This window comes from Natator depressus, chromosome 3, assembly GCF_965152275.1.
Source record: "Natator depressus isolate rNatDep1 chromosome 3, rNatDep2.hap1, whole genome shotgun sequence".
Taxonomy (NCBI): domain Eukaryota; kingdom Metazoa; phylum Chordata; order Testudines; family Cheloniidae; genus Natator; species Natator depressus.
The window spans coordinates 198479985-198552073 of record NC_134236.1 but is presented as its reverse complement, the minus strand read 5'-3'; the positions used below and the strand labels follow the sequence as shown (position 1 = coordinate 198552073).

At 43.9% G+C, this 72089-nt stretch overlaps 1 protein-coding gene across 3 annotated transcripts; it reads left to right on the top strand.

The window, feature by feature from the left end:
- Positions 1-21255: 21255 nt before the first annotated feature.
- On the top strand, positions 21256-46295 carry BTBD3 (BTB domain containing 3). 3 transcript variants are annotated; one of them, XM_074949645.1, is made up of 5 exons: positions 21256-21379; positions 36076-36343; positions 36872-36962; positions 37457-37575; positions 41932-46295. In XM_074949645.1, the coding sequence occupies exons 2-5, from the start codon at positions 36201-36203 to the stop codon at positions 42962-42964; spliced, it is 1386 nt and encodes a 461-aa protein (XP_074805746.1). In that variant the 5' UTR covers positions 21256-21379; positions 36076-36200; the 3' UTR covers positions 42965-46295. The 3 variants fall into 3 exon arrangements, with proteins under 3 accessions (XP_074805746.1, XP_074805745.1, XP_074805747.1); XM_074949644.1 differs by lacking the exon at positions 21256-21379 and having other exon boundaries at positions 35587-36343; XM_074949646.1 differs by lacking the exons at positions 21256-21379; positions 36872-36962; positions 37457-37575 and having other exon boundaries at positions 35587-36343.
- Positions 46296-72089: the final 25794 nt, after the last annotated feature.

Below are 72089 nucleotides of genomic sequence, written 5' to 3'. Positions count from 1 at the left end.
CTCCCAGTTGCAGAGAAAAGCCCGAAGATGTGAACTACATGCACTTTAAAAGCTCAGAACCCACAAGGCAAATGGAAAGAACCTAGAATGTGGGTCCATTTTTTGAGTCTCGTGATTCTGAGGACCTAGCTCATGATTTTTGAATCCTTGGGGTTGGCAATACTGCTTTCCTCGCCTATGGTTGCTCCCACTGAAGACCCTGGCAAAACTCTCACGGACTTCAGGGGAAGCAGTTACAGGCCCCTTAGTCTCTGCTTTAAGTTCAGACTAGAGATAACCCTAAGTCAATTTCCAGGTCTAGCTCCCAATGCCTACAATGTTCAGAGATATCTGGCTATGTGGGCTGGGTTCAGGCTCATTTCAAGGGGTCCATCTCTAGGATGAAGATCCATGCATTTCTGCCATGAGATTCAATGTCCATGGTCTGTAATTTTAAAATTACAGACCATATGGTTTTTCCCATTATAACATAACGTGGATTCTGTTTGTAACAATTAGCATCTGGACCCAGGGATTTGTTGTATAATGAAATATCGGTGGGTGGGAGGGGTTATTGCACCAGAGAGTCATATCATGTAGCTTGTGGTTCTAAGTTACCCTTTGTATTCATTTACTTTTGTGATTGCTGCTGTGATATGAAGACAGCCGCATATTATTTATCTCTAACATGGGGATAGTGAGCCTGACCTCCTTTGTAAAGCACTATATAAGAGTGAGGTGTCACTATATCTCTGCACCCTTCATTAGTCCATGGTTTTCCTTTGAACATCTAGAAGTGAAAAATCAGAATCACATTACAATATATCGTATTTAAATCCCACTTATAGCAGCACTTAATTAACTTTTAATCATCTAACACCATTTCATCTGCTACTTTGGATTCATTAATGTGGAATATTTTAACCAGCAAGGTCTCGTTCTGAAGAAAATTTGACACTTAAAACTGAACATCATGTCTGAAACGTGTCCATTTCATCTCTTATACCGCTATGATCTCTAATCAGTGAAGTCGACCTGTTGATCTAAGACATATACATCTTTAAAAACCCTCCATCACACTCAATGTTTAAAAAACTCAGAATGGCTCTGTCTACACAGCAGCTGGGAGGTGTTATTCCCAGCTCAGGTAGCTGGACACACACTAGCTCTATTCAAGCTAGCGCCCAACGTTAGCACTGTGTTGGGGGCAGCACAGAGGGTGGCTCAGGCTGAGTACGTACGCTCGGGGTCAGGCAGGATTGTAGTTGGCAGGTTAGCCCCAGCTACCATGGCAACACTGCCATTTTTAGGCACTAGCACATCTGGGAATTACCCCTCCCAGCTACTGTCCAGATGAGTGGTTCTCAACCTGCGGCCCATAGGCTTCTTGCGGCCCAATCAGCACACATGTGCAGCCCATGTGACATTTTCAGGGCCAGACAGGTAGTATATATAGTGTGGATGTGGCCCCCATAACACACAGAGACCGGCATATGCAGTCCACAGTGGTAAATAGGTTGAGAACCACTGGTCTAGCTGTAACCAGAGTGGTCTGCCTCTTTAAGAGAATGTCTGGCTTCTTTACTTCTTTTTCCCCCTTAGAGATGCTGCTCTCTTTCCTGCTCTGGGTCCCCTGTTTTGTGTGGTCTGGGTATGCGAGTGAATGATAGGGATGAAATTTGAATGGAGGTGCCGCCTTCTTCTGGTTTATTTCTTCATTTTGTTAATCACTGTAGCATTTCAATCCCACCCAAAGACCTAGGGAATGGACAAGCAGGCAAATGCATACACCTGTGCGGATGGCTGGGGGGCGGGGGGGGTATTAATGACTGGCAGAGCTAGATTAGCCTAACTCTGCTGCAGGCTAGGGGCAGCAGGTGAGCAAATGGGAAGCTGAGGCACAGAAAATAGGATTTTTTTAAAAAGAATGCAAGATGACTATGGTTCGAATAATTTATATTTATTGAATAAAAACAAAGATGGGTGATGTAACACATGTAAGGTTAAAGAAACAGTTGATCGCCTGCTGTGGGAATGTAGGTAGCGTTCCCAAGAAAGACAGGTTCTTTGTGAAGAATTTATGAGACTATATTGTGAGGGGTGAGGGAAAGTAGCGGGAAAGTGGAGTGACACTACAGAGCTGTGGTATGTTTTTTGAAGGATAAAGAGCAGTGTAAGCGTGTATGAATGTCTGAGGAATAGAGTAGGTGTTGGTGATAGACACAGTAGGGGAGCCTGCTTCACTATAAAGCAGCAGAAGAAAACAAGAAGCCTCAGAGGAAGTGGGATTGGACAGAGAAGGCTTGATTCAGAACTGGCTACCCAGCCTAGTAATACTTGGGCTAAGATCCCTATATATACATACATATACACACACACACATACACATACAGAGAGAGAGAGAAAATCGTGTGTGTCTAGCTCTTTTTGTTTCTTTGCCCCATAATGAGGGCTGAAACTTTCCATTTCACCCAAACTGATCTTCAGGAACAGCCCCACAGAGCCACCTGGACCTGACATAACACATCTTGGGGGAAGACTTGTTTCTGGAGGAAATGGTGGCCCTATTGTGTGTGGAAGAATGGCACAGTGCTACAGGAAAAGGGGAGGGGGAATTCTAGGCTGAAAGACAGTCACAGTCCAATGAGGCAAGTTGCCGGCCAAGCTAAGGGACCTAAGAGTGGTGTGCTACAAAAAGAGAATAACCAATAAACAAACCCTAGATTTTAATGATGGTGCTCTGTCATTTGTGCACAAAATTAAAACCCATCGTCTTCTATCGTTCTCTTTTTTTTTTTTAATTAAGAGGTTTTGCTACACTAAATTGTTACATTGGTCCAGTTCTATCAAATTGAACTAATGACTCCAAAGGGTCCCTCTCTCAGGATTATGTTCAGAGGGCCAATGCCTGCCCTCTCTTGTGTGGAGGAAAGGAACGTACGGGGCTTTCTCCCTTTCCCCGTGCAGCAGTAGGGCAGGATTCAAAAGCCAGTACTCAGTAGAATGCAAGGAAGTTATGGTCAGCCCAGTCCTGAGGTGGTGGGATGGGGTTGGCCAGCTTGGGGCATGGTCAGAATTTCCCCCCTTTCATGTGCAGTACTCAGCAACACATGCTGGGGGAGAAGGGTAGCTGTTCATCTCTGGAGTACACTTGACCTCTTTGAAGCATCAGGAAGCTTTGGGGATACTTGTAAGCTCCCTCCTCCCCGCACGATCATGCTATGCAGCCTCCTGCTCCCTCCACCCCACTCTTCCTACCCAACACGGGTAAGCGCATGACGGATAGGATTTTACCCTGAACATCTCTCCCATAATATTGGATTCAAGATGTTGTTCCTGGCAGCTCCTAATGATAAATGCAAGTCATTAAAAAGAGAGAGAGAGGAGAAGAAGAAGAAGAAAGCAGCTTATTTAAGAAGTACTGGGTCAAATCTATGGTGATCAGTTGAATGATACTTGAAAATTACTTCAGGGTAATCCCATTGTAAGTATGATAATTAAGCCTGCTGTTAACACACTGCCCTTTCTTATTGCCAGTTCAATTCCCTTAAACATTTTACATCTTACTTCTTGTTCTGCCCTGGGGTGTTGTCATAAAATGCAATAATCATCTTCCTTTCTCATTTTCCATTAAAACACCATGTTACTTTCATTAAAGCTCCAGGCCCTGGTTAGCTGATGAGTTGTGCCCCCTTTGCTTTGAAGCTATTGGAGCCTGTTTCTGCACCTGGCTGAGCTATCTAGCAGGAGTGGGTTTAGGGAAACAGGTTTAGCTAGTTCCGCAGGTGACTCCCCTGGGGGCTGATTCAAATCCATTGAAGTCAATTGGAGTCTTTCATTGACTTCAGTGGGCTTTGAAGCAGGCCCACAGAGAGCTTTGAAGTCAGGGTGAGTTTATAATGAGCCTCTTAAAACCTTTCCACCTAACTCACTAGTAGCAAAAACAGTCTTCTAGCCCTGTCTATACTTCGGGTGTGTGCAGGCAAATGTGTCAGTGCGGCTTCAGCAGGACAGCTCACCAGTTTAGCTCTGCTCCAGTGGTGTAAGTCACTGATGTAGCTACACTCATGCAAAGGAACCTCTAGACAAACCCTTTGTGTAGAACCCCTTTTTGGGGTACAATAAGGGTTGTTTAATCTATATTGGAGCTAAGTATTATCATTTATTAAGCTGTCTGTGTTCCCAAAGGATACAAACTCATGGAGGTAAACACCCTTGTCTTCTGCAACTATCTCTTTCCACCAGTCTGCTGCCTGTCCTTAGTGGAAGACCACCGCTCCTTTCTCATTGCTCCTCCTCTCCCCCGCATTTCTGTGCCAGGAAATCAACGTGGCCCATGTTTGTTCATAGAGATCAGCGAATGAAACACAGAACTGACCTTTTTGTTTCTTTATTGGAAAGGGTAAAAGGCGATCCACCAGCAAAGGGCTGGTAATACACATTTGAGTAACGAGGTCCGATGAAGTGAGCTGTAGTTCACGAAAGCTTATGCTCAAATAAATTTGTTAGTCTCTAAGGTGCCACAAGTACTCCTTTTCTTTTTGTAATCTGAATGACTACTAAGCCACTGTTCAGACTGAAAGGGCCGGGTAGGTTGATACCCCTGCCCGTGTTCAGCCCCTCTTCACGGACAGACTCCCTGCCTGGAAGACAGTCAACCCTACCTTAAAAAAAGACACATCTGAAAAGCAACCTTTATGTCTCTGAAATCCACCACACTGTATCAAAAAGCAGGTAATTTTTAAATATTTCTGAAGGGAGGACACTCCCTCATCTACAAAACCTCTAACTCACTCCCCAATTCTCTAAAAGTAACTATTAGGACTCAAGGCCATACAGTGCTTTCTCAGTGCTGTTATGCTCACACAAAGGAATTAGATAAAAACCCACATATACTCCTACAAAGTAACACTGCTGTATTTCCTAGAATCCTGAACACCACCACACAAAAACCCCTAAACAGAGAGAGAGACAAAGCAGGCTTCTCCCTCATAGAAGAGCCACAGCTCAGGCCACCTTACCTTATGCTGGCTGGCTGCAAACTGACTCCAATCGGACACTTTGCTACAGAGCCCCCTAGCTTAAAAGCAGGGCCAGTCCCCTCACCCCCAGCTCTTAAATCAATACCTTGCTATTCCAACACAAGCCTCACTATATCACACTTGCCTGTAATTGCCTTAATTAATAAACAAAAATAAAAGCAAAATCAGAAGTTTAATCTGAAGGGAGGTAGGCAATTTTGCTGCAGCTGATGGTGTTTGCCAGGGAGAGGATGTGTCAGCTGACCCTTGTCTGATTCCTTATTTATCCTCGGTGGAGCACCTCGATCAGGAACACTTTCCTTTCTCTCCCACCATTGTCTAGCATTGTCTTCTCCTTCTCCTCTGGTCAACAAGACCTGTAACATTTTTTTAACTTCAGGGACTGTTTCCTGGACCCCTGTCCTGAAGAAGAGGAAGCATGGTCTAGTGGTTAGGGTATTGGCCTGGGATGTGGGAGACCTGAGTTTAGGTCCCTGCTCTGCCACAGATTTTATATGAGTGCCATTGGGCAAGTCACTAGAATTCCCTATCTGTAAAACAGGGGTGATAATAATGCCCTCAAAAAAGTTTGAGTGAAAAAATGTTGGTTAAGGTCTTTGTGGCCAACATTTTCAAATGCGGGTGCCTAACTATTAGACACTTAAATAAGCGGCCTCATGTTCAAGGTGCCGAGCGGCCCTGGCTTCCATTGATTTCAGTGGGAATTGTGGGTTCCCGGGAACACTGAATATCAAGCCACTTATTTAGGTGTCCAAATTTAGGCACTCAAGTTTGAAACTTTTGCTCTGTCCTTTTAGGGGTTCTTGATGTAACAATTCCCACTGTGGGTCATTGGAGGGGACCGAACCTTAGACCTTTAATTCAAGTGGTAAGAGACTGACCTTTCAGTTAAAAGTCCAACTTCTAAGTTCAATCCCCTCTGACAACCGTCCACTATCTCACACTGACAGCTGACCTCACCCAGCCATTTCATGGGGAGGGCATTAGAGGAAGGCCCTTTTCACTTATAAAGGGAGGAGGCACCTCTACAGAATCCACATGACAAGGGGGAAGGAGCGGAACTGATGCTAATAGGCAAGGTTCAATGGCCATGAATCAAAGACGTTTCTGCCTTCTGAATCAGGAGTTAGCACCATAGGTGTAGAGGGATGGAAACCCTCCCTGCAGAGCCTGTGCGACCAGGATCAGAATGGTTAGTAAAAGTATTTGGGTGGTATTTATTTGTTTCATGCAGTAACCCCCACATCCCTATTTAAGTGTTTCTGTACCTTCAGAAGTGTTGGAATGACTGTAACTGCATTTCATTAAAACAGTGGTCCCAAACTTTTACATCATGCCCCCGCCTCCTGGAGCCATGGTCTAGGGCCAGGAGTGGGGCCATGGTTGGGCTGGGGGCTGAGGCTGGGGCCAGAGCCGCAGGCAGGCCAGGAGCCAGTGGTCGAGGCTGGGGCCGCTGCTGGGGGCAGATTTGGGGCCAGGAGCAAAGCCGCGGCTGGGCTGTGGTCGGGGTTGGGGCCGCAGCCAGGAGCAGAGCAGTGGCCGGGCTGTAGTCGGGGCTGGGGCTGGGTGTGGAGCTGGGGACAGGCTGCAGTTGGGGCTGGCGGCCAGGGCTGAGGCCTGGAGTCAGGGACCGAGGCCGGGGCTGAAGCTGAGGTTGGAGCCACGGCTCAGAGCCAGGGCTGCAGCTAGGGGCAGAGCTAGGGCCAGAGCTGGGCCGGATGGCACTCCCTTCCCACCCCCTGTCAGGGCTGGGCGGGCCCAGGCCTGCCACACTCCCTTGAATGTACCTCTGTAACCCCCAGCTGGCCGTACCCCACAATTTGGGGACCACAGCATTAAAAGTAAAACTGATCTGCTAGCTTCTGCCTCTATAAAGATAAGGTGCAGTCCGGCACTTCTCCAGGAAAGAAGAAGAAACTGTGCACCATGCTCTGGATAAATAGTACGTTCTATTGCATCTTCAGATACAAAGCGCAGGTCACCGATGGAGCTGCTCAGCTTGGCATGAGAAGGTTCTGAAGCATCATGGGGGCAGGGGAGTGCCAGCATCCCTGATTCACCACTTGCACCGAGCCAATCGTGGTTCCCAAGACCGTGCATGTGGAGCAATATTGGTATCACTGGTGTGCTTCGGCTTTGTACAAGGATCTTTGGGCACAGCTGTACCCTTTCTCTGCATGACTTGTATGAATGGTATTTGTGACACTGGCAGGCCAGGTGGCTGCTCTTGCCAAGGCTGCAGGCATTAGCTATGAACTGACAAACTCATAGCTGGCAACCAGACCAGTTCTCTTATGTGTTAGTGTTGCTCAAAATAGGTGTTAGTCTTATAAGAATGTATTTAGTGTTTAGGCTCTGTAGAACGCTGGTAAATTGCTGGCTGCAGATATTAATCTTGTTTGTAATGTCTGTATTCAGTGCTATAAGGGAAAAAGCAAGTTTTGCTTTATAACTTTGAAAATGTTTGGTCTAAACCTGTGAACTCAGATGGGAACAGTGTTTCCTCCTCCCCCAGCCAGAAGGACTATCGAAATCAAATGGGCCAACAGGGAACATCAGAATACAAAGGAATGGCCCTATCACACCTTGGAAATGCTACATTCAAGGAAGTTTGTCCTCTGGACTTGGAGGCTGAATGAAGGAAATAAAAACAAAGACACAGGAAAATTTTCCATCTCTTTCCTGTTTAAACTCTCAAAGGGACGGAGACACTGAGCAAAAGCCAGAGATCCTCCGGTGTTACTTCTGGGTCCGCCCAGAAAGACACTCTGACTAGATAGATTATTACAATTCCATCACTCTTAGGATTTAGATTTAACTCATCTGTGTATATGTTTGCTTGCTTTAAACATAAATAACTCTCTTATTTATTTCCCTAGTTAATAAACCTGTAAGTTAGTTCATTACAGAATTGGCTACAGGCATCTTTAGTGTGATGTGGCAAGATAGACTAGAGAATCTGAGGAGACTGTCTGTGACTCCATGATGAAACTGTTAGTGATCCAGGAGTTCACATTTGTTATTGGCTTGGTGAAATCTAATTTTAGAACACACCACCAGCTTGGAGAGTCTGCCTTGTTTTTGACAGTCTGCCCTGAGGTCAGCACTCATAGTCAAGAGCCACTTCAGAGAGTGTGAGAATATTTTCCATAGGTTCTTGCTAAATAAGGGAGTGTGCATATAAAGTCCAATGACTTTGCTGGGTGAGATGTAGATAATGTGTACAGGTATCTCTTCCAGGGTGAAGAAGGATGGTTTTGGAGTTAAGACATTAAACCAGGACTTCAGAGACCTATGTTCAGTTTCTAGCTCTGCCACAGACTTTCTATGTGACCTTGGGCAAGTCACTTAAACCCAGATCCTTATGCTGTGTAACTTCACCCTCAAGAGTAGTGCCTCTGAAGCCAAGTCAGGTGAGCAAAATTAAGCATGTGTACACATTTTGCATGACCAGTGCCACAGTTCCCTATCTGTGAAATGGGAATATTTCCTTATTTTACACAGGTGTTGTGAGGATACATCCATTAATGTTTAAGGCAATAGGGGCCATGTAAGTAGGTGGGGTCCCTGGGCTTGCTGCTGCTGTCTCTTGATCTAGGTAAGAGCACGGAGCAGCATCCCTGGGTCAGATTGTCCCCTGCACACATAAACTCTATGGTAAGGATGGGACTGAAGAATAAAGAGCAGGTCATTCTCCACCCAAGTCCTATATCCTTTGCATCTTGTGCAGTACAAAAGACATGGCTCCCCATCAGGGATGGCTCTGCCGATGCTGGTTGGCCCTCTAGCGCCTCCATTTGTTTGACCATGAAGTAGTGCACAGTATTCTGGCTTACTGCTTATGCAGTCTCCATTGGCCCTATCACCTACCTTTATAGAGACAGGCCTGGAGGAAGCAAAAGGAGTTAATGTTCTTTGAGTTCAGACATTAAATGCCAGGAGGAAAAATGACCATCTCTGAAGACAAAGATTTATAGTTGCTCCTTAAAGGTCCCTTTTTATCCCAAGCCTTTTCCTAAAAGCAAGTTCGGGTTGCTTCATATGAAAGTAGTCTGGTCACAAATGCACCAGTCCAGGCTAACAGGCGGTAATTCACTTTGGGGGATAGTTCCATGCTAATGAATGAAACTGCCTTTCACATTTTATAATGTCAGCAGAACCTGTCAAATGAATTATTGCCTTGTAACAGACTCAAATATCTATTAGTCTGTATTTTCCAGAGCAGTTAATACTACTGCAATTGAACCTGAGAGAATTGCTATGCAACCTGCTAGAAGGCAAAAAAAAAAAAGGGAGGGGAGGTAAGAAAAGACCAATCTGCACCAAAACACTGCATGGGAAATCACTATCTTTGGCTGTAACTTCCTGGCTTGTGGGTTTGACCTTCAATCTTTTAGTATACGGGATCAGGGATGGCCAAAACTACAGCCCCGAAGAACTTTACTGTTTGGCCTGCAACTAGTTACATGGTTCGAGAGCTTTACATGTTAGGACCTGTAGCCTTGATGGGCTACACCTCTCTGTTTAAGATAATGGGCCCAGTCCTGTGAGATGGTGAGTGTACTCAGCTCCTCTTGGGGTCCATATAAAACTGTGGGTATTCAGCACCTCATCAGGGGCATCCAGCACCCCACAGGATTATGGCTTATAGCTACAGCGGCTGTAATCTGCTCCATTTTGTGCAAATCACTTGCAGTCGGGGGGCTCAGGGATAGTTGCCGATGCATGTCCCTTATGTCGGGCCAAGTCTGGATGCTTGCGTTTAAGGCTGATGGTTTCTAAACACTTGGCTTTTACCCCTAGGGCTTGCATGATAGCCCATATGTGGCACTCACTTTGCCTGACACAACGGAGGAGAGAGCAGCAGCTGCAAAGGTTAATTTTACAATAGCTCAGGTGTTTGTGGCTGGCAGGCAGGCAACTTTTCCTATCTTTAGTACTAGACATTATTATATTGTTCTTTCATTTGCTAACTGCACCAGTTATGGCTTCCATTTGCAGTAAATCTCTCCTTCTGTCTTGCCCTGCCCTATTAAACATAGGATGACAGCCTTTCCAGGAAGCCTATGCTGTGAATACAATTCACTAAAGCTTTACAAAAAATAAAGGAGAAACAAAACCCAAAACCAAAAAGGTCAGTGCTAGCACAATGTCTAATGGGAAGATGCCTGCAAAGGTGTCCTAATTACACCCCAGAGCACTCGGAAAAACCTGCCCAGCACGCAAGCTTCCTTGGAAAATAAATCAATCAATCAATAGCTCTTCAAGCTCTGAGGAGAGCATCGCTTGCTTTTACCTGAGAATATGTCTTTGTCAAGCAAGAACAGATGTGTCTTAATGTGACTGTTCTAAAAATAAGACCCTTCTTATTTTCCCTGTGCCTCAAAGCAGTAAAAGCTCGCCCCGACTAGCATGTGCTGTGCTGTCTAAAGGAAAATATATTTTTAATCATTTGCAAGCCGGATCTTCAGTTTAAGCTCAGCACTGCTGAAGAAGTGGCTACATGCCCCCTTTCCATTCATCCAGTCTTCGACCTGCCGGGGGGCAGAAGTGCTGAGCACACACTGAAGTTAATGGGGGCTATGGAGGTACAGCACTCCTGAAAATCACTCCTCACTGTAACCTCTTAACAACCTCCCTACCAGCCACAAAAGCTAAGGAGAAGAGATGGGCATGCAGCATGGACTAAATGTCAGGAGATTCAGGGCTCATGGCAAATGACTTTTATACCACGGAAAATTTGAACACAGCACTGATATGATGCAGTTCTGAAAATGCTGTGCTAAATTTGTGCATACACTGTCCTTTCCTTCTCCTGTCTAATACACTTGTTCTGGTACATACTGTACTTGTGAGTAAATTACAGTAGCAGGCAGCATCTTGCATCTGCATCAACTCTTTTCTCTCCCAACAAGGATATAACCCATTCTGCTCAGATGCTATAACATTAAAATAGTTTCAAACACAGACAGTGTATCATTATGCAAAAAAGGCAGGGAAGCAAACACCCTGCCAAATAGCAATACGCAATCCTCCTGGAGGGAAATAGAAAGAAAGTCTGATAACATTTAATTTTTTTGCTCACTGGACATGTGATTCACCTCTTGTTGTTGTCAGAGTGCCAGGGTGGAAAGCAATCACTCATTGTTACCACAACATACTCAGTACAACTCAGATCACATGCTAAAGGCCATGTAATGTGCAGTTTATCAACTTAGGCATGCATGAATATGTGCAAAGGTTGCCCATGCAATTCCCCACCTAATATGTGTGAGTAGTTACCTTTTTATGTTGCAGATACAAATAGCCAGTTGGATGCATAACTGGCTGTGTGGGTCACAGAGACCCCCTTGGGACTGTCACCTGATGTGGTGAAGTTACCTCTGAGCCCATTTTCCCTGCCCGCCTGGGACTCCAGAACCCTGCCCTTGTTGAGCCAGACACACTCGCCTGCTGCAACACAGACCCAGGTCTGGTCCACACCCCCAAAGCTGCAGACTTTAACCAAAAACTGCTCAGCAGGTCACCTATCTCCAGCACCCAGACCCCAACGAGATCCAAACCCCAAATTAATCCGTTTTACTCTGTATAAAGCTTATACAGGGTAAACTCATAAATTGTCAGACCTCTATAACACTGATAGAGAGAGATGCACAGCTGTTTGCTCCCCCAGGTATTAATTACTTACTCTGGGTTAATTAAGAAACAAAAGTGATTTTGTTAAGTATAAAAAGTAGGATTTAAGTGGTTCCAAGTAATAACAGACAGAACAAAGTAAGTTACCAAGCAAAATAAAACAAAACACACAAGTCTAAGCCTAATACCTTAAGAAACTGATCACAGATAAATCTCACCCTCAGAGATGTTCCAATAAGCTTCTCTCACAAACTAGACTTCTTTCTTGTCTGGGCCTAATCCTTTCCCCTGGTACAGTCCTTGTTCCAGCTCAGGTGGTAGCTAGGGGATTTGTCATGACTGGAGCCCCCTTTGTTCTGTTCCACCCCCTTGTATAGCTTTGGCACAAGCTGGGAATCTTTTGTCTCTCTGAATCCCCACCCCACTTCTAAATGGAAAAGCACCAGGTTTAAGATGGATTCTAGTACCAGGTGACATGGTCATATGTCCTGTGAGACCCCAAGCCTTCATTCTTCCTGGCCTGATTCACAGGAAGGCTTGCAAGTAAACAGAGCCATTTCCAACCAGTTGTCCTAGTTGATGGGAGCCATCAAGTTTCCAAACCATCATTAATGGCCCACACTTTGCATAATTACAATAGGACCTCAGAGTTATATTTCATATTTCTAGTTTCAGATACAAGAATGATACGTTTATACAAATAGGATGACCACACTCAGTAGATTATAAGCTTTGTAATGATATCTTACAAGAGACCTTTGCATGAAGCATATTCCAGTTACATTATATTTACACTCATTAGCATATTTTCATAAAATCATATGGAGTGCAACTTCACAGTGGCCATTTACACACCCAAATTAGATGGACAATTACACTATCATATGGGAGGGTGTAACTGCATGCACCCAGTCCTGAACCATCAGGCCCTCCATCTAAAACTGTAGATAACATTGTAGGCAAAGGACTGAATCATACTCTCTTCCACAAAAACATACTAAAGTGTGTGGAGGGGGAAGTATGTGAGTTAATAAGCTTCCAAGCTCTGGATAACTCCTTATGATTACCTAAGTGAGCCAGGGGATCCGTACAGGATACTGGCCCCAGCCACACAAAATGGCAGCCTTCTCCCTCACAGAAGCATGGCTGCCTGGACTGCTGTGCTGCCATTTATTCACCAGTCTAAGGGCCTGAATGGGTCAGGGAGACAGGTAATGGGATACAGAGCCTTTCATTTCTAGGTTTCTGGTTTTAATACTGCCCAGGTCAATACTTAATGAAAGATATCACTATCTGGTGGTCATTTGCTGGTCTATGTGAATGAATTTGGGCTCAGTCAAGTATCTACTGGACAGAAATCCATAGTACAAAAAGACCACCACAATTAGCATTAATTGGAGCCCTTGTTAGTCGTACCATAGACAGCCTGGAGAGTGAACTCTCTCTCACATCTAGGAGTGGTTCTTCCAGGTCAAGGTATCTGAGTGATGTAGTACAGGGAAACTTAGGTCTCTTTACACAATGAGAACTTTACCAGTGGTTTGGACTTTCTTGTGGCTTATTCAAGTTATGCTACAGATTGGCCTAGCAATTGTGGACAGGGCAAAACTATGTTACAACCAGGCTGAAAAATCTATGTGTTAGCTTTGGTAGAGACTTGGGCAAAGGAGAGTTTTTTAACCTAGCTGTAACACAGTTGATCTCTGTCCACAAAGAGTCTGTCTGGATTCCAAAAAAAACCAAATTTTATAGTGTGCATTAGCACCATACTCATATTCCATATCTGGGGTAAACCTGTAATCAGTTTTAGGTTGGTCACAAAACACTGTTAAGACCTCGTCTGCTCTACAAAATGGAAACATACTGTAACTGCATCTCCTGACTTGGTTGTAACTGAACTGTAGATGGGACCAAAGGTTATAACCTAGATAAGTCCTCAGAATTTAACCACTGTTGTTAAACTGTTTTTCTAAACCATTTATGCCTGTACAATATAGGTTCCGTAGATAAACTGAGTATTTGAGGATAGAACAAATCATTTCACAAACACTAAGCAAACATTTAAAACTATATATTAAAAACAGTCTGAATTACCTGCTCCAGTTCTTATTTTGTTCTTGGAGTGAGCCTCAGAACCCTGCAGCACTTCAGGTCTAATTTGTTTTTCTAAGACACCCTACCTAATTTATTAGATGATAACTGTTTAACATACTTTTTATTTTAAAGAGCCTCAAAAAACCCAGTTTGTTTTCATACCATGCAAATACTGTACTGCTGGGGCTGTGCAAAATTTTGCCCCTGAGGGAGACATGGGTTGCGAGGCGGGGGAGGGGATAGATGCACATAGGCATTACTATGCCAGTTATCCCCTAACTGGCCCTCCATACAATTTTGGAAACCCAGTGTGGCCCTCAGGCCAAAAGTTTGCCCGCCCCTGTTCTAGACAGAAAGCTTGGCTGGTTGGTTGGTTTTTATAAAGGAAAAAGCTCCATGTTTTCTTGTTGTACAAATGTCAGGTCTTCCTTGTTTTTCTGCAGGAGTCCCTGGCTCAGATACATGAGCTGAAAGCTCTCTCAGCCTTTAAGGGGTGGAGATGCTGAATCCTTAACAGAAAGGAGAAGGCGTTTCTGTGGTAAGGTGCAGGACTAGGACTCCTGGGATCTTTTCCTGTCTCTGCCACCGGCTTCCTCTGTGATTTTGGACAGGTCACTTGGGGCCAGAGTTTTAAAGGCATTTAAATGTGGAGGCTCTAGCATGGCAGTGGGGCCAGGCCAGGCTGCACAGAAGTGGGAGATCATCCTGCAGCATCCCCACACTCTGGGACAGGGACTCAAAAGGGAGGCGGCACCCGCCCCTGTCCCAGCACAAGGGCTGGGCCTGCCTCAGAAACACCCCAAGGGTCTCCCTTTCCACACCAGATGCATCAGGTGTGGGCAGGCAGGCTCAGCCCAGCAGGATCCAAGTGTGGAGGGGCTTAGTGTGGAGGGATCCAGGTGTCGGGTGAGAGGCTTCTGCGGGGGGCAATCTGGGTGCGGGAGGCTCAGTGGTGGATCTGGATGCACAGCGGCTCATTGGCGAAGGGGAACTGAAAGCCTGCGTGCAGCAGCCGGACTCCATGCAGGGAGTGGAGAGCCTCCATACAGCCGTGCTCCCTATGGGGAAGCTGGGAGCCCAGGCAGCAGCCTGGCTGGGAGTGGGGAGCCAGAGCAGCAGTTGGGCTGAGAACAGGGATCTGGGGCAGCCAGGCTCTGACAGAGGTGGGTGCAGCTCAGCTGGGAGTGGGGAGCCTGGGGGAAGCTGGGATCTAGCTGGAGCCCCCTGTGACACTGCACCCCTTATTCTTCACAGTGATATGATGATACGACTATGACATACTTATGATGTATTTTATGCAAGATAAGTCACAAGGTGTCATTGGAAAGGCTATTATGTGCTGAATATGACTGTCCTATTTCTATGCATGTATCATTTTTGTACCTGAAGTTATGAATATTGACTATGTATCTATTTCACATGTAGCTATTCCTGGGCAACGCCCACTAGGCAAAAGGCTCTCAGTTTAGATGGCTGGCTGGGAAGGGTCCATTCAAGTGAATGAGCCAGTTTAGAGAAGAACAGGCCTTAGGAGAAGCTTATCTCCCTCCTGGGGAGCATTCCTGAGGATGCTACAAACAGCCTCCGAGTAATGGCTGCTGTTACACTACAGGGACATGTGACCAGGTTACCTGGTGCTGGACTCCATCTTGGGATGTCAGTATTTTTCCACTGACTGGTGTGGGACCCAAGCTTTGAAACAAAGGATTCCCGCCATATGCATAGGCAGGGGAGTGACATCATCGTGGTTCCTTACTGACTCCCCCACCCAAGAAGACTCCTGGAAACACCTGAGGAACAAAGACTGACTGGGGAGGGGGGGGGGGGAGAAGGGGAGGAGAGTGCTGGACCCAGGCTAAAGGGATTTTTAGCCTGTGAATGGAACACCTGGGGATTTTAAGCTGCAGCTGGCCCCTTAAGAATCTGCAGCCTGCTTGTATTATCACTTAGGTTGAGAACTGGCTATTCATATCCGATCTATGTAGTATATTAAGCTTAGTTTGCGTCTTTCTGTTCGCTACCCCTTATAATCACTTAAAAGCTATCTTTTGTAGTTAATAAACGTGTTTTTGCTTTATCTAAAACCAACGTGTGGGAGTCATAGCTTGGAGCAGGAAGCTGTTGTATATTCATCTCCACATTGAGGGAGGGGGTGAATTTCATAAGCTTACACTGTACAGTCCCCTGTGCAGTGCAAGATGGTATAATTTTGGGTTTACACTCCAGATTGGGGGGTGGGTGCCTTAGGAACTGGGAGGTGCCCCAGCTGGAGCCTTCCCATGCAGGGGCTGGTCAGAGTATCTGCATGTTACTACAGTTGGGTGTGTCTCTACCTATATGTGTGCTGGTGAAAGTGCAGGCTCTAGCCTGCAGAGGGTTTGGCAGCTTGTCACAACGGTAGTGTAAAAGGGAGCCCAGGTTGATCAGTCAGAGGGGCTCAGTGGTACCCCAGTTCCAAGTGACACCCTGGGGGGAACCTGTCACACCCCCACCTGCTCCGGTGGATAGCCTGGCTTTCTTGTCAATTTCACGGCTCCAACATGGAGTCTTGAGATTGACAAGAATGACAGCCAACAGCCCATATAAGTAACAATTTCTACACAGACACTGCATCGCCCTAACTAAATCAGCATAAGCCTTACGCCTCTCATGGAGGTGGAGTTATTACGCCGCTGTAGTAGGGCACCTCCACTTGCAGAAGCAAGGCTGTAGTGTGTACACTGACATAATTAGGTCAACGTAAGGTGCTGTATGTCGACCTAACTATAGCACAGAGCAAGCCTGTGACGAATTGTTCTGAATGTCCACTGAAGGCAAGAAGTAAAGAGCTTAATCTGCAGTAAGGGAGATTTAGATGAGATATTAGGAATATCTTGCTAACCATAGGAACAGTTAAACACTGGAATAGGCTTCCAAGGGAGGTTGTGGAATCCGTCATTGGAGGTTTTTAAGAACAGGTTGGATAAACATCTCTTGGGGAAGATGCAGATGTACATGGTCCTGACTTAGATCCCTTCCAGCCTTTTATTGCTACGATTCTATATTTAAATTCAGGCCTTGTTTTCAGACTTTAGAACCTAATGTCTCTCTAATCTTTCTGATCAATTAGATGCCTTAATTCTATCACTTGTGTGTTCATATTGACACTTAATTCCATAGCTATCCATTTTAGACACTAAAGTACCAATTTGAATGACCAGCGTGGAAGATCAATAATTCACATAGGTACTCAAGTTTTTAAATTGTTCTGTGCCAGCTCCATCATATATTGTGGAGATATTCAACTTCTGTTATTCTTGTAGTTTCTTACACACACAATTTTATGCACTGATTTCAAGCTGAGCAGTTGGGCATAGGGAAGATTGACTGGCAGGATTTCAAGAAGCTCTCAGTATTGGCCTAACTCTGCTGCCACTAAAGTCAATGGGTACTTTTGTGGGTTTTTTCCCCTGTGAATCTCTCATGTTTCTTGGCACAATCTTTTTCTCTACGCTGAGATGCTGCTTTTTCCTATTACTGCTGCTTCCTATTGACCAATGCAAAAATGCTGACTTTGGTCCCTTACCCACTCAGAGCAGAGGATGGTTCCATTTATCATCCCAGGTATAATTAAACGATAAACCCCTCAAAACCATCTGCTTTCCCCATTAACCTGTCAGGAGTTGCAGATCTAGAGGGGCATGGATGGCTGGGACTGGGGAGTGACATCCCACAATATTCACATCTAAGAGCATCATTGCTGACGAGAGACCCTCCCACCACTCACTCCCCTGCCTCAGCCCCCCTTCCCCTATTCCTACCCCCAAGCCACAACCTTACCTTCCCTCCAGCCCAGCCCTGTCCCCTCCTCCAGCCACAGATCCTCCCCCTTTCCTCCTCCTCTCCCAGCCACAGACCCACCACCTCCCCCTGCAGCACAGCCCCCACCTCCCCCCAATATCCCCCTCCTCCACCATACAGACCCCCCAGCTCACATCCCCCTCCTTCTTCCCCTCCCCCGCCAGTGACCCCCTTCCCTCCTCCTCTCCCAGCCACAGCCCCGCCACCTCCCCCTGCAGCACAGCCCCCACCTCCCCCCAATATCACCCCCTCCTCCAGCCACAGATCCCCCTCCTCCACCATACAGACCCCCCAGCTCACATCCCCCTCCTTCTTCCCCTCCCCCGCCAGTGGCCCCCTTCCCTCCTCCTCTCCCAGCCACAGCCCCGCCACCTCCCCCTGCAGCACAGCCCCCACCTCCCCCCAATATCACCCCCTCCTCCAGCCACAGATCCCCCTCCTCCACCATACAGACCCCCCAGCTCACATCCCCCTCCTTCTTCCCCTCCCCCGCCAGTGACCCCTTTCCTCCTCCTCTCCCAGCCACAGACCCACCACCTCCCCCTGCAGCACAGCCCCCACCTCCCCCCAATATCACCCCCTCCTCCAGCCACAGATCCCCTCCTCCACCATACAGATCCCCCAGCTCACATCCCCCGCCTTCTTCCCCTCCCCCGCCAGTGACCCCCCTTCCCTCCTCCTCTCCCAGCCACAGCCCCGCCACCTCCCCCCAATATCACCCCCCGCCTCCAGCCACAGATCCCCCTCCTCCACCATACAGACCCCCCCAGCTCACATCCCCCGCCTTCTTCCCCTCCCCCGCCAGTGACCCCCCTTCCCTCCTCCTCTCCCAGCCACAGCCCCGCCACCTTCCCCCAATATCATCCCCCTCCTCCACCATACAGACCCCCCAGCTCACATCCCCCTCCTTCTTCCCCTCCCCCGCCAGTGACCCCCTTTCCTCCTCCTCTCCCAGCCACAGACCCACCACCTCCCCCTGCAGCACAGCCCCCACCTCCCCCCAATATCACCCCCTCCTCCAGCCACAGATCCCCTCCTCCACCATACAGATCCCCCAGCTCACATCCCCCGCCTTCTTCCCCTCCCCCGCCAGTGACCCCCCTTCCCTCCTCCTCTCCCAGCCACAGCCCCGCCACCTCCCCCCAATATCACCCCCCGCCTCCAGCCACAGATCCCCCTCCTCCACCATACAGACCCCCCAGCTCACATCCCCCGCCTTCTTCCCCTCCCCCGCCAGTGACCCCCCTTCCCTCCTCCTCTCCCAGCCACAGCCCCGCCACCTTCCCCCAATATCATCCCCCTCCTCCACCATACAGACCCCCCAGCTCACATCCCCCTCCTTCTTCCCCTCCCCCGCCAGTGACCCCCTTTCCTCCTCCTCTCCCAGCCACAGACCCACCACCTCCCCCTGCAGCACAGCCCCCACCTCCCCCCAATATCACCCCCTCCTCCAGCCACAGATCCCCTCCTCCACCATACAGATCCCCCAGCTCACATCCCCCGCCTTCTTCCCCTCCCCCGCCAGTGACCCCCCTTCCCTCCTCCTCTCCCAGCCACAGCCCCGCCACCTCCCCCCAATATCACCCCCCGCCTCCAGCCACAGATCCCCCTCCTCCACCATACAGACCCCCCCAGCTCACATCCCCCGCCTTCTTCCCCTCCCCCGCCAGTGACCCCCCTTCCCTCCTCCTCTCCCAGCCACAGCCCCGCCACCTTCCCCCAATATCATCCCCCTCCTCCACCATACAGACCCCCCAGCTCACATCCCCCTCCTTCTTCCCCTCCCCCGCCAGTGACCCCCTTTCCTCCTCCTCTCCCAGCCACAGACCCACCACCTCCCCCTGCAGCACAGCCCCCACCTCCCCCCAATATCACCCCCTCCTCCAGCCACAGATCCCCTCCTCCACCATACAGATCCCCCAGCTCACATCCCCCGCCTTCTTCCCCTCCCCCGCCAGTGACCCCCCTTCCCTCCTCCTCTCCCAGCCACAGCCCCGCCACCTCCCCCCAATATCACCCCCCGCCTCCAGCCACAGATCCCCCTCCTCCACCATACAGACCCCCCAGCTCACATCCCCCGCCTTCTTCCCCTCCCCCGCCAGTGACCCCCCTTCCCTCCTCCTCTCCCAGCCACAGCCCCGCCACCTTCCCCCAATATCATCCCCCTCCTCCACCATACAGACCCCCCAGCTCACATCCCCCTCCTTCTTCCCCTCCCCCGCCAGTGACCCCCTTTCCTCCTCCTCTCCCAGCCACAGACCCACCACCTCCCCCTGCAGCACAGCCCCCACCTCCCCCCAATATCACCCCCTCCTCCAGCCACAGATCCCCTCCTCCACCATACAGATCCCCCAGCTCACATCCCCCGCCTTCTTCCCCTCCCCCGCCAGTGACCCCCCTTCCCTCCTCCTCTCCCAGCCACAGCCCCGCCACCTCCCCCCAATATCACCCCCCGCCTCCAGCCACAGATCCCCCTCCTCCACCATACAGACCCCCCAGCTCACATCCCCCGCCTTCTTCCCCTCCCCCGCCAGTGACCCCCCTTCCCTCCTCCTCTCCCAGCCACAGCCCCGCCACCTTCCCCCAATATCATCCCCCTCCTCCACCATACAGACCCCCCAGCTCACATCCCCCTCCTTCTTCCCCTCCCCCGCCAGTGACCCCCTTCCCTCCTCCTCTCCCAGCCACAGACCCACCACCTCCCCCTGCAGCACAGCCCCCACCTCCCCCCAATATCACCCCCTCCTCCAGCCACAGATCCCCTCCTCCACCATACAGATCCCCCAGCTCACATCCCCCGCCTTCTTCCCCTCCCCTGCCAGTGACCCCCCTTCCCTCCTCCTCTCCCAGCCACAGCCCCGCCACCTCCCCCCAATATCACCCCCCGCCTCCAGCCACAGATCCCCCTCCTCCACCATACAGACCCCCCAGCTCACATCCCCCGCCTTCTTCCCCTCCCCCGCCAGTGACCCCCCCTTCCCTCCTCCTCTCCCAGCCACAGCCCTGCCACCTTCCCCCAATATCATCCCCCTCCTCCACCATACAGACCCCCCAGCTCACATCCCCCGCCTTCTTCCCCTCCCCCGCCAGTGACCCCCCTTCCCTCCTCCTCTCCCAGCCACAGCCCCGCCACCTTCCCCCAATATCATCCCCCTCCTCCACCATACAGACCCCCCAGCTCACATCCCCCTCCTTCTTCCCCTCCCCCGCCAGTGACCCCCCTTCCCTCCTCCTCTCCCAGCCACAGACCCACCACCTCCCCCTGCAGCACAGCCCCCACCTCCCCCCAATATCACCCCCTCCTCCAGCCACAGATCCCCTCCTCCACCATACAGATCCCCCAGCTCACATCCCCCGCCTTCTTCCCCTCCCCCGCCAGTGACCCCCCCTTCCCTCCTCCTCTCCCAGCCACAGACCCTCCCTCCCCCAAGACAGACGCCCCCCCTGCACAGCCCCCACCTCCCCCCAACATCACCCCCCTCCTTCCCCCGCCAGCACCCCTCCCTCCTCCCCCTCAAGCCACAGCCCCCCCCTTCCCTTCAGCCTCAGACCCCCTCCCCCGCCCGGCCACTGACCTCCTAACACTGATTCCCCCCCGCACCCGCACCCGCACCCGCACCCCAGCGGACCGGCACCGCGCAAGCGGCTGGCGGCGGGCTCGCGCCCGAGTGACCGTGCCCCGCGTGCGCGCGCGCGCCGCAAGAGCGAGCGCCGGGTCGGGCGCGTTCCCGGTGCCGAGGTGCCCTGGCCCCTGCCTGGGACTTTCCGCCCCGCAGAGAGAGAGAGAGGTCAGTGCAGGGAGCGGGGGCGTGCGGCGACCCTCCCTCCCGCGGGCATCGGCGGGGAGGACAAGGGTAGCGCCCGGGCGGGGGGGGATGCGCCGTGCGGGAGAAGGGGCCGGGGAGGGGGCCGAAGAGGCTGGGCCCCGGGGAGCGGGCTAAGGGGGGTGAGGGGGTTCTTGGTTGTGGGGAGGGGGCTGGCTGAGGCCCAGGTGGTTGCTGGGGTAGGAAGGCTGTTTGGAGGGGGGTGTTTTCTTGCTGGGGAAGGGTCTGGGGGGGCTGGTTCTGCATTCTCCTCTTCCCCTCCTTGCACCCAGCAATGGCTGGGCTGGGTGAAGTTTCCCCCTGTGTTGCGGACCGTGGTCCTGCAGCTTCATTCCTGCATGCTTGGAAAGGAGCTGCCAAAGGGCAAAGCAACCCCCCCCCCCCCCTTGCAAAGCTCAAACAACTGGTGGGGGTGGCGATGGGGTTGTCACAACTTCTTGTGCTGGTTGTTTATGAAAACACGTCTGAGTTGTGGAAGTCCTCAGATGTCACACAGCGGGGCCTGAGCAAATGAATTCCTGTTTTTTGTTTTTTGTTTTTTTTAAAAAAAAGCTTGTTGCAATGTCTCTAATAAGAAAGTAAGTGGTTTGCTATAGATTGCGTTACTCCAAAATTAAATGCCTTCTTTTTGTAGTGTGTTCCAGGAGGTATTTTGGGTCTCTTTAAAAGTGGAAGGAAATGGAAGTGGACAAAAGCTCCCAAAGGAGAATCTGAGGCCTTGTCTATCTGAGAAAGTTGGGCCAGTTTTTAAACCATTTTAGCTAAACTGATACAAACGTCTGGGCGGGGGGGATTTATTTAAATTTACTAAACTGAAATAAAAGTGTCTGGATGGGCTTGCCCCAGTTTAATTTAATGGGTTTAAAACTTGCATTTAGCTAAACTTGTGCAACTTTTTAGGCAACAATTCAGATGGCTGTTGTCACCATACTGTATGACTGAACCAAGAAATAAACAACTTTAACTTGCTCATCACTCTGCAATAAAATAACAAGTGGGAGTAATATAAATTTGTGTCCTGATCCTGCAAACACACAAGTAACTTTGCTTAGCAGGGTAGTCCTTTTGAAGATAAATTCAGGAGAATAAAGTTACTCCTGCACGTAAGTGTTTGCAAGGTTACACCCTTGATTTGGAAAACAAATATTATTTGTAAGTTTCCAAAATGGTGATGCTAACTATAGTAACTTAAAATACTGTTTGAACTGGGACCATGTTCCTTTTAAAAGAAAAATGCAGAGAAGGCAACTGGAGCATCTAAGGCAAGCCAAGGTACTGATTTACAAGTTTAGTAGAAAAGTTAATTTAGAGTAATTTTCATGCTGTTTGTAGTAAGGGATTTGGATCCTGTTTATCTTAAAGACCACTTTTCTTCATGTGTTCTGCTACCCCAGAAGTTCTAGTCAGCTGAGAGTCCTTAGATATGTGTGTCGGGGCGGGGGGGGGGCTGGGCATTTTTAGTAATTTGAGAGCCAGTAACTTTGGAATTTGAACTCTGTTTCACCAAAAGGGATGGGAAGAAGCAAAGTTGTTGATCTTCACAATAGGCTGTTTCCTAGTGGGGATGAGTTGAACAAATGAAGATCTGTTTTTCCTCTAATGATGAAGTGTTTGATTTGATATTATGTTGATATTTAAGTGTGTTTAAATATTAATTGTTAATGCGTCTAAATCAAAATAAGAAATATTGTCCATGTACATTGAGGTATTCTGTCTGAGTGACAGAGCTGGTTTGCTCTGTTAGTAGTCTTACCATACCTTATTAGCAGTCGTGTAGTCTCAAACATTAACATTTAGGGCTTTGTAGAGAAAGGTGGTGTTGGTGGGCTAATTGTATATAATGCTATATGTGGCCTCACTTCATCTTTTTTTAATCTGAGACTCATAGACGCAGGGCGCATGGGTGGTGGGTGAAGCTTCTCCTTAGGGAGGCTAGCCCCAGCCCGCTTCTTCTGGCTGAGACCCCGCCCCCACTCAGTGCTCAACCCCTCCCCCTCTGGGGGTGAGAGGGCTGAAAGCTCAGTCAGGCCCACTGGGGGCAGAAGGGGGGGCTGAGAGTTTGGCCAGGATTGTGATGGAGCTCTCTGCCCTGGCTGGAGAGCCAAGCCCAGAGCCCCTCCCCTGTTCGGCCTGTCACCCGTGGCCCCGCCCTATCCACGGCCCTGCCCCCACTCTGCCTCTTCCCTGTGAGGCTCCCCCACAACCCCACTGTCCCTAGACCAGAAAAGCTTTGTGTCCCTACTGTGGCCCTGGAGCTTGGCATGGAGCGAGAGCTTCTCCAGATCAGGGGCCATGGCAGGGGGAGATTCTTCAGGGCCCCCAAATCCACTATTTCCCCACCTCTGGCAGCACAAGGTTTGGGGAAGCTTAGCCTCCCCGGCCTCCATTACGCACCACCTATGTCAAGGCGCTTGTTTTAAGCAGACAAGAACTAGTCTCACTATTTTCTATGAAGAGTGGTGTTTCTGTCTTGAAACATGACATCTCTGGTTTAATTCATTATAGAAATGAATTCTCCAAATTAATTCTTTAGTTTCAAAACTTTTAACTTTTAACTTCATTCAATGTTGCTGTGTTTGTGAAAGATGAGCAATAGACAACTTTGGAGGTTGAAGTCCTCTGTTTATCCTCTGCAGTTCAATACAGCCAAAAGCACTTTACATTTTCTTATGTTGCTCCTCCAATATGTCTCCACTCCAACCTGCAGGAAACATCTGCAGAAGTGAGTGTAATTCTGACTCCTCAGCTTATTTGCTGAGGCTGACAGCAGAGGTACTAATTGTGATGGTGATTTTTATTGTGTGGACACTTGCCCATTAAACCCTGCATACAACCAACATTTCTGATATGTCACCAAACAGCTATCGATGATGTTGACATGGAATTACTTCTTGGCGAGTTAAAGATGGAGATCTAGTGGTGACAGACTCATATTCTATTATGAGAAATTGGGTTGTTTCTGTTTTGTGAACTTGTGTAAATGTAATACTGGTTCTGTAGCAAGGTGATCTATTCAGGACAAAAGCTAGTTTTCTGTGGTAGATCAAAATAACCCCACACACTCCTCCCTCCCCACCCAAAAAACCCTCAAACAAACATGCATATTACAGAATTACATATTTGTATTACAGAAGCATCTAGAGCAGGGGTTGGCAACCTTTCAGAAGTGAATGCATCCGATGAAGTGAGCTGTAGCTCATGAAAGCTTATGCTCAAATAAATTTGTTAGTCTCTAAGGTGCCACAAGTACTCCTTTTCTTTTTTCAGAAGTGGTGTACTGAGTCTTCATTTATTCACTCTAATTTAAAGGTTTCACGTGCCAGTAATACATTTTAATGTTTTTAGAAGGTCTCTTTCTGTAAGTCTATAATATATAACTGCATTATTGTTGTATGTAAAGTAAATAAGGTTTTTAAAATGTTTAAGAAGCTTCATTTAAAATTAAATGCAGAGCCCCCCGGACCGGTGGCCAGGACCTGGGCAGTGTGAGCGCCACTGAAAATCAGCTCGCGTGCCATAGGTTGCCTACCCCTGATTTGGGCTCCTGCTGGCATTGAAGCACTATTGTGGCAGGCACTGAATAAATACATAGTAAGAGGCAATTCATGCCGCTAAAAGTGTAGAGATGAAGGAACAAAATATTATTATTATCCTCACTTTACAGATGAGGAACCAAAGTACAAAGAGATTAAGGGACTTGCCCATGGTCACTCAAAAAGTCCATGGCAAAGCCCAGAACTGAACCCAGCTACGAATCCCCCAATCCAATGCCTTAACCACAAAACCATCCTATTATAAACCTGAGGAGAAAAGTTTAGGCACACGTACACCTGGCTCCAGTCTTTTCAAACTCTGTATTTTGGGCCTGTCTTCCTTTCTTCGTCCTCCACTTGCTGGAACTCTGTAGTCTATGGAAATTATTATCAAAGAAGAACAAAGGAGTCTGGTGTTTTTGCCAGCCAATAAGCTGTCGATATTTTTTTTAAACAGGGAGGGGGACAGGGGGTGCTGCTGACCCATGAATGGTCTGTATGGGCCTTGTGGGCTACTTCACATTCTGAAGGACTACCTCTACCTCAGTGTACGATAGAATCACCTTTCAAATCAGTAGAATTTTTAATTATTTACTGAGCACATCCTCCAATTTCAGAGCACTCATGCAGTCACAAAATGCTATGGCAAACATTTTGCAGTTACTACTGAGATGAAAGTACTCCTTCATAAAGTGAAGCAGCCTACACAGCTGCATAACCCAGGAGGCTCGCCGGTCAGACAGTTCAATGGACCAGTATTCACTCAATTGGTGGAAAAAAATGTATATGAGTAATTTTGTTTGAAAACATTACATTCCCTTTGACAGGTTTCAGAGTAGCAGCCGTGTTAGTCTGTATCTGCAAAAAGAAAAGGAGGACTTGTGGCACCTTAGAGACTAACAAATTTATTTGAGCATAAGCTTTCGTGAGCTACAGCTCACTTCATCGGATATAGCTCACGAAAGCTTATGCTCAAATAAATTTGTTGGTCTCTAAGGTGCCACAAGTCCTCCTTTTCTTATTCCCTAAGATGACAGTTTTGTGCTTTCCACTTTGACCCAAAGACTTTTCTTCAAGGGTGTGAAAACCAAGCAAGTTTTCAGTCCACTGGGCCCACTGCTTTTCTCTGTCTAATAGCCATGAATCTCTTATCCTTGGGTTTGTAATGTTTTCAGGACCAGGACCCCTTTCTAAATCTTTCCTCTGTCGGCTGAATATCAGTTAACCAGTGACTCACCTAGCCCACATGATAGTATGGTGGAGGATGCACAGGGTCTATTCTGCAGCATCAGAGTGGAGTTGTTGGCAGCCACATATTATTCATAACAAATGTATAAGGTGCCCATCATTGTGGTGTCCGTTTTGTGTACATAATTAAATACACAGTAATAATGTCACATTAGGCATTTCATAATTGTTACTGAAGTAACTCTTTGCAATTGCAGAACTAACAGTGTAAGCACAAAGACCAGTAGATTTCAGTGTCAAGTTGATTTCAGTGGAACTGAGACCATTTAAACTAGTGCTGAATTTTGACTCATTTTGTGAATCTTTAGTACAGAGTATAACACTTCTGTAAAATCCTCTGTATATAATGAAATTCAAGGATTTAGAATAGCTATAAAATCACTGCCACTATCAACCAGTTTGCTTAGCTCCTACTAAGAAACATCACTTCTAAAAAAAAAAGTGTGTTACTATCATTAGGATTATAGTAAAATTGCTCCATTCACTTAACGTGTGCTAAAAAAAGTATACCCAGGCACGAAATATACATTCCATTTTTAGTACTACTTGTCTTGTTTTACACTTGCTGTCCTGTCAGATGAAGTTGTACTTGAGGAAAGTATTTCACAATTTAAATAAAGATTTTTCATACTAGATAAAACTTTCTAATATTTCAAGCTAACACAGAAATCCATTCACCTCACATGGTCTCTTAAAATAGCTTAACGTCTCATGTTTGATTAGTTGTTTAAACAAGGATTTGTTCCTTCCTAGCTTATCATTATTTCCATTTCTGTCTCATTATGAAGTCAAGGCCCATGGAATTTCCAGGGCTCTCTTAGGCAGAGTTACCATGGAGGGAAATTAAACCTACATTTAGATAATCATTGCTGGACAACTACCCCTAAAATGGTTTTAAAAAATCTTTAGTTTGAAACAGTGTATTCAGAAAACTAATTCTGTTGTTTATCGTGAAAATTCATTAAAATGAAGCACATGCCACTAAATTGTAAGAAGAAGGGGAAAATATTGAAATAAAAATATTGGAGCATGACTGATCTATTAGGTAAAATGTGACTGAAATATTTAGATCATGGGAAAATAAATGTAACTTTCTAAAATAGTAGTTTCAAAGGAAAATACTGCTTACTTTTCATCTCACCTTTGGAACTCTCATTCTGAACTTGAATTAGCAAAAAATCCACATAACAAAGCTCTTGCGGGAAGCTTTTAAAATTATGAAAGGTAATAGGATACCAAGTCTTTCACCTGGATGCCAAAGATTAATTCAGCTCACTGTGATATGACCAAGGGCCATTTAAATTTAGGTTTCTAATAACTTGAATGTTTCAGATCCAGCTCAGGTTGGCAGTGACCAGAAATTATCACCTCAGATGAAAAGTGTATATAGTATTCTCTCTCTCTCTCTCTCTCTATATATATATATTACCAGCTGACCATTTATGCACCCTGAACTTCATTTTTGTGAAAAGTAAGAGTCAGTAAAACAAAACAAAAAATTTCCATCACACTTTGAGTGCAACAGCTGTGAACTGACGGTTATGCCCATGGAGCTACATGCTCGTTTTTCCTGTTTGGATTAATGTTTGCTTTCCTTTTCTGTCCTTTTAAAATTCATCGAAAATAACAGACATTGCCAATTTTTTCTGTTTTTAAACTCATTTAAAATGTCTTTCACTGAATGCTGCCAGGTATAATCTCCCACTATAAACACAAGTCTGCCAAGTTACTGATTTGATTTAGATTTTTAAACTGCACTTTTTATTTGTAGTAATGTTTCGGGAATTGTAATTTAAAACAAAATTAACATTATCTAGTTTACCCATGACGGAACAATTACATTTACATTACAGTACCTAACACAGGACTTTTTTGAAGGTTCCCTTTATGTTTTTCTTTACCAATTGTAAGGGCTGCCAAACTGACAGTCCAGGGAGTTGGTGTCTTCCATCCACAGAACAGGTACAATGCAGGCAATGGTAATGTGAGCTTCCCCAATCTACTCTGCCAGTGCACCTTAACCCTGCTGAAACCTGATGAAACTACAGATCTACTCTACGTGCAAACATTGCAATACTTTAGCTATATCAGTATAGTTAAAGTGGAACAATCTCCTGGACACCATTATGTTGATATAAAGCTGCCTTAGAGTTGTGTAGCTATTCCCATTGGGAAGGGATAAGCTATATCAGTATAAGGCACCTTTATTTGGAATTATATACATGTAACTATTTTGTTTTAAAAAAAATCACACCGCTAACTGAAATTGCTAAATCAATATAAAACTGTGTTGACGAGACTTATCTTTAAGAAAAGAAGGGAAGTTGATCTGAATAGACATTCAGTACTCAGCCTCTCCACTGAGACTCTAGAAAGGGTGCTAATTGTAATGGTGGAGTTACTGAAGTACGCTGTGATCACTAGCTCCTTTCTTATAGGGCACTGAACAATCATTAAATGCTAATGACTTTTGATTACTACTGACCTCTGTCAATTTAGAATTTGTGACCTAGAGATGAAAAGCTCTGTATCTCATTACCAATTTCCTGAGCTATCCAGTCTCTCTTTTATACATCCGTTTTGTAAGAGGCAGGATAGAATTAAAGTTGATCTGTTTGTCACTTACTACAAAAAGGGTTGAATGCTATCAGGTCTGTTTTTAGAAACAAAAATGACGATCACTAAGGAAGAGAACTTACTTTTTGACCCAACAGATTTGGTGGAGGAAAATTACAATTTTTCAAGGTACTATGCAAAATTTGAGGTTAAATGAAACCAAAATCTTTACACTCCAGTGACTGAGTGGGTTGGGGATGCATAAAGAGGAATTATTTTTTTCTGCTCAATTTGGAAATTAAGTATTTTAAATTACTGTATCTTTTTTTATAGCTTCTATAGACCTTGAAGTAAATTTTCATCATGAGGTTGTGTAGTTGCAGATTTACTCATCCAAGAATTTGTCTAAGATTAACTGTAGTCTTTAGTCATTCATTTTTGCCTGGATCCATTAAGAAACAAATTAGTGTTTATAGATTAAATTCTAAATACTGTATTTGGGATATTCCTTACCTATATTCCCCAGGCTGACTGGCAGTAGATGATATGTATCAGCACACTGGAAAACTGTACGTGGCGTAGCGATAAAACTTTTAATATTCTTCTATGCCATTTACAACATGCAGATGGAACAAAATGTTTGTGGGCTAAGAAGTCTTAACAATATTTTCAACTTTGAGGACTGCATCCCTGTAGCACATGATATCAGAAACCTTGCTCATTATAGCTATGGTCCAGACAGACTACATTCATGCAGCAAATTCTATTAAAATCAGCATACAAGGCTAGCTTTAAACATTCATCTTGTAGATTTAATGTGGCTAGGTAGTCAGCTATTTGGTCTGATTCGAAGCATAATACCTATAATGGATCCATAACTCTTAATTTAATGGTAAAACAATTGCTCCACTGTGTACTGTCAGCTACAACTACCAAAAAAAAAAAAGGGGGGGGGGGGCTATGTCACATTCTGGGCTCGATTATGCAGCCACTGAATAGGAGTAATTCCCAGTGAAGTCAACAGTAGTTGCACAATCCAGCCCTCCATTTGTAATGGTCTTCTTTAACATGTACAGAAGGGCTTTGAAAATGTAGGGGACGACTACTAGCTAGAGAACTTTAAACCTGCTAGCCGGAATCTAATATAGAAAGCATCGGGAGGGGGTGCATTACAATGACTTCTCCTCCACCTGGGTGTTAGCATCCCTACCAGATTCATCATGTTCTTTGAACCTACTGGGGGCTCATATCAGCCTCTGACTAGTAGGTATGTGATTAAACTGATAAACCCATATGCCCCCCATTTTATCACCTTACACTTGCATCGCATTTAAAATCTGATTGAAATCAAACCAGAAGATACTTAAAATATCCTGTCATTATAGAAATCGATGCTATTCCCTCGTTTTAAATATTGTGTTCTGTTTTGGTCACTCCATCTCAAAAAGGATATCTGAGAGAAGATCCAGAGAAGGGTGGTGAAAAATACTAGAGGCTTGGGAAAAGTTTTGTATGAGGGCAGGTTAAAAATATTAACCCTGGTTTAGTGAGGAGACCCGTAAGAGATGGCATGGAGAAATATATCACACACCCTCCCTATACAAGTACAAGAGGACAAAAAATGGGAAAATCAAGGGCAACTAATTGAAAACTGATAATTGTTTAGCACAACTTTGTGTTACGCTGAGCAGTGAGTTCAACAGGTTACTACTGAAAAAAAGATCTTAGGAGGATTCAGAGAAGATATCTTCTGCAATTAGACTAGCCAGGATAGAATTTATAAGGGGGTATCAGCTCTCCTACTTGAGGACATAAGGCAGCTGCTAACTAGAGTTAGGAAGAATTTTTCCCAGTAGACATATTCATTAGTATTGGCCACCATAAGATGAACTACTGCACTAGATGGACCATTGGGCTGGTCTGATATTGCTATTCATTTTCCTGTGCTACTTTACCTTTCCCCCAACTTTTCGACCTTTCTAAGATAGGAATGGTCTCTGCTATTTTACCCCACATTCCTGGCTGGTGTCAGAGGTCTTGACTACTCTACCTTTTCTGTAGCCTCTCTTTCTGGAGGGTCCTTTGTGAATACAGCTTCAGAGCCACTTCTCCAGTGCAACACCAGATTGAAATTGCGTGATTCTGGACAGTTTCCATGCGGCCATTCAGAACTGTGGAATTGAAAGGTTTTTGACAATTTGCTACTTGGGGGAAGTCAAGCATCTCTCTCTTCAGATTCAAAAAGGTGACACTGCAGAAGGTATCTTCAAATGTGGTCTTCACGATAAAAAGGGTGGGAAAGATAACTGGGTATGTGGTTCAGGAGCCTATAGTCTGGTCTACACTTAAAAATGAGATCAGCCTAGGTACATCATTCAGGACTGTGAAGAATATTGCCTGAGTGCTGTAGTTAGGTCAACATAAATCTGCAGCTCGGTGGATAGAAGAGTTCTTCTGCTGATCTAACTACCACCTCTGGGAGAGGCGGGTTAACTGCATCAGTGGGAAAACCCCCTTCCGTAGATGTAAGAAGGGTCTTCACTGCAGTGGCACAGCCGCAGTGCCATAACCATGCCGCTGCAGTTGCTGTACTATAGGCAAAATCAATGGATTTTAGGATCCTAAGCCACTTAGGTACTTTGGCAAATTTTACACATTGTTTTAAAATCAAAGCTTAAATTCAGCCGAGATTGTGCGAAAAGTAGTAGTGGGCAGATTTTGTTAAGCACTGATGTTGAGTATTCATTCACGGTATATATCAAGATGTACCTTTTAATCTGGGCATGCTCTCTGTGAAGGGAAATGTAGAATTTGAACAAATAATTTTAATAATGCATAGCAATAATTACTTCACCAAATGAGAAGATACTTGGCTACTTTACAAAAGAGAAGTATGAATTTTCTCATTACTCACTTAGAATTATCTTCCCGTGAACATGATCTTGTGGTGATAGAGAGCTGCGAAATCTGATGAAATACTGTTTTTACCGCTGAGTCAGGGTCCTGCTTATTAAAACAGAGATAAAACTACAGCCTCATAAGAGAGGGTGATTTAGAAATCCTAGTTATCACTGCTACCACAGCATGACAGATTTTTGGGAAAAATGCCATCAGTCCCTGAAAATATTTTTTTAATAGCATGTGTAGACTTTTGAATGATGTCATTATAATGGCACCAACATAGTTAAAGTTGTATTAACATTTGCAGTGTAGTACGCCCCTCTGGCATCCTTCTCAATAGTCACAAGGCACTTTATAATCTTAAAAAGCTAATTTTAAAAAAAGCATTGCACATATATTACTTAAATTTGAATTTAATATAGCCTTTAGTTTTTTGACTTGTGACCAGAAGCTGATTTCCATAGATTTATAACTCTCCTTTAACGGTTTGTAAGGGAATTGTGTAATGCACAATATCTCAGTCTTGAAACGTTTTCTTCCTTATTTCTAACATCTGGTGTTTTGGACTCTGCCTGCCTGTGCTTGAAGAATTAAGTGTGAATTTCCTACATATTTTAACTTTAAAATTATTTCTAGTTATAATGCTTTGCTCCCGAAACGAAGATAAATCTGTTTTTAAAACAAATGTTCCACTCTGGTAATATAAAATAGGGAATTAACGAAGAAAGAAAAGCTATAGAACATTAGAAAACCGTCTTAGATTCTGCAGAGAAGAGTGTGGAAGATAATCAGTTTGTTTGCTTGATGTTGTCACCAGAGGCAGACTTCTTGATTTGTTGTGATGATCTCGACTAGTCTTTCAATAGTGAGCAGTTGAGAGGTAACTTGTATTAATTATGGTCAAAGTACTACTTTGTGAGGTTACTAACATGTATGTGGGCTAGAAAAGTACAGCTTTGCAGAAGAACATGGTTTAAAACAGCCCCAGAAGCAGGAAAGAACAGTCAGTGTTATACAGAATGCTAATGATGTTTACCTTAGTAATTTGTGCACAGATCGTATTTCTGTACTTGGACAGACTGGAATTGTTCTGTTCCACTGGCATTGGAGGCCAATGGTTGCAAATCCCAAAATTAAATGTTAGTTTTTCCTGTTCCTAGATCACGTACTCTCGTTCATAACTTTGCTATGGTTTCCTATCTTACACAAGGGTGACCCTCATGTGACTTTTATATACTTAAGTAAATAAAACCAGTTTTATGGCAGCTGGAAAAACAAAGAAATGTCATAGCTCCATAATCTGTCATAGGTCTTGGTCTCTATTGTACCATCAGTTCTTCCAGCCACCACGTGACGGATTTTGCTGCATGGCAGGAAAGTAGTCAAAGTAGGCATATTTTCTATATATTGTGATAGGGCTTTCTGCTATTATCTAGATATTATCTTCTTGTTTAATAGGGTTTTGTCTGATTGTTTATTTATTTAGATTGAATATATATCAGCTCTTTCTTCTTCCTCTTTTCCCAAGAAAGTGTGGCAGAGGACTGCACCTAGACTTACTATACATGCATTATATTTTCCAGAAGTTTGAAGTATGGTTGACTTCAGCCAGTTTGCGTTTAATGTTTCTTTTTCCAAGACTGAGTTCATTAGATCTGCCTGTTCTATTTGCCTTAAGAAATACATAAACAGTTACAAGAGAGGGCCACTGGAAATGTACTGGAAATAATTCTGGGCATAACTTCTGGATTACCTTTGGCAAGTTAATTGAAAAAAAAAAACACCCATGAAAATCCTAATTTTAGTGTATTTGAATATTGTTTTATAAAAGGGACCTTTTCACACCTAATCTCCTCTATAGATCTTTTGACTCCCCATGCATGTTATTTTCTCTTTCCCTTTCTGCCAGACTGATACATTGAAGACCAGATCATTGCAATATTTGCTAGAACATTCATTTAGTTGTATCTGTAAAAGCTTGAAACCTTCTTCCTGTGAAATGTCTTTCCCAGGGAGACTTTGGAAGAAAACAGTGCACATCCAGAAGGTTATCTTCACAACCAGAAAGGCTAGAATATTTCGTTTAAAAAAAAAAAAAAAAAAAACTCAAATTTTGCAAAAGTCACTTCCCCTTATCCCGTGTTATAAATTCCCTAAATCTGGGTTATAGTGAGAAATTTCTGCAGAGTGTATTTTTTTTTCATTGACGACTAACATGACCTAGACTATCAACTCCCCCCCCCCCACAAATCTTTCTGTTGACAATCTTCCATCTGTGGCAGACTATAACCATATTGCTAGGATATATCTGTCATTTGAGGTTACGTAACCTGTCTCTCAATGTTTGTACAGTGCTTTTAAGATGCAAGACACTATGTAAGTGTGAAGTAGTAGTATTATCCTACTAAAGAGAAAAGGCTTAGCATCTGTGATACTTTCCATGAGTTTGCTACGTTTCTGTCATTTTGCTGGGATGCAATCCTGTTGTTGGCCTAAGGCAAACACAGAGCCATTCTATTAATGCAGCCTATACTCTTTTGGAGAAGGGAGTGGGACAGGGAGAACGTACAGTCAATGAACAACCTGCAGCTAGTTCTTGTAATTAATGGGAATTAAAGACATTTTGAACATGTTTGTTATAGAGTCATGGTGATGACTCCAAGAATTGGGGTTGTAACCAGGTTCCATTAAATACCTTGAGTGAAATCCTGGCCCCATCGAAGTCCAATGGTAAAACTTCCATTGACTACAATGGGGCCAGGATCTCACTTTCTATTTTTTAGCTCCCTCTTCCACAGCTGTACTATTGTCTTGGGAAACTGGTTTGGCCTAAAAATCACTAGATTTAATTTTCTAAAAAATCGTGAAGAAAATAGTGAAATTGTCTATGAGTAGTGGATCATTTAAAAAATAAATAGCTTAATGTGATATTTTGGGGTCCTTCTGTTTTGGGGAAAAAAAACAATTTTAGTTATGTCTGTCAACTTTCATGATGCTCAGTTCAACACTAAGGCCGCCCAACTCTACATTTAGATTGTTGAGCAAGTCGGTAGCTGAAAAGTACAATTCTTTCATAATAAAACTGGTTGGCTTAGGTAGGCTTAGTTATGTAATTCTCCTGTTATTTCAGAATGTGTTTATTAATGAAATCTGCATTTATTCACACCTAAAACTATGATTTTGACAGACTCCTTAGATAAGGCAAAGTTTTTTATCTAAAGCTTTGAAACATTGATTAAATGTATGGACACTGTTTGAATCTGATTTGCACATCTAGAAGTTTTCTTCTGATGCAGTGCAACCATGTCTGGTGTAACTTGGCTTAATTAGTTCTGCTCAGTGATTTGGGACTGGTATCAAAGACTCTTATGTTAGCAAAAACATAGTGAGTTAAAGCTAAAGCTGTGACCTTCTCTCTATTCATGTTGGACCAGAATATAAACTGTACCAAAAGGCACTGTTTAACTTCATCTTTCTCTTTTATGCTGCAAATTAATTTGCTTTAATTTACTTCTGATATTAATATCGTTCTCTGATTAACCATTATATTTTTGTAATAATGGGTTGGGAGAATTCAACAGAAATACATAGTAGAGCTCTATGGAATATTCACTACTTCACAAAGTGTCTCTCGAATAGAAATATTTAAATAGAAAGCTATTCATTTCTTCACTTAATGTGGGGCTTTTCTTATAATTGTGAAAATCTGAGTACCATCAAGGACAACTAAAAGATAAAAGATACATAGAATTTATACATTCCTGTCTAGTCATGCCCTGATGTAACTGTGCAATTTCCCGTGTTACATAGACTACACATGAAATGCTTTCCCTTTAATATTAGAGCTATGCACATTACAATAGGTGTCACTGTGCTGCTGGGTCCAATCGTTATCAGTGACTTCAGCTATTGGCTCCAAACACTGGCTGTCTGACTCCATCTGCAGGGCTGTAATACCTACTCTGTTCAGATCCATTCAACACACAAGTTCAGCCAGCTGAACAGCCTAGCAGTGCTACGGCACATCTTGCTAGCCTAATTCAAAAAGCCAGTGCGATAGCTAGATGCATACTCTCTTTGCACAGGGTAGCACTTTGAGGTGATTCAGTTTCAGGGAATTTGGAAAAGAGCTTGCAAGTAAATAAAACTGGGAGTCATGATGGAGATGTATTTAACAAGTCAAATCCTGGATCAAACTTAAAGCCAGTTTCTTACTCAGTACACTGAAAAGGTCACCTTGTCTTGCTGGAAAAGAAGCAAAATCTCAGCTTTGCTGCTTTTTTATTTAACAGCTTGCCTCCCACTTAAATTTTCTTCATGTTCTTACCTAGTTAGGCTATCTAGCTATACAAACAAGGATACTCATGGTAGATGACAAGGGAAAGAACATGAAATGTCTCACCTTCTTCTTGATGCTTCCAGAGACAGTCAAGAACAGGTCCAAGAAAAGCTCTAAGAAAGGAAATAGCAGCAGCAGCAGCAGCAGCAGCAAGTTACCTCCAGTTTGCTATGAAATCATTACCTTGAAGACCAAAAAGAAGAAGAAGATGGCTGCTGATATTTTTCCCAGAAAGAAACCAGCCAACCCTAATACAACTGCTGTCCAGCAATACCACCAACAAAACCTCAACAACAACAACACTATCCCTGCCCCCAATTGGCAAGGGCTTTATCCCACCATCCGAGAGAGGTAAGTTGAGGAGAATTTATTTTTGAAGTTTAAATGAAGTGTTGAATTGGAGCAAAAGGTAAATGTTAAATTTAGTTTCTCATTTATACACATTGAATAAAACATGCTACTCCTTTCCCCAAAGCAAGTATTTGGTCATGGAAAAATTTTCGTATCTCTTTCCGGACAGTGCAGCTGTTTTCCTGAAGTAGTACAAATGTTGTTGTAAGCTGCAGTACTTTGATAGGTATTTGCATGCAGACTTACGTGTTTGTTTGTTTTAGTAATACACGGTCTTGATTTTAATGTTCACTTTTTGAAAAGTTTTCACAAGTTTTTCTTGGATCTGTTTTCCCCTAGTATATTTGTGTGTGATCATGTGCAAAGTGATCACAAATTGTGTGACATGTTTTTTTGTTTGTTCTCTTGTTCTTTAGCTGGTTTGTTACTGAAATGCTACTTTAAGATGTTAAGCAGTTTAATCTCATGGGTCTGGGGTGGGAATCGGATGCCAGATTACATAAATTAACACATTGCCTCTGTCTGTAGAAATGCAGTGATGTTCAACAATGACTTGATGGCAGATGTTCATTTTGTGGTTGGGCCACCAGGTGGGACCCAGCGGTTGCCAGGACACAAAGTAAGCAACAGCTGCATTATCAGTTCAGATGTGGGAATAGGAAGAGTAACTTCAACTGTAACATTGTAACTTACTGTGGGAGACTCCAATTCTTCCTGACAGACATAAATTTTGAAATGCCTTTGTCCAGTGAAATACTTTACTTTTCTTTGTATTTCCAATTAAACATTGTGTTGTGATAAAAGAGGCTTTATGTAAAGTTGGGAAGACTGTTTTTTGTAACTTTTTATGGTTAGTGTTGTGAAGATTTTCTAGAAGTAATAAAGTTCAGGAATTCACTTGTTTCTTTGAAGATAAAACATCTAATTGTACGAGGTAAATGGTAGGAAAACATGTAATTTTGTTAGTAAGTTTGTCTTCATTCTCACATAATAGTATTTAATTTCTGTGCCCATGAAGCTAGTATACTCATAGTGGTAGTGGCTGTCTCTCATTGTTTTTGTTGGCAATGCTTGCAGTTTATAGCATGAAATAAGATTTCCCTTTCTCAACAGTATGTCTTAGCTGTTGGGAGCTCTGTATTCCATGCAATGTTTTACGGAGAGCTTGCTGAGGACAAAGATGAAATTCGTATACCAGATGTTGAGCCTGCTGCTTTTCTCGCTATGCTGAAGTAAGCATCATTCTTCTGCTGGAAATGTATTTGTTTATGCTGTGTATGCACAGCAATAGTGTCACAGTTAAAATACTGGATAGCCGTCTAAACAGAGGCATAAAACTAGAAATGAAGTAATTGTTCAAAAATATGCCTTCAGCTATATTTTTATTGTTTAAAACTTTTATTTTCACTGAACTTTTCTCCCACCCTCTATTTCTAGACATGGAAACGTTAGGCTAATGCAGGCAGTTGTATAAATAATGACTGACAGGAGATCTTTGAGCACATTGTATATCGTAATGCCTATTGATTTGATTTGTCCCTACACTTGCTACACAAAGGAAGGGAGTTACTAAAAAGAATTGTCAGCTCTCAACGTAAAATAGGTTTTTTGTAGAAGTATAGTGAAAAGTAAAAAATTGGAATTTCTGGGTTCATACACTGACATTGTGTTAGCTCTTTTGTACGCTTAGTGTACAGAGTTCTTGTCTGTTCAAAACACCTCTGAGTTACTGAATGCAGCCCTGAAAAGTAAAACCTTTCTTTATTTTATTTATTATTGGGGCATTTGGAAAGTATTAAAAATAAAAGGGCTGTTTAAATGAACTTATTCCCTTCCCTCTATATCTGGTTTCTTTCTGTCAGCGTGAATCAGAACTTGGTTGCTTTTTCACTGGATGAAAGGGAACGGAATGAAATACTAATTGTTCCCCTGCTGAATTATCCTTGGACTGTGACTATAAACTTTGCATGATGTAATTTCCATTTGAAAATCAAACTCTATCATTTGGAGGTTTTTCCTCCAGTATTTAACACTGTCATTGACCCCAGGCAGTGGGTCTTACTTCTGGACCCTGTTGTTTCTCATTTTAATTGAGATCAATATCCAGGCCCTTTTAATATGCTACTGGTTTTGTTGCATGAAATTGCTAGTTACCAACTTTATAAATATACTTCATGGATTGCCTTGATTAGCTTGTGATTGCAAACAATTACTTTGAACACTATATCTACCATACCATTGAAATGTAACAAAGTTGCATGCAGCTGCAGACTTTTCAGTTTGTCAGCAGGAAAACATCAGAAATATTTGGACTGCATGTTGACAAAAGCTTCTCCATGAAGCTCAAAGGTCACTCAGCAATTTTAATAGGGAATTGAGACAAAGTTATGATATAACACCACATGTGAATAGATACATTACAATCTTTATTTTCCACATTGCTATTTAAAACATGTTTTTCATACAGCTAAAACTTTAACTTTGCAGAGTGAGATGTAGTTAGACTTTCTCTCTGCAAGGGGTGAAGATAAGGTACTTGAATTTTTCTTTTCTGTTGGAACACCAACTCTTTCTACATAATTTTATTACTGCTACATTAACCCTGTCATTTAAAGAACATATGGATTTTGAAATCTGCTTGAAGAGATTTGTACAGTGGGGCAAACTGTACAACAAAAAACGAGAACTTTAATACCGAAATCCAATGCCTGATGAATTCTCTTGGCAATAGCAAATTAGGAAACTTTCTCGGAAGAGTGGGAGGACTCCACCATCAACTTCTTCAGAATCCAAGCTTTCATTAAAAAAAAAAAAAAAATCTAGTTATGGTCGTGCAGATTACCTTCCAAATGAGAATTTGATGCGGCGCTGTCTCCCTGAATCTGCAGAAAGCTCTAGTATCTCTACTGATGTTCAAAACATTTCCAAGCAGCAGCCTGAGACTGAAGGCCCAAAACACTTAGGCTACAGGAAGAAGAGTAGAAGAGAATTTGCACCCGTCCCTGCAAAGCAGGAATGAGAGGAGCATTTAGTTGAGCCCTCTTCTCACCAGGTCCCCTTTTCAACAATCAGGAGGAGTACAGTGTAATCTTTTGTAAGAAAAGAAAGAGTTAGAAATACTCATCTTTTTCTAAGACGAACTCTTATTATGTGATACACACAAATACAGATTAGTATATTAGTTGTTAATAGTGTTTACTTGGTTAATTTTGTAGTGGACACATGGAAGATGAACACCAGTAAACCTATTATTAGATGCAGAATCTTCAGTAGTGTCTATTATTGGCATCTAGTAATTATGCCCCCAGCAAAATCGATTAGCTGTTCACTGTAGTTTTACAAATACAAAACAATTACATGTTGTTAAATGCATATCCTAGTTGGCACACTCAGTTAGTGTCTTTAACACTGAAGACCAGGATTCAAATAATAAATTAAAATTAGACTCACGGTCTCATTCTAATCTCAGCCTGTGTACATCACACAATTTGTACAGCTGTAACGTACTTTGCTGAGGAATAGGCTAGGACTGGAATATCTGCAGTTGCAGATCAGGATAGAGATGCGTTGACAGGATGAGAAATGTGGAATGCTACAGACAGCCTATCTGTGCTATGGCTGCTTTAAACCAGTGATATTAGTTCTCCACTTCCATGAATATTAAACTCGCAGTTTTTGTACTGTTTAAATTTAAAACAGATGCTGCCCTACTTTTTTGTATTAACAAGCAGAGAAGGAGAATAGAAAGGAGAAGAAGTTGGAAATTGAGGAGGAGAATTATAAAATGGAACAAATTTGGAGAGACTATGGTAGAAAAAACAAGAAAATATATAGAGCCTTAGGGACCCAAACCTGAAATTTATGCTTCCATGAGTAATTCTTACTCCTGCAAGTAATCTCATTGAAGTCAAGAACTAAAGGTCGCAAGATTCAGTCCTATATTAATATTTTTCTTCATTACTTCCTACATTTCATTGCATCACCTTGGTGGTTATATACTCTAAATAGAATTTTTCAAGTGTGACTTAGAGTTTTTAGAGGCACATTACTGTGAAAAATATATCTAATTTTTATTTGACCCCAATTTCTCTAGAACTCATAATTGAGTTCATAATTCTCTGCCCCATTACATGTTGTACATTACTAGTTTTCCATCATTAACTGGAAATCTGCCCAGGCAGGTTGAGTCTGCCATATCCTGATTCATGAAAACCAAACAACAAAACAAGATTTATACATATTTACAGTAAAAACAAAAACAGCCATAATGAGATCAGGGTTGATACTAATCCAGTAAATGTCATTTTATCATTTATTCTCCTAGGCCTTGTATATTCTGGGAAAATGCATCTTTTTAGAAAACCAGTTAACTAACACATTTTCATTAGCATGAAATGCAATTTCGCCTTTAGTGTGGACAAGGACTTTCATCAGCCACAACCAACAAGCATATTTTTAAACGTAACTCCCTTGTTCACTATAAAGGCAAACTTATGTTTAACATTGTTTCTAACAGAATGCATTTACCCTGAATAGATCGGACCTCATGTGTGAGATATTAAAAACAAAGTGCCTAATTCATTACTTCCCCAATAGTAGTGGACCTCAGGAATTTTATCACGTAAACAGAATTTAGCTGAATCTCTTCTGTTTTGACATGGCAGTGGGTCTTAACAAGTTTTCTTCCCTAGGAAAGTGTGAGAATACATTTTTTCTGGGGAAGCTAGCATGTTGTAGCATCAATAAACACATGAAATCCTTCCCTTTACAATCTGAGGTTAATTAGTGTTAAGAGGTTTCATCAATTGATTGCAACTCTTAGAGGCTATGGCATGGTGATGCATGGTATTTGATGTATTTCGACAGTGTTACACTTCTGAGAGCCTAGATATTCAACCAGTTTGTCTTGGCACCCATGTCTGATGTGAAGTGTGTGTTACTGCTGAAAACTTCACTTTTCTTTTCCTTTGCACATGTGTCTGAATAAAGTCACCATATATTTCACCACAAAAGGAAGTTCAATGTATGCCCACTTGAAGTTCATGTCCTAGACAGTATTAACTGTAGCCGTATAAACCAACCCTTCTTCAAGAACCTTGACTGACATGAACCCTTTTTGGGGGTGAAAAAATATCATTAATCAAGTCATTTATTTGGAATTTGTTCACCCAAGTTTGCTAGGATATGGGTACATTAGAGTCACTACCATATTGCAATTGCTGATTGACTGTTTAGAGTGCACTATCTACCTCATTATTGAAAGCAGCTGTTATTGAACTTGGAAGAAAATGGGACTGAAGGGGTAGCACTTCATAGTTTTATCAGTTTTTTTGTGACCCAAATGAAAGGCCCAATTCATCGTTAGCATAAGCCCACTGACTTTGATGAGCTTAAGCCATGGATGACTTTGGCCTGTAGTTTCTTTATCATGTAATTTGAAGCAGGATTTGATTTTTCCAGAAGGTATTTCTTAGTTTTAAGACTGCACTGCACCATTCAAGTGCCCTGTGCTTTGAGTTTTCATGTGTTATTGACAGTCAATGTCTTTTTGCTAAAGAGCAGTGTTACATGTGCATATTTTGTTTCAGATACATCTATTGTGATGAAATTGACTTAGCTGCTGATACCGTGCTGGCCACTCTTTATGCTGCCAAGAAGTACATCGTTCCTCATCTTGCCCGAGCGTGTGTCAACTTCCTAGAGACGAGCCTAAGTGCAAAGAATGCCTGTGTGCTGCTATCCCAGAGCTGCTTATTTGAGGAACCTGACCTGACCCAGCGCTGCTGGGAAGTGATTGATGCCCAAGCAGAGCTGGCTTTGAAATCTGAGGGGTTCTGCGATATTGATTTTCAGACGCTTGAAAGCATCCTCCGAAGGGAGACGCTGAATGCCAAAGAAATTGTTGTTTTCGAAGCTGCACTTAACTGGGCTGAAGTTGAGTGTCAACGGCAAGATTTACCTGTTAGCATAGAAAATAAACGCAAGGTTCTAGGGAAAGCTCTCTACCTGATTCGCATCCCTACGATGGCACTCGACGACTTTGCAAATGGTGCTGCTCAGTCCGGGGTGCTGACGCTCAATGAAACCAATGATATCTTCCTTTGGTATACAGCTGCCAAAAAGCCAGAATTAGAGTTTGTGAGCAATGCCAGAAAAGGCCTTGTCCCCCAGCGTTGTCACCGATTCCAGTCTTGCGCCTACCGCAGCAACCAGTGGCGTTACAGGGGTCGATGTGACAGCATCCAGTTTGCTGTTGATAAGAGAGTTTTCATTGCCGGCTTTGGGCTGTATGGTTCTAGTTGTGGATCAGCAGAATATAGTGCAAAGATCGAACTTAAGCGCCAAGGTGTTATCCTAGGCCAGAACTTGAGCAAGTATTTCTCAGATGGATCGAGCAACACTTTCCCAGTGTGGTTTGAGTATCCAGTGCAGATTGAGCCTGATACCTTTTATACAGCTAGTGTGATACTGGATGGCAATGAACTAAGCTATTTTGGACAAGAAGGAATGACTGAAGTTCAGTGTGGGAAGGTAACTGTTCAATTCCAGTGCTCTTCAGACAGTACTAATGGCACTGGAGTGCAGGGAGGGCAGATTCCAGAACTCATATTCTACGCCTGAGCAAAAATGTTTCCAGAGGAAGAGTTTGACCTGAAGTACACATCTGGTTCAGACCCACTGATGCTTAGCTTGTTATCTGCAGCTGTGATCAGTACAGAGAATATGTAATTAAAAGCTGTGGATAGTTACTGCTTGCTGGACTTGTAGCCTTGTTGGTGATGAAATTTAAATGTAATATTCAACTTTAACTGGAAGCTCTTAAGAGCAAGGAAGTTCCTAAAGCTTTGTTTGAGTCAGATATACCTACGTCCATGATTCCCAGCCTGTCTTGTTGGCGTGCCCTTACTTGCAATGGATCAGCAGATGGATGCCCTCCCTCATGTCTCCTACAGACTGTGCCCCCCAATACACTGGATGCTGCCTCTTTTGGTCCATTTTCTCTTTCCGTCTCACATCTTTTTTCTCTCTGCTTCTCATTATTTCTTGCTCCCCCAACTCTCCAGAAGGCTACATGCTGCTCAGAGTCAGGGAAGGGGCTCCACAAGGCTGGGCTGCTTTAGTTGTTACAGCTGAGTCAAGTGTTATGGGGCAGATAAGAGAAGAGAAGCCTGTGTGTGAACATGAAGCCCCATAGAGGCAAGCCAGTCCTGTATGTGGCCAGCTGTATTGGGGATGGCTGAAAGAGAAGAGAGTGAGGGTTGGCAGGCAACATTCAAGGAGCTACACACTGCTTTATACAGTTGCAGGATCATACTTGCAGCCAAGATGAACTGGGCTCATGCAGCTTTTCTCATCAGCACCCTCTTGAGCTCCTTTGACTCGTTCCCTTAAGACTGGGACATACTTGTGTACACACAAACTGTGTAGGTGGCTTTGAAGCATTTGCCCATTTAACCAAATGTTGCAATACTTATACTGAGATGCTTTTAAAATTGCTCTCATTTGGCCCACTACTAAATAGCTGGGTGATGATATCCAGCATGAGACAAAGGATAGGTTAATTTACATTTCTTTATCCAACATAGTCCTAGAGCATTTGGAGGGGGGCGGGGGTTTCCCCTGTAAAAACGAAAATAAATATCACTGCACAGTAACGTACTAGTCCTGAGTTACATTTTCTTTCTCTGTAATGTGGGCTTTATTATATTGTTGCCACACACTCTGACTCAGCAGATAATTAAATAGATGATAACAAGGAAATTCCCAAGAGTGGATTATGCCTGGTGGTGAGCACCAAATGTAATACAGTGAGGGGAAACTTATGTCTGATCTGTTGCAATTAGTTTTAATTTAAATGTGGAATGGAGGATTGTGTGGTCCAAAAGCTTTTTTTTTTTTTTCTGAATTACTTTTCAAGCTTTCTGTAGCCCTGTCTATTTTTAGCAGGAAGGGACTACAGACTCATTGCTGTTTAAGAGGGAAGGAAATCAGTATAACTAAAGATCCAAGTACCATTTAAACTTTATAAAATCCACTCTTTGGAAAAGAAAATCCTTAGTCACTAGATTATGAACATTTGCTTACAAAGAGGACACTACCGAGGTAATTTGTCTCACCTTTATAATATCTCTGAAGTGGTTATACTTGCTTTCCATATTTTAAGCTAAAATAGAGGACCAAATGAGTCTTTGGCCAGGTTAAAGACTAATGTCGTGTGCTACACTAAATGTAATCATCAGTTTTACAATGGAACCGCTTTTCCCGTATGGTTACTTATCAGTTAATATTATTGCTCCACCTACTCCTTGACTGTTGGAATCTTGGCCTCTGGCCATCTCAAAGTGCCGGTATGTTTCTGCAGTGGCCAAAACATGATCTGGAGTAATGATAACTGGATTGGAGTAGGCATCAAAAACTCGAAGGCCAAAGCCAGTCTCTTCCCTGTCCCGTGGATGATGAAAAGAAGAGCGAGGGGAAGACTATTCTGCAAGTACCATGTTCTTTATTCACTGTAATGGTTACAATTTTACATATATGAGCAAATACGTTCTTTCTGAAGTATTAAATACCCTCAGAATATATAGAAAATGCTTTTTATAACAGATGTACCTAAACCAGACTGTTAGCGAGATTTGGACAGTATGCTCCCTGGAAAACTGAAGGGTTTTTTTTTTTTAAAGCTCCAGTTAATTATATTTAGATCTCTCTGCAACCAAAAATATACATGCAGTATAATTTTATGGATTGGGGAAATATTTATTGAAGAGACAACGAAGGAATGTAAGATTGTCATGGGATAATAGTCATCTACTTTTAGACATTATCTGAACAGTAGTTGAATTTATTTAAAATAAACTTTGAAGCAAAGACTGGCCATGTTACTGTATATGAAATGGTTGACACTGACATAATGGCCCTGTCGAAATGATGCTTCCGGGGTAGAGTGACAGTTACTTGCTGTAACATTGTTAAATAGCTGCATTCTGATTCGTTTAGAACAGACTTACGTGCCTCACAGTGGGACAAAAAGTGTACTCTACTAATATGGACAAGCCAGTCTCTGATTGGCTCTAGTTTTTTGGTGCTTTTAATTTATCTACAAATAAAGGCTTAGCATCTATTAAACTGACTGGCTGGAACAGATAGTTATGGGATCAAATTAATGTATAGCTGTGATATGTAGAAAATTAGCTTTTTTTTTTTTTTAAACTTGTTATCCCTTGAATATTTTTGACAAAGTGGAATGAAAGCTCTGCTTCTTGCTTAATTCCTCTTAATCTGTTCCAGGTATAAATTAAACTTGTTGCCTACGGTCAAACTATTTAAGCTTGGATCAGTAAATATAGACACCTAAGTAAGTGGCTTGATTTTGAGAGGTGCTTGATACCAGCAAGCCGATGGCAGTAAATAGAATCTGCTGTTGCCACATACTTTTGTACGTCAGGCCACTTAATTAGGTGCCTAAATATGGATCTAGGTCTGGTCAACTAACTTGAGGTATCCAAGTTTGAAAATATTGATCTATATTTTGAAAGCACCCGATGTATCAAGCTGAACATAAATACAACTTCAGCAAAAAGAACATTATGTGAATGGAATTTTATGGCAGTCTTTACTACTTGTATATTGATTTTGCTAGTAAGGGGAACTAAGATAGGGCATTGTCATGTAATATGCTTTAAGCAGATACGAAATAGTATTTAAATGTTCTAATTTCTACATACTTATTGCACTGAACTGTTTTTTTAATTGTTGTAATAAAGTCAGCTAATTTCAGGTCACAGCACCCCGTTATGCTTGACCTTAGGCTTACAGCATTATTTATGAAGGACAGATATATAAATATGAAGTACCTCATGTTGAATGTTATTGTACTGTATCTTTAATGTAACAGTGCAGATCTTGTTAGACACATGAATGTGTATAATCACATTAAACACATAAATAAAACTGGTTCTTATATAGTTGTTTCCTGTGGTACTTTTGAAGCATCCATGGAATAAATAATGAAATCCTTACTTTGGCTATTCTTTTTAGTGTTTTCCATTGTTCCAGATAATTGTGCGAGAGTATTTGTTAAGCTTCGGTATTCTGGGATCTTTTGAACCCAAAAGAAGTAAAAGTCTGAGGCAAAACCAAGGAAGAACAATGAATATGTTAATCAGTTACATTGTTAAGAGTGACGATTAAGCTAATGAGATGGAGTGAATGAATTCATTTATATGCTTTATGAAATTTCTTGTCTACTAGCATTTTAATATTTTCTGTTACTATTATCAAGCTGGGTGGGGGGGCTGGTGTGTCATTCTGTTTGTTCTAAAAGACAGCCGGTACTGAAAGTGACCATCGCTGTCAGTCCTTAAGATTCTGGAACAGGGTACACTGATAGAATTCAGAAAGATTTATGATGCAGGCTTAGTGGAAAGAGGTTGTTCCCTGTTGGAAATTTGAGTCTTCTCATTCAACCATTTCTTTCCCAACAGAGTTGAATATCAGTTCATTATATTTCTTCACAGAAAATCATCAAAGAAGATGAATCTACCCTTCTATGATCCATTCTGAGGATTTTGGATCTAATAACAAACCAGCTAAAGAGAGGGTTAGGAAAGATTCAAGAAAGGGACATTCAAAGAGAACTGGAGAAGTCCACCCTCATGGAAAAGAGAGAATTCTTAACTTGATCCTAAAATGCAAATTAAAATACATTTTAAACATTCCAACTAGTATCACTTGTGATGGGTTTTCTAAAATTGTTTACTACTGTTAATCCACATACCATATGATGTGCACATTGATATGCAAAACCACAAAAAAACCCTAAATTATTTCAAATTAATTCCTCTGCTGGTGTTCCCATTGCATCCCATTAGCTGTGTTGTTAGCTCCTCCAGTAGGGTCTGTCTATGCCTTGTTCTATGCTAACTGCATCAGTACTTAGAGACACATACCATACGGTATCTATGTTATCAACTACAAAAAGTATAAATTAGTGTCAGTCCAGTTTTAACTGGACAAACTGACTGCATCAGAAAACCAGCACCTTCAGCCTCTCTGTTGAGACTCGGCATTGAATGAGTGTGGAGAATAAGCTATTCTTTCACCCAGAGAGGTATTCTCTCCTTGCATTGTTTCTGGCTCAGATGGACCTGCTTTTCCCAAGACTTCCCCTTATAAATACATAATGTGAAATCCCAGCCAATGGGAGTTTTGCCTCTTCTTCAGTGAGGCCAGGATTTCACCCACAGCGTTCAGTTTACATCAATAACATTGCTGAGGGAATAGAAAATTTTAAAATCCACATTGTAAACTGATTATCTAGAAGTCCATCAAAAATTCATAGATTCTAAGGCCAAAAGGTACCACTGTGATCATCTAGTTTGACTCCCTGTATAACACAGGTGATAGGACAGAAATCCCATAATAAATCTTAAAATAACCCTCCAGGGCATATGGCAAACAATAACATGAAATAATTTATCCTAAACCACAGTAATATTCGCATATGTCTTTATGTACATTTTTACAAGCGGTACTTAGAATTCATAGCACACAAGGTTTAGCCTGGGTATAGTAATTTTCCCATTAGAAGATGTTTGAATTGCAAAGCTTCATGCGCTCAAAAGACCTGTTCGAAGTGAAGGAAAAACATAGGAAGGCTTTAGCTACTTTGCTCCAAGGTTCAGTCCTTTCAAAAGAATCTCTTAAAGTCCGTTTAGTTTGTCAACAGCGTCAGGAATGCATTTATATTAATCCTTTAACAACAATATTTTAACATTCACTTTTTAATTGTTTGCTAGAGACAGCAATAGTGTAGTTGGCCATCAGGGGATCCTATGTTTTGCTGCGGTGGTGTTTTCTAGATCTAACTTTAAAGCTTTCTAGCTACTTCAGCTGCCGCTCTGGGAGAGTCAGCGGTTCAAGAAGAGCATGGGCTGGCTTTTAGACTAAACAAGCTAGAACTTGGAAGAGGGGGATGAGTTCAGCAGCAAGGCCACAAGGAAATGCTGGGGACAAGGTATTTTGTCCCCCTTAGGGTGGACACACCTTATTGTGTTGTCTTATCCATCACTTGGTGCAGGGGAGGCAGGGGCTTCCTGGATCCTCCTCCCCCGCCCCAGTCCCATTGTCCATTGTTTACCCTCTTTGCCCCCTCCCCCAGTTGGCAGCACTTGGGGAACTCTGAGGCAAACGCACAGCAAAGGATTGGCTTCTCCCCTGGCAAGAGAGGAGAATCTGGAAAGATGGCCAGTCTCTCAGGCAGTCCCAGGGGATTTAGCCCTATGGGCTTAGTCTATCAGAGTCTCTGGCCCTTTGTGGAATTTGTGGGGTTCTCCTTCTGTCCGTCCTCTTGGGGGATACTGTTTTGCCACCATTCAGGGCAGTTTTGGGAGCCTGTGGCTTTCTCCTCCTTGTCTGGATTGCCTCTAATTACAAGCAGTTTTTGAGTGGGGCAGCCTTCTTCCTTTTCCCTGCCCCTTCCTGGGGTAAGTGTCTTCTTTTAAGCTCCTCCCACTCCAGGCTGACCAAGCGTTGCCGATGCACCTCGTTAGGGGTGAACAGGCCAGAAAAGCTCCTTAGTCTCCTCCATGGCCCTTCACACCATCCCACGGTTCATTTCAGCAGCAGGCTGAAAGTCACATATATGGTACAGCAGTAGTACAGGGGGAGTGTTAAGAGACTTAAGCAGCAGAAAGAGAGGTTCTAAATGAAGGTAGTGGTGAAAACCTAGTGAGATAGGCTTCGTGTTCCCAGATCGTCACCTCAGGCAGAGACGACTGGCATGGCGGATTCCCATGAACAGTCCAGTGGAAGAGAAAACTCTCACAGCTCTGTTAACGTTTCACTACTGTAAAAACAAAGAAAATAAGCTTCGCTTCAGTATATGTCTTTTCTGGGGCTTCCGTCAGGATTTTTTCCTGGCTAGAGCGCTTATCTCCTACAGAGCTCGTTCGCATTTATTTTACTATGCAAATGAGACATAGGACTAATTTCCTCAGGCTCCAGCCAACCACATAAGATGTCTGCTATCTAAGTGAATTTTATGGGATTGCTCATCACCTCACTTCCACAGAGCCGGGCCTGTCCTTGGATGCAGAGTTCTTGCTGTTTGTTTGAAAGATGCAACAGTCCTCAATAAAATAATTTAGCTTTGTACACTTAGGCACAAGGCCAAATCCTCAGCTCGTGTAAAAAAAAGAAAAAAAAATCAGCATAGCTCCATTGGGACCGGTTTCCATCAGCTGAGGAACTGATCCACAATTGATTCTCTCTTACAATACTGTCCAGGACAAAAGTTTTATAGGGTGTGAGGGCCCTGATCCTACAAAGACTTATATGCATGCCTTACCATTAAGCCCATGAATAAACTCAATGGGTTCAACAGGGTGACACGTTTAAAGTTGTCTTTTCAGGATCAGGGCCTCCTCTCTAGCACCTTGATTTTAGGACTTTACAATGCAGTAAACTGAATTTACAAGGTTTTTTTCAAATGTGGGGGGGAAATATCCACTCCCAGCCTAAAGCCAAATGTCATCTCACAGGAATTTAAACTCTAGTAAATTAAAAGAATGGTTTTGTTTTGTTTTTTTTAAAAAGGGAACTATAATTAAGGGGTTCAGATTAGTTTTTGTTCATCTGGGTGTTGAATGATATTCTTCAGGGGTTCAATTCTCACATTACAAAGATGCAAGGTTGCAGGATTGGGACCCTTGGCATGCAAGGTTGAGCCAATGTGTGCTTTTTTAAATTTATTTATGTTTCCTCCTCCCCTCTTCCTGAAACAACCTGGTGCACTCTCTTTATCAGGGGACAGTGCCAGCAGCATTACTTGTGTCCAACAACATTAGTGCTTTGGGTAAAGTGCTGGAGAGAAAGGAAGGTCAGAGAGCTGGAAGGAGGAGGAAACTGAGAAATAAGAAAAAATGTATCCCACCAGTAACGGCAGCTCTTGTGAGTTACAGACAATAAACAATAGACAAAACACTGGCTTCAGAGGAGCCGTTCAGGCGTTTCAGGAGCCAATAACCTGATGTAAGGTAAAGACTACAAAGGCATGACTATTGATCATTTTTGGCCCTGTTTCTCATGCTTGATGGGACACAGAGACCTTCGTGGAGATTGGTTTTGCCTCTTAAAATAAATAGCATATTCTCTCCCTCTCTCTCTCCTAGCTGCTCCTTCCCAAAATGTGGCAAATGAGCTCTTTGAAACCATGTGGGGTGGATTTACTGAGCAGGTCTCTTTGCCAGAATTGTTGCCCAGTAGATTCAGCCTGCTGGGAAATAAGTTTAAAGACACTGTAACCTGAATTTGTCAGGCTGCTGTGGCAGAACAACTGTAACTCCAAGCACCCACCCTCCCTGTCCAGACACAACCACTGTGGCCCTCAGTGAACAAGGTCCCCAGAAGAGGATGGCAGGGTGGAGTCATGTAGCAGCAATTGAGGGAGGAACCTTTCCCTTCCTCCGTCTCAGACGTTCAATGGTAGGACACCACCCTCCTTTCACCCAGGGATGGATTTTGTTTTAGTTTAAAAAGAAACCCCTCTGCAGAGCCAAGTGCAACCTGGCCACCCCATAGGATGGTACTGCAGTCTCTGAGTCTCTCTCCTGGAGAGACTGGTACCTGATGAGGACATTGAGAAGGCCCAAGAATTGGAAGGGTGAAGCTCATTGAAATAATGGTCCTTCCCTTGCCTGGGAGGGCTCTACACCTCACTCTTCAGGAACAGCTTTGGTTCCTCTTTTGAGGGTGCTGGTTGGCTGGTTTGTTGCCTTCCACGCCAGGCCAGTCTTTCCTCCCCTAGTCAATAGGAACAGCATCCTGGACTTGAAGGCCTCAGTGACATGACGCAGGAGCAGACCCTGAGTAGGCAATTTCAGCAGCCACAGTCTCATGCACCCTGCTGGCTCCTGTTTCCCGTCTCTGTCAGCCAAGAAATAATACACTTTGCTCTTCCTGGCACAGATGTTACATTAACACACATGGCATCTGCAATTCTCAGCCTGGCCTAGCAGTTGGCATCAGCGTCCAACATCTAGGGAGATGCTGGCCATTGCATTTGCTCTGTGGTCATGCTAAGCACTGATGCCACCAGCTCCAGTGTATTATGACAAGGCACATCCTGAAAAACGTGGCTTTAGAAAGCTGATTGGGGTGTGCTTAATAATCAGGTGAGAGATTATTATACTGGATTATTTAACCCTTTCTAGTTCTTTGCATGTCTGAAGCTACAGAATGAATCAGTGCTATCATTGGGTGAATATTGATTTCCATTAATGTGGTGTGTGAAGAAAATCCTGAATGCCAGCATCCCTGGGGTTAATAGCAAATACCTACCACCTTCCACCAAGAGAAAAGCTAGCTCAGACATTCATGATCCAAAGTTTTTGCTTTGTTGGTAAAAGAAAGGGGGGTGGATATTAAGGGATCCCTGTTTTAACAACAGTGTGTCTACAACATCCTTGTTCAGTAACTCAATCTGATTTTAAAAAAAAAAATCCTGAAAATTGGATTAATTGAAATGAATTTTGGAATGAAATGCTGACATGAGCACGAGTTGATCTGGGAAACAGTCTTGTAGTAATAATATCTAGAGAACTAAAATAAAAAAACATACAGGAGGGAACAACCATGTATGGGAGATGGGGGAATGGCATAGCAGAAATGAGGAATTCATAAGTCTATTCCATCTCTACTTTCTGTGACCCAGTACTGAGAGTTAAGTGTATCACTTATGGGAGATACATGCAGAAAAAGCAACATCATATGTCTAGGACCAAATAAGGGCACATAAAAATAAATTTAAAAAATGGATTTGGACAGTTGAGGGTGGGGGGAATCTAATAAACCAGGTCCATGCTGTGTGTGTTGCTGCATCGAGTGAGTGAACACATGAAACATGCTTTCCCCGTGCTTCTGCTATGGCACCCTAGTGAGAAAAACAAATTACCCCAGAAGACCAGAACAAGAGGTCTTTCAAAGGTCATTATCAGAAATGGTTTCTTGTCAATACAGCACTTGATTGGAGGAAAGTCACAAAATTGCAACACTTTGATTGCTGAGGGGAAGCTTTTAACTGCTTCCTGCTGTTCTGTCATTTTGCACTAACCCCAAATGGCCCAGTTAAATTGATGTAATGTTTCCAGTTCCCTGCCTACAAATCACTCTTCTCTAGTTAATATTGGAAACATTTGCACATGGTAGGAATCAAAGTGGCTAAACAGGAAATCTGAAAGACAATAGCGAACTCAAGGCTTTTACTCAGGATATGTCTAAACTACCCACCGGATCGGCGGGCAGTGATTGATCCAGCGGGGATTGATTTATCGTGTCTGGTCCAGACACGATAAATCTACCCCAGAGCGCTCTCCCGTCAACTCCTGTACTCCACTGCCAGTGGGGGGGGGGGGGGGCGGCAGTCGACTCACCGCAGAGAAGACACCGTGGTAAGTCGATCTAAGTATGTCGACTTCAGCGACGTTATTCACACAGCTGAAGTTGTGTAACTTAGATTGATTCCCACCCCCACCCCAGTGTAGACCAGGGCTCAGTGATCAAGGCACTATTTTTTTTCTGACACTTCACAATAAGCAATCACCAAGCCACCTTCTCTGAGTACAATGCAGAGATCCTAATATACATGAACAGCCTCTTTGACTCATGCTGAATGGTTTGATCCTAGCATACACACAGTCTGATTTCTGTCTGATAGCTGGTGTCTCATGATTGTCTTAAAGAAAATGAAGGGCTGGCGTTTCAACAATGCACCCACCCATGAGTGCTGATCCATCCGCAGCGCTGTGTAGAGAATGATAAATATTACCATTGAGGGTACCATCACCGTTCAAACCAGAACACGAGCACCAAGTGCTCAGGATGGTACCAAGGTGAAGGCGTTTTTGATCCCAACCAGTGAGACCCTGTTGCCTCTTTGTATCTGTGCAAGATTACGCCAAGAATATACCTGTCTCATCCTGAGGGATACAACCCTGCAAGGTTACTCGGGCCAAAGTCCTGTTTCCTTGCATGGGAAGCGCCCGGTGTGCCTCCCCAGCAAGCTCTGTGCTCAAGCAGCCCTTTCTCTCTGCTTCCTCTCAGGATAATGCTCACAACTTCTTCTCAAGGCTTTCTCCCTCAGCACACACAACCAAATATCCTAGCCCCTAGGTTGGTTACCAGGGAAACCCATCAGTCCACACAGCTTAACTTTGACCTGTCTAGTCTTTGTGTGGTAGCCTCCTTTGTTTACCACTGACTTGACTACGTAAAGGAGTTGGATTGCTCTTTCTGTTGAGCCTGAAAGAGACTGGTGAAAAAAAATCCTGACATTTGAGAGTTCTATCCTGAGATCATGAGTGAGGCTTAATTTTACTTAGAAATTGCTGTCAGCTCCAGGTGGCCAGGGTTCCCCTGCCAGCCTGGGAAGTGGGAGAGGGGACCCCATTGCAGCCCCCCGCCCCAGACTTGGGGAGGGTGAAGAACCCTAGGGGGAGCAGAGGTGTTGGTAGATTGGGGGCTGCAAGGGGACTGACGTGAGGAGGGTGGGTGCTGTCGGGGTGGGAGGACTGTATTGATGGTGGGTTCTGAGCAGATTGGGTGAGTGCTGGGAAGGTGAACCGAGGGGGACCTGAATTGAGGGGGGTTGGGTGGGGACGGAACTGATGGGGGACAGGATTAATTGCTGGGCAAGAGATGTGCAAATATGGGAGTGAGCTCCTGCAGCACGGGCCAAAATCACCTTATCCAGGACACGCGGGACATGTGACTAATTGTCACATGCCCACACCCTGAGGATGGGCAGGGGGAGGTCAAAAATCAAGAGACCGACCGAAAAACACAAGATCATCTTTTTTTAAAAAAATCTCTTGATTTTTCATCTCTTGAAGTTGGCAGTACTGCAGATGTCACTAAACCTTGGAAATTAGCCCTACTGAAAATCAGGAAGAAGGTGGATTTAGGTGGAAATCCTTTCTAAAATCTTTGTAATCCTTAATCACCTACATTCAGCTGTTTTTTTTATAAGAATGAATGGCCTGCCCAAAAGTAAATACAAAATGAAAACTATCCCCATAGCAAATATATTACTGGTTTTTTAAATAATGTGAAAATATTTTAAAGAAATCTCCTAAGATTTATGTTTAAAGAGGAATTAATGCAAATATCACAGTTTTATCCTTCAGTTGCTCCCTTCAGAAGAGTCACTGGGGAAGCAATTTGTTTCTTTTTACTAAGAAAGGAAGCTTTGAAGTTGGTGAGTTGTCTTTCTCTGCAAGTATCCTATTTAATCTTGGGGAAAAGGTGTCAAATCTAAGCTTGCACGAGTTGTTAACTATTTGTGAACCTTTGCATTATTTACAGCTCTGGTAATGAAAGATCTCCAGAGAGCCACCAACCCATGGTGGAAAGAACATTCACGTATGAAATGTATTTATCAGCTGTTCGTGATGCACACGTGGTACTAAAGGGAGAACATTGTGCAGTACGATCCCATGAGAACATTTCTTCCCAATCTACCTAGTGATCAGTTTATACACTGAAGTAAGGAGAGTTCCATGTACACTGAAAAGTGGGAGCCACAGACTTTTTTGCAGAATCCACCTTTGCAACAGAAGTGATCTCCAGCATCCATTCAAAAAAAAAAAAATTACAGACCAGATCCTCAACTGATATAAGTCCGTGTAGTTTCACTGAGCAGGGCCATGCCCGCTTCCACCATCTCAGTTTCTGACCCTAAGTTTCTAAGCCCAAAGGGTTGCAAATTTGACTTACTGATTTATGCCTGTGGAACATAGGGCCTTCCCCACTGCCTTCCGTCTTTGGCTGTCTTTTGCTCCAGTCTTACCTTCTTCCCGTGTCATCTTGATGCTTTCAGTTCTGCTTCTATTATGTGTTTCTAAGTTGTCCCTGGCATCTTGACCTGGGGATTCCAGTTTAATGCGTATCTTGTTATATTGTTCAGTTCTTTCCTCCATGTGTGTGTTACGCTGCCTGGAGTGGCTCAAGACTGTGAGTGCTGAGCTCAGGGCAGACACCAGCTCGCCCCCCAAACTAGTGGTATTTTCGATTATTAGAATTCACTAAACCACTGACAAATGTGAACTCTTGGATCACTGTAACAGTCTTACCATGGAGTCACAAATAGTCCCCTTAGATTCTCTAGTCTATCTTGTCACCCAGGCAAGCTGCAGTTTGGTGTAAGTGACCATTTATCACTTACACCAAAAATCACAAAATATGCAGGTTGCTTCAAGTCCCGAGACCAGTCACTTACCCCAGATCAATTGGTACCCTATATATTACACCAAAGACAAAGCCTATAACTAGTCCTGTAATAAACTATCTAAGGTTTATTAACTAGGAAAAAGAAATAAGAGAGTTATTTACAAGTCAAAGCATGCAAACATATACACACAAATGAGTTGCAATCTAAATCCTAAGTGACAGAATTGTAGTGATCTGTCAATTAAAAAAAAAAAAAAGGAGTACTTGTGGCACCTTAGAGATTAACCAATTTATTTGAGCATAAGCTTTCGTGAGCTACAGCTCACTTCATCGGATGCATACTGTGGAAAATACAGAAGACGTTTTTATACACACAAAGCATGAAAAAATGGGTGTTTACCACTACAAAAGGTTTTCTCTCCCCCCACCCCACTCTCCTGCTGGTAATAGCTTATCTAAAGTGATCACTCTCCTTACAATGTGTATGATAATCAAGTTGGGCCATTTCCAGCACAAATCCAGGTTTTCTTCCCCCCTCCCCCCCCACACACAAACCCACTCTCCTGTTGGTAATAGCTTATCTAAAGTGATCACTCTCCTTACAATGTGTATGATAATCAAGGTGGGCCATTTCCAGCACAAATCCAGGGTTTAACAAGAACGTCGCGGGGGGGGGGGGGGAGGGTAGGAAAAAACAAGGGGAAATAGGTCTACATTGTCTACAGCCAAGCTCTGCGATTCAACCGCATTTGCTCCAACCCCTCAGACAGAGACAAACACCTACAAGATCTCTATCAAGCATTCTTACAACTACAATACCCACCTGCGGAAGTGAAGAAACAGATTGATAGAGCCAGAAGAGTTCCCAGAAGTCACCTACTACAGGACAGGCCTAACAAAGAAAATAACAGAACGCCACTAGCCGTCACCTTCAGCCCTCAACTAAAACCCCTCCAACACATTATTAAGGATCTACAACCTATCCTGAAGGATGACCCAACACTCTCACAAATCTTGGGAGACAGGCCAGTCCTTGCCTACAGACAGCCCCCCAACCTGAAGCAAATACTCACCAGCAACCACATACCACACAACAGAACCACTAACCCAGGAACCTATCCTTGCAACAAAGCCCGTTGCCAACTGTGCCCACATATCTATTCAGGGGACACCATCACAGGGCCTAATCACATCAGCCACACTATCAGAGGCTCGTTCACCTGCACATCCACCAATGTGATATATGCCATCATGTGCCAGCAATGCCCCTCTGCCATGTACACTGGTTAAACTGGACAGTCTCTACGTAAAACAAATGGACACAAATCAGATGTCAAGAATTATAACATTCATAAACCAGTCGGAGAATACTTCAGTCTCTCTGGTCACACGATTACGGACATGAAAGTTGTGATATTACAACAAAAAAATTTCAAAACCAGACTCCAGCGAGAGACTGTTGAATTGGAATTCATTTGCAAATTGGATACAATTAACTTAGGCTTGAATAGAGACGGGGAGTGGCTAAGTCATTATGCAAGGTAACCTATTTCCCCTTGTTTTTTCCTACCCCCCCACCCCCCTCAGACGTTCTTGTTAAACCCTGGATTGTGCTGGAAATGGCCCAACTTGATTATCATACACATTGTAAGGAGAGTGGTCACTTTAGATAAGCTATTACCAACAGGAGAGTGGGGTGGGGGGAGAGAAAACCTTTTGTAGTGGTAAACACCCATTTTTTCATGCTTTGTGTGTATAAAAAGATCTTCTACACTTTCCACAGTATGCATCCAATGAAGTGAGCTGTAGCTCACGAAAGCTTATGCTCAAATAAATTGGTTAGTCTCTAAGGTGCCACAAGTCCTCCTTTTCTTTTTGCGAATACAGACTAACACGGCTGTTACTCTGAAACCTGTCAATTCAAAATGTCTTTCAGGGAGGATCCTGGGGTAGCCCCTGGAGATCTCTGGCTTCACTCTGTCCCTGTGAGAGTTCAAACAGCAAAGAGATGACAAATTTTCTTGTGACCCTGTTTGGCCTTCCAGTCTATGAGACAAGCTTCCTTGCATATAGCATTTCCAAGGTGTGATAGGGCCATTCACCAATCCTTTGTATTGTGATGTTTCTTCACGGCCTGTTTAATCTTGACAGGTGTCCTGAATCATCCTCCCTGCTCCAGCCATTCATGTGCCTGGGTTCACAAGTTCAGAGCAGACATTTTTAAAGCTATAAAGGAAAACTTACATATTTCCTTATAGCATGGGATACAGTCATTGCAACTGAAATTAATGCATGCAGCAGCTCACAAGCGTTCCATAGAATCTAAACACTAAATACATTCTTATAAGACTCACACTATTTTGAACAAGACTAACATACAGGTGAACTGGTTTGATTTCCAGCTATGAGTTTGTCCGTTCTTAGCTAACACCTATGGCTTTGGCCAGAGCTGACATTTGGTTTTCACTCCAAAGGAAACCTTTCAAATGTGACCAGAGTGCAAAGCTATGCAGTGTGGTTAGTCTGGGTCTGGAGCTACCTTGGAACGATAGTCCTAAAGGAACTGCAAATTACCTTCGGTTATTTCAACTGGGTGTTCACTCTGAAATCTAATGAAGTAAATTTCACTGTCAACATTTCACTGCTGATCATTTTAACATCCAGCTAGTGAGCTTCATTCACTGACCCTAGCTGTCTCCCCATACCTTTTCTGCAGGTTTCACAAACCCTGTTTCCTATCCAGCTCCAGAAATGCTAGCTTCCCCCTGACAACTTCTCTATAAGACAGCTGTGCATTTTCAATACAATATTCTGCAGCAGGTTGAAAATTAAAATTCTGGAGTAGTGTAAAATAAAATGAATGTAATTGTCAACTTGCAGAAGGGTTGCTCTAGTGAATGATTCATTTTCTTATTTAATTTGATATTTTCCCATCTGTAAAATGGGGATAATGCTTTCCTACCTCACACGGGTGTTCTGAGGTTAAAGATACTGTAGGAACAGGGACCACAGAAGAACATGAGGCCCACAGAAAGTCTGTGGTGGAGCAGGCAATGAACCTCAATTTCTGAGTCCCAGGCTAGTACCCTAAGCACTGGAGCATCCTTCCTCTGAAGGCAATCGCCTTTTGTATTTTATTTGCAGCTGCTGGAGGATCAACAGTTTGCTGCACTGGGATGACACACAATGCAGAAATCAATCCTCAGAATAAGGTCAAGCTGCCTGCAGCGCAGAGGTGGCTTTGCTTATAATACATCTCCCAATAGGACCGGTCCTGCTACAGGAAGGAAGAGCATGGAGTTCCTGTTTCAGAAGATCTCACTCTAGTTCTGGTGCAGAGTAACAAACGCTTGGCCTCTGCAAATGCACCATAAAGTCAGTTTCTATAATGGCTTGGAATTTTTATCCTGGTTCATGAAACACAGGCACTGGTGATTATTTTAATGACTAGCATGTGGCATAAATAGTATGCTGGGTCAAATTCCTTCCTCTGATAGTCCTCACAAATTCTAGGGAACTCTGTGAGTTCAGTGGATATCTGAGGGCAGAATTTAGTTGTCTGTGGATATGGGATATACTGAGAATAAGTAGGTTTCAGAGTATCAGCCATGTTAGTCTGTATTTGCAAAAAGAAAAGGAGGACTTGTGGCACCTTAGAGACTAACAAATTTATTTGAGCATACGCTTTCATGAGCTACAGAATCTGATGAAGTGGGCTGTAGCTCATGAAAGCTTATGCTCAAATAAATTTGTTAGTCTCTAAGGTGCCACAACTCCTCCTTTTCTTTTTGAGAATAAGTATTATCTCCTTTAGGAATAAGACCATGAAAATAGATCAGGAATCGAGCCTATTTAACTAGCTGGAAGAGAGAACCATACCAAGCAGGAGCTGGCTGCAAAATGGCCAATTTATGGTAGCAGTTGTTTGCCTCTGCCAAATTTAAAGGGCCAGCTCACAGAAAAGCAAGCTGGGAAAAAGCTCCTACAAAAGGGCAACACTGCTGTAGGGAGAGTTAATAGAATAAAGATTGACACATAAGGGAGGGGCTCTCAGTGTGGGTTATTACTGTATATCACTCTCTACAGAATGTATAGAGATTGTAACTCAATAGAAGAAGAGTCTGATGAGCAGAGAGTACGAATACTGATATTAGTATAAAGAAACAGATATATATAAAAAAGAGGAAAATTATAGAAATTCTGATATTTGTGCAATTCTCTACTATTAAAATCAGGAAGCAAAAGTGAATAACATTTACCAAAAATCTGTAAAACAACTTGCAAGGAAAACAGCACTTTGCTGATACCAGTATTATTTTGCCTCTTTCTAAAGCCACTGCTGCTGTCTAAGATTCATGGTCTATCTAAGCAGCCACCACAACACAGCACAATCAGTTTAAAATTTGACTTTTGCTCCTTCTACGATATGCAGCGTTCAATATTGCTACAAACAGAACTGCTGAGTTCCTGTCCATTTAGCAGGCAAAAGTGAATTTCTTCAGCAGTTTCTAAAATTGATTTTCTGGAGGCAGGGGAATTTAAAGATTACACTTTTTCTGTGCACAACATGAAAAAAATAGGGACAAACTCCTATCTGATCTAATTTCAATGAAGCAAGTCACATGCAAACAGCATCAAAGTTTAAGCTAATTATATTACAGGTAAGTCACACACACAAATACAGAGAATAATATAGGCCTCAATAGAAACTATAGGGCACCAGGAGGGTGTGAGGACTGAAAAAGCATTTATACAGGTTTAGATCAAGGGTTCAAATCCAACCAAGGTCATTAATGACCAAGAGCTGACACTGTCTCATGTTTGGCAGTTTATCTGGTGTGAATTTGGTGGTTTCAGAGCAGTTCCCACTAGTTTAAAGCACAATGAAAATCTGCCATCCTAATGCTATTACTTGACTGGTAATCCTAAAACAAACACAAGGAAGTAGTACAGTCAACCAGTGGAACCCATACCAGGGGATGTTGTGAAGGCCAAAAGTAGAACTGGGTTCAAAAGATAATTAGATAGTTAACAGAGGATAGGTTCATCAATACTATTAGCCAAGATGATCAGGGACACAACCCCATGCTCTGTCTCCCCTAAACCCCTGACTGCCAGAAACTAGGACTGGATGACAGGGGATAGATCACTCAATAAATGTCCTATTCTTTTCATTCCCTCTGAAGCGTGGGGCACTGGCCACTGTCAGAAGACAGGATACTGGGCGTGAGGGACCATTGGTCTGATCCAACATGGCCATTCTTAAGGATGAAATGAGCATAGAGACTGGACCCCCTCTCAGGCCTAGAAGAGGCCCCTCCAAAACAGCTGAGGTCCAAATGTGGGAGTCAGGTGGATGAACTGAGCAGAATAATACTGTATGAATAGATAGAGAGAGAGGACCTTGTGTTATCCAGAGCAGTTCAAGCCAGTACCTTTTACAAGCAAGGAATTCACACAAGGTTTAAAACTAAATAAATTATAACATCTTAATGAATTCTAAAGATGACACAGCAAACGAAAAAGAAAAGGAGAAACACGATCAGTAGGGCAAGAAGGACGTGATGGACCATGTGGAATAACCAGGGTGTGAGCAGTCATGCCTAACGATTAGAGTGTGGTACCAAGCCAGGGGTCAGAACCGGGGACGGTGTCAGGGGCAAGGCTTAGGAGCAGGGACCTGGAGTGAGGCAGGAAAGCAGGACCTGGGAGCAGGTGGGGGTCTGGCATAAGGAGGACAGGAGCTGGCGGGGAGGCAGGGCTCATGAGTCAGGGAAGCAGGAGGGGCCCATGGTAGCAGCCAGCCAGGGATTCCACTAGTAGTTCAGACAACTTCCTGTGCTTCTTCCTGGTTTAAATAGAGCCCAATGGGGGTGCTGGATGCTGCCCCCAATCAGGAGCTTTGGGGTCGGGGCCCTTTGTGAGGTGGAGCTTCACTGGTTCTCTTCTCCTGTTGCTCAGATGAGCTGCAGGTGGCACGTGTGGCCTGCACGCTGCCTGGGGACCAATGGGGTCAGGTTTGAGGCCCATGGGCCCTCACACCCCATTGGCTGTTAGCCATTCACAGCAAGAGGGCAGGCTCCAAATCCTGTTAGATGGTAAGAAACAAAGGGACATGGCAGAAACGTGAGCTGGAAGTGGTGAAACGTTGTTTCACGTTTCTCAGGATCAGGATGAATTTTTATTTAAAGTTAATAAAATGCTCCATTTAAAACGACACAGCTCCTCCCCTCCACCTGATCATCTAATTTACAATCTAGCCCTTTCCAGCACCTGTCATAACGATGATGTAGATGAGCAGTCTAACTATCTCCAGAGTTCCAGAAGCCTAATGGTGTTTTCACACTGCTCCTTGCTCCAATACATCAACGTTTGCAGATCATCGGTGGACTGCAGCTTCCCCAATAAAAACCACTTTGGTAGGGAATAGCTGCTGTTTATGCATTTTTGCGGCCATGAAATTCCTGCTGACTGGAATGCCTTGCAGCAGTTATCTCATTGCAAGTAACATTTTCACTGGTTTGCTAAATTACTGAGCCAGAAAGGTTTATTTGCAAAAAACCAGTGGCTAGAAATAAGAAGTGGGAAAAAAGCAAGGCAGGAGGCTATATAAACTGTTGGACTGTGATCAGCATTTTGAGCATTTTAAGGATTTGTTAAAAATAAAAAGGTTACACTGAGAGCTGGGTGAATAATTAACACATAATGTACCTGGTGAATTTCACTGCTTTGACTGATCGGGAATGATTCACAAACAGATCATGATCTTATGAAATGTTATTCACTGGACAGTTTCTTTAAATAATCCAAGAGCTGTAGCTTTGCCATGAGCTGTTCATTGTGAGTATTTGATAGTCTTATTTTAATCAGTTTTTAATTGACTAAAACTCTAGCAAAATGTACAAGTCCCACTGTCTTGTTAGGACATGAGGGAGGTTTACTTTTTTGATTTGCACAACCTTTCAGTTGTGTCCAGCGCTTAGATACCAGTGATAAGTATTGTATTAAAACTTGAGAGAGAGAGAGAGATTTGAGAGGTTTTGATTGGACACTTTGATCATATTATATGTTTTTGCCCCCACACTGGACAAACAAAACTCTTTAGAATCAGGTCTGTGCCATGCATGCTCATGCTTTCTGCAAATCCTGTGCAGACAGCTAATCTCTGAAAAGAAACTTTCTTATTACTGAAGCATAAGCTTTCGTGAGCTACATACAGACTAACACGGCTGCTACTCTGAAACCTTTCTTATCGAATGAATCCGATGAAGTGAGCTGTAGCTCACGAAAGCTTATGATCAAATAAATTTGTTCGTCTCTAAGGTGCCACAAGTCCTCCTTTTCTTTTTGCGAATACAGACTAACACGGCTGCTACTCTGAAACCTTTCTTATTACTGTTACCCTTTATCCTCCTTCCTCTCCCTTCTACCTATTACTTGTTACACTCACATGTTGTATCTTGTCTGAGACTGTAAACTCTTCACAACAGGGACAGTGTCAGCTTATGTATTTGTATAGGACAATGGAGCCCCAAACCTCATTCTACAGTACAAATAATATTAAACAACACAAGTAATCTTCAGTACGATCTTCCTGAGGCATTGCAGAAGTTATTGGTCTTTTAGCTGACAATGATTCAACTCTAATATACCTACGCTATGATATCCCGAAAGCACCTAGTAAAAGGATGGTCAGTTCATACAAACAGCAGACAGAATGGTAATGTTGTTAAAGCACTGGATTGGGACTTAGGAGATGTGGGTTTAATTCCTGCCACTGCCAGAGACTTCCTGTGTGACTATGGGCAAGTCACTTAGTGTAACCATCTGTAAAATGGTGAAGCTAAAACTTCCCTTACCCTGAGGGGTGTTCTGAGGATAAGTTCATGAGGCACAATGATATTATGGTGATAGGAAGCCACAGAAATACCTATCTATATAAATCCAGTATCATAACAAGATGTAGGATGCAGTGAGATGAAGCTATCAGGAAAATAAAAAGGAAAAGACAAGCACAAAAAGAATCCATATAAAGTAAAGGGGTGTTGTATGGTTAGGGACTGAGGGTCTGTCTTCACTGCAGAGTTATCCTGTGTGTGAACATCCTCACTGCAAAGCCTTTCTCATTTTGTTGTGTCCTCACCATTTCTAAACTCTCTTGGTGTGTCTGAGGACATAGCCTATGGTTCTTTGTGCTGAGATGCTCTCAGTTGTGGTAGATCTTGTCTGTCCTTTGGGGGGAATTGTGGGAAGGGCTTTAGAGGACTGTCAGAACTCAAGTAATTTCACCCAAGTTCCAGTCCACGTTAAAGCAGAGCCTAGGCTGTAACCTGCAGCTCCAGCCAGGCAAGGTGGCCCATGCTTACAACACCATCAAACCTGGGTCAGAGGTTTTACTAGGGATGATAGATGGGCTGGGGTAAGAGCTGGGTTAACTGTGCAGTGATTGGCTAATAAGAGGAGCCAATAAGCAACTTGTACAGAGCCAGTTTCTGCCTTAACTTATACCCTGGGAAACCCCACTGAGTCCCAATCAGGGCAGAAGTTGGTGCTAAGTTTGTTTTCCAAATACACAATGCAGTTGACTTATTAATATTAATATTTAATGCACATCAGGGGGCTGGGATGCCTTTGAACCCCCAGGCTCATTTAGGTAACTAAAATGAAGGAAACCACATTACATGCTAAGTATCGCTTTTCTAAGGTTGAAAGAAAAGGAGGACTTGTGGCACCTTAGAGACTAACACATTTATTTGAGCATAAGCTTTCGTGAGCTACAGCTCACTTCATCGGATGCATTATGCATCCGATGAAGTGAGCTGTAGCTCACGAAAGCTTATGCTCTAAGGTGCCACAAGTCCTCCTTTTCTTTTTGCGGATACAAACTAACACGGCTGCTACTCTGAAACTTTTCTAAGGTTGATGTCGCCTTGTTGTCTAAATGCTGAGTTCCCCTTTGAATTATCCCAAGGAAGCTTTCATAGGAGCACCTGCACTTCTCCACCTTCCTTGACCTCTGTGCACGTCTTTAGTGATCAGAGATGCACCAATGATTTTTGCAGCACTTTCTGTTTTTAGCTAATACCCATGCTCATGAGCTTTTGACCTGTGGGCATTTTAGTGTATCCAGTCAGAAAGCAGACATGCAGCGTCAGCAGGCACAAGTTTGGAGAACTTTGCAATAAGGAAGTCAGGCCATTGATGAAGAAAATAAGGTAATTAAGCTGGGCGGCAGCTGACCCCATTTTTCTTGCTATTGAAATGCACGGTTGCTTTTAAAAACTCTTTAAACCTCAGCTCTTTCATGCCTTTTTAATAACCCTCATAATAATCACCTGGGATTTCTCAGGGAATGATTTGTGAATGCGTTTTGTACAATACGGGGGGAAAGCAAAGCTGCTTGACAGGGCAAAGAAGACTCAAACCATTGCCAAAGCTTTCATACTTGAAACAATCATGCAAAGATTGTCAGCTATGAAACCAAATTACAAATGTTCTTTGAATTTTCTGTTGAGAAAGAACAGCCTGCATGCCACGCACCACTAACCCAGTCTCAGATGCACACATCAGGAACAGGTGAAGGATTAAAAAAAAAGAAGAACCAAATCAGCATCATAGTAGAAGAGGCTAGTGGTATGTTATGATTATTCACAAGTGCCTGTTGGAGGAGACATTGAATAAATAAAATTGGGTGGGTCAGTGACCAGTAACCACATTCTGATCATCTTTAAGTGACAGATTTATCTGATCATGTATCCGTTCTTTAGGCTATCCAGAGGGAGTACACTGCTTGGAGCAGATGAAATGAAAGCTCAATGTTTCTGAAGGCTTTCGCGCCAGAGGAATACAACTGCAGGTGATTTTTCTAGCTATAAATAGTGATCCTTAAAGATGGATGCTGAGAAACAGCAGTTTAGGGGTGACTTGCCTCAACTACTCTCTTTACTGCAAGCTATTCTTGATGAGCATCTTGTTAACTACTTCTGCACCTGGTCACTTGCCAGCACATGAGCCTCCTTGGTATAGTGAAAGGAATAGCCACAGGATCCTAGAAGTGGAAAAGAAATAAGTGGATGGATTAAATTATCAAAACGTTGCCCGCATTATATAGGCTAAGACATGCCATTGCATGTGCAGAAAAAGGTAGTTGCACCTGCAGATGCAAACAAAGGAAAGGCAACAAGAGTGCAAATTGCAGTCCGTTGCCCATTTTGTTCCTGACTGCATGTTGTGTGTGTTCAATGTTGGCACACAACTGTGCTTATTCCCATTCTGATCCATGCACCTGCCACCTGACCCCCATCGACGGAAGGGAATTAAAGCCTCAGGTTCCTCTACGTTGCTGCTTGTCACTTCTCTGAATCTTGGGTGATGTTTTAACCCATTTACTTATATGGGTTGTGCTGTAATATGGTGATTATAATTTGAACACGATTAACATACATAAAAACATTGACTCATGCTTAACCATATGGGAACCTTTCTCAGATTATGTTAATTCTGAGAAGACACTGATCAGTGATTAGTCACATAAACTATAATATAAAGAGCCCCCTCCTTCTTCCCCCCTCCCCCCCACGTTGCATCCCACCCCCTACCCCCACCCCCTTTCTCTGGCAGGGGAGATAGAGGGCAAGCAAATAAAGAAAGGAAATACAATCTAGAAAGAAAAGGTTATAAATAGAAATGGAATCATTCAAACATGATGCATTTTTGATTGTGCTGCATACTAATAGGTTTTTCATGTTGATGAGAAGTTGTCACCTACTTTGCTCATGATTCTTCTGCATTTTCCAGTGTTTCACTGAAGGACTGAATAATAGTAACAACAACAAGAAAAACCATGCTCTGAAGCGTCCCTAGCCTCTGTTTGCCAGAAGCTGGGAATGGGCAACAGGGGACAGATCACTTGATGATTGCCTGTTTTGTTCATCTTCTCTGAAGCACCTGGCATTGGCCACTGTCAGAAGACAGGACACTGGGCTAGATGAACTATTGGTCTGACCCAATGTGGTCGTTCTTATGTTCTTATTTTTCCTGAAAATCTAAAACTGCTGTATTAATTAAGCCTCCTGTTGCCCCTTGGCCCAAGCAGTTGGCCAATATTCAGGGCCTTTCGGGGGTGTATCCAGTAGAATGAGCAATCACAGATTCAAATCAGGGCTATTCTTGGGGTAACTGTGTCCGTTTCCAAAAAGTGTGCACGAAGTCCTGTTTCCCTGAGCACAGTAGACACAAACAACAGCAGGCAGATTTTGGCTTGCTCAGAAATGTCCCAGGGAGTTCTGTGCCAAGTAGCCCTGCCTCTCTGCTTCCCCTCACTCCTCCTCCTCTTGGCTTTCTGCCACCAATACCCTGCCCTTGTGTTTGCAACCCAGGAGACCCCTGTTCATCTACCGGGGTTAGCTCTTCTGAGGCCTAGCCAAGCAGTTTAGTGCTTTGGATGGTAGCCTCCACTGTCTGCAATTGTTTCACTATGTAAAGGGCTTAATTGCTGTACATAGCACACCAACTGGTTTTACTGAGATTTGTGGTTATCTTTGGATCCAAGACCCCCTTGATATTAGCCATGAGCACCTTTCAGCATAACACTGGAAAGATCCCTGTGATGTAGGTAAGTATTATTACCTTCCCTTTATCTTTGGAAAAACAGAGTTGAAGTGACTTGTGGCCGGTCACACTGTGAGGGAGTCCCAGTTCCCAATTGACCACCTGTGCTTTGTACATAAGCATTCAATGACATTGTTAAAAACTATATCAACTATAATGCACCAACAGTGCAGGCAGATTTGCAAAGAACTAAGTACCTTCAAGCATTGGAGTGCCCACTCATTGCTGAATCAGATAGGTACGGCTCACCCTCAGAACCACGAGTGACAGGGAAGGCCAGGGTGTGGTCAGCATTGAGCTGGGATAGGGTGAGAGAGTAATTTTTCTACTAGTGAGGGCCAGCAGCGGATTATTGTCTTCATGGGGCAAAGGGCAGGGGGAGAGGAGTGAGCAGAGAAGGAATTATGTTGCTCTGGGGCAAAGGTCTTTCCATGATCTACCCCGGGTGTGATGCAGCCGGGCTCCACCCCTTACGCAGGACAAACACGAAAACCACAATGTAGGCCTTAGAGTGTGAGTTCTTCAGGGCTGGGGCCTTTTTCATACATGTTGGCAAATCACAGAGCGGATGCTGTTGGTGCTATACAGGTAATACATAATGATAAGGGTGTAAGGAACGCCCTGGCATCTCTAACATCTGTGGCTATATGAAGGTCCTTATTGTTCTGTGCCTCCACATGGCCATTGGGAAGGCTGTAGGTGCTCAAATCACATTGCAGAGATAGAAATACCAATGTGCTCCGGACGACGCTTCCCCCAGGGGAGCATCGCTTTTGGGAGCAGCTAGGTTACGTCTTGGAAAGTGTGCTGGTAGAGGGATAAAGCAGCGCACCAGAAATAGAAGTCAGTAGCTGTTGTTGTTTTACTCACAGATCTGTATTGTAAGACTTTTATATGATTAAATGGTTCCACAAGGTATAGAATCATAGAATATCAGGGTTGGAAGGGACCCCAGAAGGTCATCTAGTCCAACCCCCTGCTCGAAGCAGGACCAATTCCCAGTTAAATCATCCCAGCCAGGGCTTTGTCAAGCCTGACCTTAAAAACCTCTAAGGAAGGAGATTCTACCACCTCCCTAGGTAACGCATTCCAGTGTTTCACCACCCTCTTAGTGAAAAAGTTTTTCCTAATATCCAACCTAAACCTCCCCCATTGCAACTTGAGACCATTACTCCTCGTTCTGTCATCTGCTACCATTGAGAACAGTCTAGAGCCATCCTCTTTGGAACCCCCTTTCAGGTAGTTGAAAGCAGCTATCAAATCCCCCCTCATTCTTCTCTTCTGCAGACTAAACAATCCCAGCTCCCTCAGCCTCTCCTCATAAGTCATGTGCTCTAGACCCCTAATCATTTTTGTTGCCCTTCGCCGGACTCTCTCCAATTTATCCACATCCTTCTTGTAGTGTGGGGCCCAAAACTGGACACAGTACTCCAGATGAGGCCTCACCAGTGTCGAATAGAGGGGAACGATCACATCCCTCGATCTGCTCGCTATGCCCCTACTTATACATCCCAAAATGCCATTGGCCTTCTTGGCAACAAGGGCACACTGTTGACTCATATCCAGCTTCTCGTCCACTGTCACCCCTAGGTCCTTTTCCGCAGAACTGCTGCCTAGCCATTCGGTCCCTAGTCTGTAGCGGTGCATTGGATTCTTCCATCCTAAGTGCAGGACCCTGCACTTATCCTTATTGAACCTCATCAGATTTCTTTTGGCCCAATCCTCCAATTTGTCTAGGTCCTTCTGTATCCTATCCCTCCCCTCCAGCGTATCTACCACTCCTCCCAGTTTAGTATCATCTGCAAATTTGCTGAGAGTGCAATCCACACCATCCTCCAGATCATTTATGAAGATATTGAACAAAACCGGCCCCAGGACCAACCCCTGGGGCACTCCACTTGACACCGGCTGCCAACTAGACATGGAGCCATTTATCACTACCCGTTGAGCCCGACAATCTAGCCAGCTTTCTACCCACCTTATAGTGCATTCATCTAGCCCATACTTCCTTAACTTGCTGACAAGAATACTGTGGGAGACAGTGTCAAAAGCTTTGCTAAAGTCAAGAAACAATACATCCACTGCTTTCCCTTCATCCACAGAACCAGTAATCTCATCATAAAAGGCGATTAGATTAGTCAGGCATGACCTTCCCTTGGTGAATCCATGCTGACTGTTCCTGATCACTTTCCTCTCATGTAAGTGCTTCAGGATTGATTCTTTGAGGACCTGCTCCATGATTTTTCCAGGGACTGAGGTGAGGCTGACTGGCCTGTAGTTCCCAGGATCCTCCTTCTTCCCTTTTTTAAAGATTGGCACTACATTAGCCTTTTTCCAGTCATCCGGGACTTCCCCCGTTCGCCACGAGTTTTCAAAGATAATGGCCAAGGGCTCTGCAATCACAGCCGCCAATTCCTTCAGCACTCTCGGATGTAACTCGTCCGGCCCCATGGACTTGTGCACGTCCAGCTTTTCTAAATAGTCCCTAACCACCTCTATCTCCACAGAGGGCTGGCCATCTCTTCCCCATTCTGTGATGCCCAGCGCAGCAGTCTGGGAGCTGACCTTGTTAGTGAAAACAGAGGCAAAAAAAGCATTGAGTACATTAGCTTTTTCCACATCCTCTGTCACTAGGTTGCCTCCCTCATTCAGTAAGGGGCCCACACTTTCCTTGGCTTTCTTCTTGTTGCCAACATACCTGAAGAAACCCTTCTTGTTACTCTTGACATCTCTTGCTAGCTGCAGCTCCAGGTGCGATTTGGCCCTCCTGATATCTTTCCTACATGCCCGAGCAATATTTTTATACTCTTCCCTGGTCATATGTCCAACCTTCCACTTCTTGTAAGCTTCTTTTTTATGTTTAAGATCCGCTAGGATTTCACCATTAAGCCAAGCTGGTCGCTTGCCATGTTTACTATTCTTTCGACTCATCGGGATGGTTTGTCCCTGTAACCTCAACAGGGATTCCTTGAAATACAGCCAGCTCTCCTGGACTCCCTTCCCCTTCATGATAGTCCCCCAGGGGATCCTACCCATCCGTTCCCTGAGGGAGTCGAAGTCTGCTTTCCTGAAGTCCAGGGTCCGTATCCTGCTGCTTACCTTTCTTCCCTGCGTCAGGATCCTGAACTCAACCAACTCATGGTCACTGCCTCCCAGATTCCCATCCACTTTTGCTTCCCCCACTAATTCTACCCGGTTTGTGAGCAGCAGGTCAAGAAAAGCGCCCCCCCTAGTTGGCTCCCCTAGCACTTGCGCCAGAAAATTGTCCCCTACGCTTTCCAAAAACTTCCTGGATTGTCTATGCACCGCTGTATTGCTCTCCCAGCAGATATCAGGAAAATTAAAGTCACCCATGAGAATCAGGGCATGCGATCTAGTAGCTTCCGTGAGTTGCCGGAAGAAAGCCTCATCCACCTCATCCCCCTGGTCCGGTGGTCTATAGCAGACTCCCACCACTACATCACTCTTGTTGCACACACTTCTAAACTTAATCCAGAGACACTCAGGTTTTTCCACAGTTTCGTACCGGAGCTCTGAGCAGTCATACTGCTCCCTTACATACAGTGCTACTCCCCCACCTTTTCTGCCCTGCCTGTCCTTCCTGAACAGTTTATAACCATCCATGACTGTACTCCAGTCATGTGAGCTATCCCACCAAGTCTCTGTTATTCCAATCACGTCATAGTTCCTTGACATCACCAGGACCTCCAGTTCTCCCTGCTTGTTTCCAAGGCTTTGTGCATTTGTATATAAGCACTTGAGATAACCTGTTGATCGCCCCTCATTCCCAGTATGAGGCAGGAGCCCTCCCCTCACAGACATTCCTGCCTGTGCTTCCTCCCGGTATCCCGCTTTCCCACTTACCTCAGGGCTTTGGTCTCCTTCCCCCGGTGAACCTAGTTTAAAGCCCTCCTCACTAGGTTAGCCAGCCTGCTGGCAAAGATGCTCTTCCCTCTCTTCGTAAGATGGAGCCCGTCTCTGCCCAGCACTCCTCCTTCATGGAACACCATCCCATGGTCAAAGAATCCAAAGCCTTCTCTCCGACCCCACCTGCGTAGCCATTCGTTGACTTCCACGATTCGACGGTCCCTACCCAGGCCTTTTCCTTCCACGGGGAGGATGGACGAGAAGACCACTTGCGCCTCCAACTCCTTTATCCTTCTTCCCAGAGCCACGTAGTCCGCAGTGATCCGCTCAAGGTCATTCTTGGCAGTATCATTGGTGCCCACGTGGAGAAGCAGGAAGGGGTAGCGATCCGAGGGCTTGATGAGTCTCGGCAGTCTCTCCGTCACATCGCGAATCTTAGCCCCTGGCAAGCAGCAGACTTCTCGGTTTTCCCGGTCAGGGCGGCAGATAGATGACTCAGTCCCCCGGAAGAAGAGAGTCCCCGACCACCACCACCCACCTTCTCCTCTTGGGAGTGGTGGTCGTGGAACCCCCAACCTCAGGACATCGCATCTCATGCCTTCCAACCAGCGGAGTCTCCTTCTGCTTTCTCCCCCCAGACATATCATCTGGTCCACTCTCCGCAATGGTACCTGTGGAGAGAACATGAAAGCGGTTGGTTACCTGTGTCTGTGTTACTGGAACCCGGACATTCCGCTTACCTCTTCTGGAGGTCACATGTTGCCAAGCTTCCTCACTGGCCTCTTGGCTCCTCTGTGCAACCTGCTCTATATCTTTAGAGCTTTGTGCCCCTAGAAGCCTATCCTGTGTTTTGTCCAGAAAATCCTCAGTTTCTCGTATGCAACGCAGGGTCGTTATCTGTTGTTCCAGACCTTCAATCTTCTCTTCCAATATGGAGACCAGCTTGCACTTTGTACAGACAAAGCCGCTTCTGTCCTGTGGAAGAAAGACAAACATGGCACATCCAGTGCAGGTCACAACAGCTGAACCCCCCCCTTCCATATCA

Excerpts from the sequence above, each read along its gene's own strand:
- BTBD3 (XM_074949644.1), top strand. The coding sequence starts at position 36,018 with ATGGTAGATGACAAGGGAAAGAACATGAAATGTCTCACCTTCTTCTTG. Across the intron at positions 36,963-37,456 it reads AGCGGTTGCCAGGACACAAA|TATGTCTTAGCTGTTGGGAG; the intron begins GTAAGCAACAGC and ends CTTTCTCAACAG. Across the intron at positions 37,576-41,931 it reads GCTTTTCTCGCTATGCTGAA|ATACATCTATTGTGATGAAA; the intron begins GTAAGCATCATT and ends ATTTTGTTTCAG.